At 37.9% G+C, this 60,000-nt stretch overlaps 1 protein-coding gene and 1 long non-coding RNA gene across 2 annotated transcripts; one reads left to right on the top strand and one right to left on the bottom strand.

Annotated features, from left to right (window-relative positions):
* The first annotated feature begins 20,411 nt into the window (after positions 1 to 20,411).
* Positions 20,412 to 21,244, top strand: LOC147603004 (uncharacterized). The gene is made up of 2 exons (XR_015265693.1): positions 20,412 to 20,953; positions 21,006 to 21,244. It is a non-coding gene; the product is annotated as an uncharacterized LOC147603004 (long non-coding RNA).
* On the bottom strand, positions 20,798 to 23,376 carry LOC147603003 (uncharacterized). The gene is made up of 2 exons (XM_086797230.1): positions 22,508 to 23,376; positions 20,798 to 22,008 (listed from the first exon to the last, which is right to left on the bottom strand). Exons 1-2 carry the CDS (start codon positions 23,150 to 23,152, stop codon positions 21,019 to 21,021), a joined length of 1,635 nt encoding a protein of 544 aa, XP_086653356.1. The 5' UTR covers positions 23,153 to 23,376; the 3' UTR covers positions 20,798 to 21,018.
* Positions 23,377 to 60,000: the final 36,624 nt, after the last annotated feature.

The raw sequence follows: 60,000 nt of genomic DNA, 5'->3' as shown, positions 1-60,000 counted from the left end.
GGTATGGCGCATGAAGAACAAATTCTTTTCCATCCTTTTTCAAAACTTGCCGCCTTGAGAAGAAGAGAAAATCAAAAACTTCCCGCTCAAAACAATTCGGATTTGGAGTGGGAGTGGTTGTGGTTGTGGTTGTAGAGTAGGGAAGACAATGAGGGAGACAATGCAAGATGATGGGTTGCAGGGACAAAGTTTGGTTCAAGTTTGGTAAGCAAAGTTGGCTTGGTTCCATTCAAAAGTGTAATGAAGAAAGAGAGTGGTGACTTTTTTCAATAAAATAAGGCACTATAGTGGGAATAAAAAACTATACTTAAGAGGCATTGTTTTGAATTAAAAAACACCCCACATGTCAGTTAATGGAATAAAGAACTCAAAAATGACACACCTACCCTCCAATATTATATGTGGGTTTATTGGCTTGCTTTGTCCACATCACCATCCCAAGGGATCTCTTACAAGGCCCCTTTTTGAGTCCAAATTTTCCCTAATGATATTGACCAAATCTAGTTCTGAAAGCAGGTTTATATACATTATCCTCTCTTACTCTTATCTAGTGATAACCACTTTTAAGATCTATTTTGCTAAAAATAGTGGCCCCAGTAAGAGCATCCAAGAGAAAACGAAAACTAATAACATTGTGTGAAGATCTCGTGTCAAACAAGACCTTCACTGGCACTTGTTGCACTATGCCTTTAAGAATAATCAATTTTGTATCTAGGAACTAGTAACCCCTTTGTGCCGCTGGTGACAAAACTACATCGGGCACAGGAGGCACCTTCTTAGTTACCGAAATTGCCAAGATATGATTGGGATGATCTGAATGTGAACTAGGATCCTCTAGATCATCATCTCTAGGTTCCGTCAAGGGATTAAGAAGCATACTTGTTGTGACTTTGGACCTTTTGGGACAATCCTTAAATTTATGTTGCCCTAAGCATCCATAACAAAGGCCATCTTTCATGGCTTTGTCTCGTTGTTGAGGAGTTAGCATTGATCTATTATATGCACGTTCAGCCATGGCAGAGACCTTTCTCTTCACTCCAGCCACAGTTTTAATTACATGCAATTCACGCTTTTATTTACCTTTGTTTTCACTTGGTTGTGTGGGTAGCAAAGGAGGTCGCTGTACGTGCATCCATGAGAATCTGTGGCTACTTGCACTTGCAAATCTCTTGCCATCCGCAAGCACCAATGCAATCTCAATGGCCTAGTTAAGAGTGATACATTTCTCTTTTCTAACCAATGGCCTCAATGTCTCCTTAAGTTCCAACACAAATTTATGCACTTACAAATAGTCAGAAGTATGCTCTGGCACCTTCAAGAGTACTTCCCTATATCGGTCTGCATATTCTTGTAAAAAATAGCTACGCTAAGACATAAAGAACTAAGAGTCCAGTGCTTGTGTACGCCCATTTGGAGGTACAAAATTATTATAAAATAGCATTTTGAACTCCTACCACGTAGTAGGCTCAGCTTTATCTTGCTGAATCTTGCGCCACCACCTATGTGCCACATCCAGCAAATTGTACGTAGCTTGCTGAATCTTGACAACATCCTTGGTGATATGACACAATTGAAAACATTGTTCCCATTTGGACAACCACTGCTCAACTGCGTCAACAGTCCTTACATTAGCTGTACCATTATTCTTTGGTGGCTTAAGATCTTTAAGCTGCCACCGGGCCTTGCTAGTAGATGCCCCAGCAGGTGCTACTTCCTACTCTTGAACATTTAATTCCATCCATTTATCTAGAATAGGTGGTTTGGTTAATAGATGTATCTGCTCTAATATTGAATTGCATTGTGTTTTCAATATTATCCATACACAAAGTAAAATTTTCTTGTGCATCAACTCCTTCCTCACCCTTTGCATGATCAGTCTCCATTTGATTTATTTTGTTTGGTTTTGCTTTTTTAAAAAAAGTTTTGTGCACACCTTATCCAAGGAGGAAACCACAAAATATTTACAAGCAAAATACGAAACCCAAGTGAATAACAGCGGTCTACCAAGTAAAGACATGCATGTGCAACACTTTATTCATGCATATGAACATGACCTCAACCAAACCAATATGTGATCTCACATCAACCTTTTTTCAAACAAAGCATAGACGCATGCATACTAAGCATCAAACCACTTATCTATACACGCATAAAATGCCCAATTAACGTCGTTCGAAGCCTTATGACAAGCCACAAATTTTTTGCACTCCAACCTCAAGTTGCCCCTTATGCACAAATCAAAAAAACCCCACCCCAACATGTAGATCATCTTCACAAGAAACGAGCATAAATGTCTTGCCCTGTGCATGATTTTAAAAAAGGACACCAATTATAGATAGCTTATAATTGCATATCTGCAGCACTCAGGAGTCTTGGAGTTAGTCCTCAAGTCGCTCTACACGCTCTTGCAAACGGATTGCAATTTGGAGCTTGGAGCAGTGAAAGAGGGTGAAACTTGAGAAACCTTGCCCCTTTTTTTTTCCCCCTCTCTGGGGAGAGGGTGTGAGAGTGCAAGAAGTAGGACAGATATCCCACATGCCAAAAAATGTGTTAGGAAAATAGGATATATATTTAAGAAGAGGGCACCCTTTCCAGCATCCTCGGAAGAGAGAGGGAGCTCTGAGCTCATGTGCATTAGGTGATTGGACATCATGTGTGGGCTGTTGTTGATGGTTGTACGCTTTTGTCGTGTGTGTGTGGACTGCCGTATGACTATCACATGCGTTCGCGATTACTGCAGAGAAGCTCCTTCCACAGTTTTTTGAGAGAGAACTCTTCGTCGAAGACAGAGAGTAGAGAGAGAAAATTACTTAAAAGCCATCGCTCTGATACCAAATGTAGGGATACACGTATCTCAGTTTCTACATTTGGCGATTGGACATCATGTGTGGGCTGTTGTTGATGGTTGCACGCTTTTGTCGTGTGTGTGTGTGGACTACCGTATGACTATCACATGCGTTCGCGATTACTGCAGAGAAGCTCGTTCCACAGTTTTTTGAGAGAGAACTCTTCATCGAAGAGAGAGAGAGAGTAGAGAGAGAAAATTAGTTAAAAGCCATCGCTCTGAGACCAAATGTAGGGATACATGTATCTCAGTTTCTAAAAATAAAAAATGTGTAAAGATGTGGTGTTACTCTCTCCAAGCCTTTTAACCCAAAGATGCCTTTCTTAATGTGATTTTGGTAAGCAGTCGTTCCCACCCGACTCGGCCCCACCAGCGCACAACTGCTACACCTTTACCATGGGATAAACCCCCAAGCTTGAACCCTGGCCCTACCCGTCGCACTTCAGCCTTGCACGAGTCCTTGTTCACACCACAAATATGGGTTCGGTCTAGGCAGCTTGCCTCGGACCCGTGAATATTAATGGATCATTTCTAACATCTTTACATTCACTAGTCATGTAGTTTCATGGATATCTCATTTACAAAAATACACAGTTATGTCTACCACACAGAAGTGGAGCACGTTGCAACATCAAAAGCTAGCAACCAAGGAAGCTATCTAGCTTATTCGTCTAATTGGAGACTTAGGCATACTATACAGAGGTACCAATTTTGCATTGTGAAGATGAAGCACAAAAAACACATTGGCAATGAATCCAGTGTTTCATGCAAAGACGAAGCATGTTGATGTGAAGTATCACTTCATTGGGGAAGTACTTGATGATAAGCGTATCCATCTTATTAAGGTAAATATAGATAACAATCCTACACATTTTCTTATGAAGAGCTTGTCCTTTGATGGGCATTACATGAAACTACATTTGTGCTTCACTAATATTTACATATTTAGCACTATGATTGACTGTTCTCTCTTAATAAAGACACATTGGCCTTTAAGTGGGAGGTTGTTGGGGTTAAAGGCCACTATGCCTCACACACATGTATGGACACTCACTGCTGCCACCCATCTAACTTACTAACACATACATACATGTGTATCATTCCTTACATAGAGAGAGTGAATAACACCTGGGTGCTTCACATTCGCACCCTCCATTGTTTGCGTGCTTTCCTCTTTCCCTCATCCTCTTTGTGTGTGCATGTGCTTCTCATTCCCTTCAATTTATATTACTATACTAAAATGTAGACATGTATAAAGCTAGGGCACAACTAGTACATCCATACAAGTTCATTTTCTGGCATGAAGATTAGTGATGTCTAAACCCTTTTATGTGCTTATTAAGAATTATTGACTAGTATGATTACTTCGGTGTTGTCATCCATGATATTCACTGGATGATGACATCAAAGAATGAAGGCTCCGTAGCACAAGTAAAGTTGTACTGGAGTATGTCAAGGTATTTCCATATGTATGTGTGCACACATATAAATTCTCTCTCAAAAGGGTGGAGTCAAGACCCACAAGTATCTCTTTGTTTACTTATGTACAACACTAAAAATAATTGTGCTTGAGAAGTTATTTATGATGTCCCCTATTGTCTCTTCAAAGTTTTTGAAACATTAAAGTTTATTTTATAGGTGTGTTCATGAATAAATAATGTTGTTGTGTTCACGAAAAAATGTTGAATAAGATCTCTCTCTCTCTCTCTCTCTCTCTCTCTCTCTCTCTCTCTCTCTCTCTCTCTCTCTCTCTCTCTCACCAACTCTAAAATACGTAAAAGCATGGTTACATGTAGGTTTAGCTATAGTTTATCTTTGCACAAGGCTTCATTTTGGGAGTCCTCATGCAAGATGAGCTCATCAAATCTATTGCAAACACCCTCCAAATACAAGGTGAAGGCTGTGTTTCCTCAAGTCTGCCATGTTTGGCAAAGTTGAAATTTGGAGGCCTCATTTGCTGACCTCAGTAGTAGGCATAGGAGTAAACAACCACATTATGGTCACATAAAGTTACAATTTACGTTACCTTCATGGCTCGGGGGTAATTGTTACCTCCTTGTGTCACTAGAACTTTTGCAAAAGTACTATACTATCCCCCAACTTAGAAAACTACACCTATGTGAGAAAGTGATGTGATTGCAGTCATGTCACTTTCTTACTAGATTACTGCCTACGTGCAAAGTGCCCCCTTACCAACTTACCTCATCTCTTATTTTAAATCCTACCAATAAGCCTTATATTCCAACTATGCCAAAATGGGCATAGACTCTAGACTCTAGTTATTTAAGAGTGGGGCTTAGTTTTCAGCTATCCATATCTGAGATTTCAAAAAGGTTTTCTGTAAAATATTTAGACTTTTTAGTGCCCTGGATCGCTTCCCTCAAATGACTATATATATTGAGCAAAGCAGAGAACGAAAATATCTCAAAGCCCAACCCCCACTTCTCTCTCATAGGAAGATAGGGAGTGTTTGCAGCGCATAATCTTATGATCATGGATTGGGCTCACAAGACCTTTATGTTGTATGAATCATAAATTTTTATGGGCTCATGTGAGTTCCAATTTGTATTAATAGGGCGCTTAGGGTTTTTAGCCGTATTAGGGTTGGGTGGCCAAATGTGAAAGGGCACCTCCAAATGGCTATAAAAAGACATTCTAGGTTAGAGATGGCACCTTTTACCTCATTTTGTGAAAGAGAGCTCTAGAGAAACTTGTTCATAGTTTTTGTAAGCTCTTTTTCCTCCTCTCTCGAATGCCTTACTCTACTCTTATTCTATAAACCATTCTCTAATACTAAGAGATATATTAATCTCCACTTTTCACTTGCTAATCGAGCATCATGAACTCTCAATCATGCTAAACTCTCTTGCATTTTTGTTAATCTAATGTGCTTGCATTTTTATGATTGTGGGCTGATTGTGTAATCACATTTTGATTAATGTGTGCTTGAGATTGAGTTGATGCATGCACTTGCATTAATCTGTTTTGAGTTAATTGCATGCGATTAAGATTGAGTTTTAGATGCAAGTCTGTTTGCTCTTAGTTTGTGTGTGATTAGAAATGGTCAAGAGAGAAAGAGTATTGAGTGGGTAGGATTGAGAGAGATTGAGTAGTCGTTGAAGTATTAAGTTGATCTCCCTTTCAGGATAGCCTCCATGCGCTAACCGGGTTAATCCTCGGATTGACAATCCGTTGGATGGCTATGTGTAGCTACTATGCTATGCTATGATGCTCCAACAGGGAGAGTGCACTAAATTTTCTCTCTCACACACAACATACGCACACTCTCTCACACACAAGCCCAACCCCCAATTCTCTCTCATAGGGAGATAGAGAGAGTACTAAATTTGCTCTCTCACACACAACACACACTTTCTCACACACAAGCACACCAAACACTGTCTTAGTCATTACAAAGTCACGTCTTTGAGATAGGGAGAGTTCTTTAAGTTTGTGACTCTCTCATCGTCCTCACACTCTCACACCCATAGAAGCACACAAGCACACCAAACACTCTCTTGAACATTATAAAGTCACTCTATCGCAGTCTTTGAGATAGGGAGAGGGCACTCATATAGGCACACCAAAAATTCTCTTAACCCTTATAGAGTCGCTCTATCACAGTCTTTGAGAATTTCACACAAAATGCAGCTTAATGGCTTAATCAAAATGGCTATGACCATGAGGAAACATCGATCAACTGCCGTAACGGCAGCCAGCCTTCAAAGCTCGCCATCAATTCCGCGTCAGGGAATGGCCGGCCATGAAAAGGAGTCACTCATGAAAGCAGTCATCGCTAGCTACTATACCACTCTTGTGGAACATTCCAAGCACCACCTAGGTGTGATTTCGATGTGTATCTGGTTTCTAACTTCTTTTGTGGAGGATTATAGTGTGTCTGGTTAGGTGTATGTCATTGTGTGTCATTGGTTATAAGTTAGGTGTATTTTTATGTGTATGTAGCTAGCTATTGTACATCTCGCCTGCAGAAGCTCATGATGGTGAACCCGTAGGGAAACGTAAGAGAAAGAAGGCCAATCCCCTCCCATGCCAAATAGCTCCGGGGACACACACACATACGCCATCGCCAACAACAACGACCCGAATTGAAGGTAGGCAAAAAAACGGTGGGGGGAGAGAAAGGGCGGCAGGGGTGCCCCTGGGGCCTGCAATCACGAGAGAGAGAGAGAGAGAGAGAGAGAGAGAGAGAGAGAGAGAGGGGCCATGAGAGAGAGAGAGAGAAAGATGATGACGCTACACACACATCGTCCGTAATGTGAGAAGGGTCTGTGTGAAGAAAATTGCATAGAGTGGACGGCTTATACCACCCGGAGACGCGGCAACGCGTTGTGGAGCAGAACGGTAATGGAGAGAGAGAGAGAGAGAGAGAGAGAGAGAGAGAGAGAGACGATGCCCGCTAATGTGAGATGAAGAATTGCAGCTGTGAGAGACTGCAGTGTGTGTTGAAAGCGCGTACGGTACGGTGGGCGGTTTATACCACGTTGTGGAGCAGAACTATAACGGTTACTTACACATTTGCAAAATATAGTTTTCAAACCTTATTATCGTTTTGTGTGCCTCTAACTACCTCCTTAATAAACTTACATTCCAAAAATGATTTTTCACTTTTTTTCCCGAGACATAATACTTTGCTATGAAGTGAATTAAACTAGCCTAAAATATTTTAGAGAAAATGACAATATCTATAGTGAAATCCTCCTCTAGAGAGAAAAGGAGGGGTTGCAAAAAAGATTGGAATTTGGGTCCTTTACCCTAGTTGCAAAAAGCTAGGCTTAGTAATTTGATATCAATGTGTAACTCGCCCTAGCCTGCATATGAGCATTGCCTTAAGCTCACTTGCTAACAAGACTAAGTAAGGGTAGGTATGATCTTACAAACAAGATCTCACCCAATAGTCTAATTTAATGCAGAGCATTTATATCGCGTAGTTTCAAGTTAAGACCTCTTCCTCAACCACTTCTCTCCCCCCCCCCAGTCTCCACCCACCCAGAAAAAAAAAGATCCAACATTTGGGGAGCATGGGGTCCAACAATTTGTGAATAGCTACCCCTTCAGGAAAATATTTTGTTCATACCTTCCCCATCAATCTATTTCAATGTGGACCATTGATGCTATGTTGATTGAAGTGGAGTATCAAACCCTTGAACCCCTTCAACCATAGGAGCAATATTTAGGAAGTATGGGGCTTTATAATTTATGAACATCTTTCTCTTCAAACAAATATTTTGTGTATACCTTTCCCACAAGACAACTATTGGCCCTATATCTCGAAGACTTGTAGATTATGGTGGAGATGATGTCACTGGTATGAAATAGCACATGCAGTCGTGGAATTGAAGTGATGGGATCTATGGTGCAAAATTGTCCTAAGTAGGTGACGTACTTTGTTGATCTTGGGTTTGTAAAGACGACCCATTTTGTAAACATGGATACAATGCTTTGACCATATTATAACATAGATAAGGCACAATAGATTCATAATTGCACACACATGCAAGTCTCAACATTTTGACTCAAAGGGCTACTTTTACACCAACATGTTCACATACCTTGAGAATATTATGGGAGGAAATGCTCCCATTATCTTCTCAAATTATGTGAACATGTGAGGTTCAAATAAATAATAGGGTGCCACAGCTTCTAAAGTCTAAGTTGTAACATAAAGTAATGTTTTTATGGATATTATTATTTTGATTATGACTGTAGAAGTCATATTATTTATCAATTTTATTATTTACACTATGATTATAGACTTATTATTGTTTATCGATCTTGCTCATGCTTGATTAGCTAACATGGCTTTGGGTAGAGCCCTTTAAAAACAATTCCAAATACTAAAAGTTGTGTTTAGGAACTGGTTTCTAAATTCTATTTGTGTTTATCATTGTAGGCTATCCTTGCAACATGGTCTTTGATTACAAATCAGCACTACATCTACAACAGTTTTGTATCAACAATAATGCAGGAGATCCATTTCAAGAAACTACCATTTATGGCCTTCATTCAATGAAATTTGAGGTTGAGGTGTTAGATTGGTTTGCACACCTTTGGGACATAGGTTAATATTGGTAAACCATCTACTTTCTCTTGTTTGTTTAGTTTTGCATTAATCTCTTCAATAATACTCACACACATGAACAAAGATTATAGTACCCATGGGATCCCCCTTATCCCACAAAGTAGGGGCAAGAGCATCATGCCAAAAGTAAGTTTCAAATGGCAGTCTAGTGTATGCAATCCTTTCAATATCATGATCTTCCTCCACTACCAAGCTAATTTAGATATGACATTTCCTTAGAATCTTCTTTCAATGTACTTTGTAAAATGCTATGGAACAATTAGAATTTTTTTCCCAAAAAAGATTAGAAAAGTGCATTAAAAATATAAATGAAGAGGGGGAGAGATACACGTGAGATAGGTATATTGCATGAAACATATGCTTTTATGGTGGGTTAGAAAGCTCGAAGAAGGCAACATAAACATATCATGTGACTACAAGGTAGCCATGATAGCCATGCCTTCCAAATAGATGAGACATGTATATTTCATGGAACACGTCCTTTCATGGTGGGTCACAAATCCCAGACGTAGCATAAACATACCCTGGCTACGTGCATCGCATCATCAAATCTCTGGTGATACATCTACTTATCCTTATTTTGATTAATGCATTTTTTTCGTCTCGCAATTGGGTTATTAATACTTTATCTACTAATCATGTATTCATGGGGAGCACTCACACCACCTACACACATTCTCCCCATTTTATCATTACCTTTGGATGCATAGCACCAATTAATTGACGATGACACTTTTGGTATACCGATAAGTGTGGGGATTGAACCCAGGGCACGACCCTCCAAATGGAACAACATAACCACTAGGTCAAACCTCGTTTGTTACTTTTCCTTTTGCATTGCTATTTCAACAATCTATAGAAGGCCACGTTATCAAAATGTATAAGCACTAGAGTGCATTGCAAGGCACATTGCACCCTTGCTACCTTGCACAATAGCCTCATACCCACCCTAGAAGTAGGTCAAAATTCCAAATACATAGCCCCATAAGCGAGCCAAAAGGAAGCATCATATGGGAAATGGTTATGTTGGTGGTGGCTACATTTGTCCATGTCCTCAGTATGTTGCTTAGATGCTCATGCTAGCCTTGCTAAATAGTGTAGTTGCCTTCCATATGTCAACCGCCTCTCACTTACTTCTTAGGCTAGACTTTTCTTGAAGGGTTGAAATGTAAGGAGTATGACAAGTCAATTGAGAATTATAAAGAGCTTTAAATGAGTCAAGGCTCCTTGAAGTTGGGTATGCAGCAAAGCTGCGGAGTCCACTAGTGGGTCAAGTGTAGGGTGAGATAACTTTGATACCCATGTAGTGGATTTATAGCCATGAAAGCTTGTCATCAGTAAATTTGGTGCATCAAGGATATCCAATTGTGGTTGATAGCTTAGGGTGTGTTTTCTAGGATGGTCATTTAGCACAAGCTAAGCAATTGTATTGTTTTTAAATTCAGTGATGTTGATGATGACACTTTTCCTAATCTCTTGGTAATTTCTTTAAAGCATGTATCACATGTAGGGTCAAAGGGGAATTATAGTTTGAAGGGATTATTATAAAATAGTGTATTTGTGTTGTGCATGTGATTATTTTTAGGGAGAACATCACCTAAAGGAGGAACTCTCATGAGCAAAAGCAAGGAGTTGAGCCACCTCGACATGTCAGGAGCCTTTCTACTATGCAAGCCACTTACTTTAGAGATTTTTCTCTCTCTTTAGGTAGGTCTCGATACGTCCAAAATTCCAAGAAAGATTTTGAGCTAGGCATTGTATGTCTAAAAGCTCAAGTAAGAGCATAGTCTAGGCATGCACAAGAGTCCCAACACTAGATCTTAAGGGAGTGGGATTTTCATCATCTGAGGGGGGTAGTGGGAGGTATCTAACAAGACAAGAATAGATAAGGATTTTTTAGGGAGTTATATTTGTAGTTGAGGGTAGTGGGAGGTATATAACAAGATGAGAAAAGTTAAGGGTTTCCACTTAATATTCATGATTAGAAATTATTACCTTAAGAACATCTCATGGTTGGTCCAATAAATTCCAAACGGGTGAAAGGCAATAGAGAGTGAAAAAACAAGCCTCTAGAGGGTAGTGGGAGGTATATAACAAGATGAGAAAAGTTAAGGGTTTCCACTTAATACTCATGATTAGAAATTATTACCTTAAGAACATCTCATGGTTGGTCCAATAAATTCCAAACGGGTGAAAGGCAATAGAGAGTGAAAAAACAAGCCTCTAAAATGTCATTAGGGCATTTACACACAAATCAAATGCCATATTTGGGTAGTAGGGGCATGAAATGATGTGGAGGCCAGATGGTGGCTATTCATGTGGTCCACAAAAAGGGGGGCTACCAAAATGTTGTGCAGTCCCAACCCCCCATCCAAAACACAAATCTTTCGCCCAAGAGTTGAACCAAGTATCCCATGCCTAGACAAAGTGGTGCTTTAACCATTAGGTTGCATGACATAAGCTAAAAGTAGTACCACTATTACATAAGCTAAACTCAATAGGTGGCTTGTGTGAAGCCCTCTTGCCCATTCCTCACGAGGGGACTGGTGCACACCCACTTGGTGTGTAAACACCTTTAGCTTGTGTGTAGTATACCCAACATGCTATCAAGGAATTTATCATTAAGTAAATGCAATTAATACTTTCATTATGTAATTTAAAGTTGAAAACTAGTGCAATAAAATATCCATAAAGAATATGAATAGAATACTTACTTTTAAGGTGTTTCTTCTAGAAAGATTAATACATTGGTGATCGCTACCCGTAGGGCATTACTACTTATGTTTTACTAAAAATCTAATATTTGATAAGTGCTTTTCACTCACACAAAATTCACAAGATCTTGATTATGACATATAGCGGGCAGCGATGACAGCGTTCAGCGAGGGGAGATAGGAGGTGCAGCTGGGTGCGAAGGGTGCAGGGTGCATAGTGGGGAGGGTGCTGACCAGGGTGCATAGTGGGGAGGGTGCTGACCAGAGTGCGGTGGGATCAGGGGGAAGGTTAGGGTCCAGAGGAAGCAACTGCTGAGAGTTTTGCGTATCAGGTGTAACAGTCTCACGTTTAAGGTCGTGTAGTGGACTCCGCAGTGTTGGGGGAGCATGGAGGGTGCTGGTGCGGAGGGTTTTCGCAGGCGTTTGAAACATGAGATTTTCACATTTGGAACGCGAGTTTATCGCGTTTGAAACGCGAGATTTTCACGTTTGGAACATGAGATTTTCGCGTTTGAAATGTGAGATTTTCACGTTTGGAGGGAAGCTCATTAGATATTCTTAGGATATTATGGATGATCAGCAATGTTTTTTTAAAGTTTATCTTAAGAACATTCAATTGACAAGAAAAATCATTACTGATGACTTGAAGTGAGATTTAGAAGATTAATGGAGCTTCAACCACATCAGTGCTTATATGGTCAAGAAGTATATTTTCTAACCTTATATTGAGAAGGTTCAATCTGTACCCAAGCAAAAACACTTATTAGCCATCTGAATAGGGATTTGGACCTACTAATTCTCAATTCAAAACACTAGCAAGTGTTTTTGATTGCTGACTAAACATTCTGAAGAGACAATAAGAAACATGAGCAAAAACACTTGTTGAATGTCCACATTTACATTTTGAATCTTTTTTCTTCTTCAAAATGAGAGAGGGAACCTCATTGGATGCACAAAACATCACTATGGATTGTCAATAAGCATTTTTGCTGCCTTATCTTAAGAATGTTTAATCAAGAAGCAAAAAATATGCTTCTTGATGGTCCGAAGTAAGAGATATTAGAAGCTCATTGGAGCTTCCAACCATCACTTTCACAAGATCCACAAACTTTTTTGCTTGCCATATCTTGAGAAGGTTCAATGGGCAAGCAAAAATGCTTGTTGACCATTCAAATAAAAGAGAGAATTGAAGCCATAATTAGAGAGAGACAAAGTTAGAGAGAGAGACTATTAGAGAGAGAGTGTGTGTGTGTTAAAGACGGATAGAGTTAGAGAGAGAGACATAGTTAATGAGCTAGAGAGAGAAATAGAGGGAGTTAGAGAGAGTATTATTGATTACGAGAGTTCAAGAGATATACTATTATAGATTATTAGAGAGAGAGAGAGAGAGAGAGAGAGAGAGAGAGAGAGAGAGAGAGAGAGAGAGTTATAGTGAGAGTGAGTGACAGTGAGAGCTAGATAGAGTTACAAAAAGTTAGAGAGAGAGAAAGAGTTAAAGAGGGAGAGGGAGAGTGAGAGTGAGAGTGAGAGAGTTAGAAAGAGTTACATAGACTGAAAGAAAGGTGGAGAGAGAGAGAGAGAGAGAGAGAGAGAGAGAGGGAGACATAGTTTTAGATAAAGTTCATGAGAGAGAGAGAGAGAGAGAGAGAGAGAGAGAGAGAGAGAGAGAGAGAGAGAGAGTTAGTTAGATAAATAAATAGAGGGGTGGAGAGAGAGAGAGAGAGAGAGAGAGAGAGAGAGAGTTAGATAAATAAATAGAGGGTTGGAGAGAGAGAGAGAGAGAGAGAGAGAGAGAGAGAGTTACAAAGTTCAAGAGAGAGATAGAGAGAGAGTGTGTGTTAGAGAGAGAGTTATTGAAGACATAATTAGAGAGAGACACTATTAGAGAGATAGAGTCAGAGAGAGAGGAGGAGAGAGAGAGAGAGAGAGAGAGAGAGAGAGAGAGAGTGGGAGAGAGTTAGGGATAAAGAGTTATAAAGAGAGTGAGTGAGAGTGAGAGGTAGAGAGAGTTATAGAAAGTTAGAGAGAGAAAAAGAGTTAGATAGAGAGTTAGAGAGGGAGAGTAAGAGAGTAAGAAAGAGCTGCATAGGGTGAAAGACAGTTGGAGAGAGAGAGAGAGAGGGGGGGGGAGGGAGGGAGGGAGGGAGGGAAAGCTAGAGAGAAACGTAGGTTGAGATAATGTTCGCGAGAGAGAGAGAGAGAGAGAGAGAGAGAGAGAGAGAGAGTGTGTTAGAGAGAGAGAGAGAGAGAGAGAGAGAGAGAGAGAGAGAGAGAGAGAGAGAATTAGAGAGAGTAAGAGAAAGAGTTCACGAGTTCGAGAGAAATACATGGAGTTAAGAAATATTGAAAGACACAAAAAGAGAGTTAAAGAGTAAGAGAGAGAGAGAGATTAATAGAGAGAGAGAGAGAGAGAGAGAGAGAGAGAGAGAGAGAGAGAGAGAGTTAGCAAGTTAGAGAGAGAAATAGAGCAGGTAGAGCGTAACAGACATTGAGAAAGTTAAGAGAGAGAGAGAGAGGAAGAGACGTAAAAGTGAGTTAGAGATAGAGAGAGAGTGTTTAGAGAGTTAGAGAGATAAAGAGGGAGAGAGGAGAGAGAGAGAGTTACAAAGCTCAAGAGAGAGTTAGAGAGAGACAGAGTTACAAAGTTCAAGAGAGAGTTAGAGAGAGATACAAAATTAGAGAGAGAGAGAGAGAGAGAGAGAGAGAGAGAGAGAGAGAGAGAGAGAGAATGGAGAGAAATAGAGGGGGGCAAAGAGTAAGAGCCAATGAGAAAGTTAACGAGAGAGAGAGAGAGAGAGAGAGAGAGAGAGAGAGAGAGAGAGAGGTAAAAATGAGTTAGAGATAGAGAAAGTGTGTTTAGAGAGTTAGATAGAGGAAGTGTGTTTAGAGGGTTAGAGAGAGAAAGTTTTATAGTTTAAGAGAAATTGAGTTAGAGAGATAAAGAGAGAGACAGAGAGAGAGAGAGAGAGAGAGAGAGAGAGAGAGAGAGAGAGAGGTATTAAGTTCAAGAGAGTTAGAGAGTTAGAGAGAGAGTTACAAAGTTCAAGAGAGAGTTAGAGAGAGAGAAAGTTACAGAGAGAATTGAAGACATAAATAGAGCGAGACAAAGCTAGAGAGAGAGACTGTTAGAGAGAGAGAGAGAGAGAGAGAGAGAGAGTGTGTTAAAGACGGATAGAGTTAGAGAGAGAGACATAGTTGGCGAGCTAGAGAGAGAAATAGAGGGAGTTAGAGAGAGTAAGATTGATTACGAGAGTTCGAGATATACTATTATAGAGCATTAGAGAGAGAGAGAGAGAGAGAGAGAGAGAGAGAGAGAGAGAGAGAGAGAGAGAGAGAGCTAGAGGGAGACGTAGTTTTAGATAAAGTTCGTGAGAGAGAGAGAGAGAGAGAGAGAGAGAGAGAGAGAGAGAGAGTTACAAAGTTCAAGAGAGAGAGAGTGTGTGTGTGTGTTAGAGAGAGAGTTATTGAATACATAATTAGAGAGAGACACTATTAGAGAGATAGCGACAGAGAGAGGGAGGAGGGGGGAGAGAGAGAGAGAGAGAGAGAGAGAGAGAGTAAGGGATAAAGAGTTATAAAGAGAGTGAGTGAGAGTGAGAGGTAGAGAGAGTTACAGAAAGTTAGAGAGAGAAAGAGAGAGAGAGAGAGAGGGAGGGAGGGAGGGAGAGAGAGGGGAGGGAGGGAGGGCGAGAGAGAGAGAGAGAGAGAGAGAGAGAGAAATGTATACCTTCCTAGATGGATTCAGTGGATACAACCAAGTAAAATTGGCACCCAAAGACCAAGATAAGAGTGCCTTCATTAATGGAATGGATGTATTCATGGCCACAGCTATGATGTTTGGTCTAAAGAATGCCCTAGCAACATTTCAAAGGGTGGTACAAGAAATATTCTATGATTACTGTTGATAGATTTTATGAAGGTTTTGGTGGATGACTTTAGCATAGTTGGCGAAAGGGTCAACATACATTCCATCTAAGGCTATGTTTACAAAGATGCACGGACATAAGGCTAAAGTTGAACCCTACTAAATGCACATTTGCTATAAAATCAAGGGTCCTATCAGGACATAGTTTCAAAGGAAGGTTTGACTATAGACCCAAAAAAGTTATAGGCCATCATAGAAATGCCACCACATACAGATTTGAATTCAGATATGGCTCGGAGGCACATCAAATCAGACTCGGCTGGCCCAAACATTTATGGAGAAAGTAAAAATTCAAGACTTTGAAAACGTTCTTACTCCATTATTTCACTCTTGGAAGTTGAAGCGCTTTGAAGGAGAGTCCTTTGGGGACTACACAATGAGAACGGTGACATTTTACTCCTCTTTCTCTCTCCGCCCCTGTTTTTTTTCAAGATCACCTATGAAAAGGAGATGCTTTTTGGTTGAAAGTTTTTATATACCAGCAGATCGATTTGACGCTTCTCAGAGTGCACCCTAAGTAGGTACTGATTAATATCTCTGCCTAGTGGATTTTCTCTGGAGTACTGGTGTAGCAGTTTTTGCATTGGGCTCCTAGCAAGAGATCCCAGTTCAAGTCCTATTCCCTGCCCTTTAGTGCAATCACATCTATCATGCTGTCTTGGCTATGACGCATATGCTGAGGTGTAATGAAGAGAACTGAAAGGTGGTGCGTTACGCGTATGCTGATGTGCAGCTCTCACAGTGGAGCTTAAGCTAGACACAAAAGGTGACCGCCAAAAACTGTCTGGAGGTTATGGATATACAAGGTTGCTTGGCCTTCATTGATTGAGCTTGTGTTGCACTCAGAGTACTGAATTGGACCTACTGGTACAGCTATGGGTATAACGTACACCATCCACAAAGTCTGTTTATAAAGAAGCCATCAGTGGGCTTGAATCCCAAAGGATTTGCTCCTTCTTGTAGATTGCATGCATATGATGCCTATCAGTGCCTTTTTTTCCCCCTTTCTCTAGGAGGTTGAGAATAGTGCACATAACTATCGAGCACACAAGCAGTTATTGCAGTTGTAACTCTGTAGCAGTGCAAGCTGCCTCATGAGTTTAACGCCCAGAGAGAGGTGGGCCTAGAACAGTAGGGAATCCAATAGATATGATTCCCCACATCTGGAAGTGTTTCTCCTCAAAGCAGGGTGTAACTCCCTAGTTCAAGCACCGTTTCAAAACTTCTCACCTTTCCAACCACTTCATCTAACAAGGAATTTGTGAATGGCAAGGAAAAGGAATCAGGTACTTGGCTACATTGAGCCTCTTGTAATCCACACAAACCTTGATCTTCATGTTCTTCTTAGAACAATCATAATAGGTGATATCCATGTTGCTTTTTCGATCGAGTATATGAATCCCACTCTGAGGAGTCTATAAATCCCACTCTGAGGAGTATATGAATCTGTTCTTTCACCTATTTTGCATAATTTGGGTTCATTTGGTGCCATTGCTATCAAATTGGTACTACCCCTTCTTTTAAATTAATTTGAAGTTGGTAAAATTTGGGGTCTATACCTTCCATGTCTTGATATGATCATGCAAATACATCTTGTTACTCCATTAGGAGCTATTTTAGATGTTCTTTGAATCTTCTTCTAATTTTGCACACATTTTCACCATTTTTTCTTCCCCCTCATCCTTGAGGTTCACCTATATAAGTTGATCTTGCTTCTCCCTGGGGGGGAGGCTTCCATTTTTCTCTCATCCTGTTCTTTCAACCATTTCACCCAATCCACTAGCGCCTTAATTTCAGGCATTTCCTATTCCCCATTTACCCCTTCCACTACAGCTTGTGTGAGCCGTGATTGGCTTCTAGAGTCTTGGCTTTTGTGCTTCTTCAAGGGCTTTTTTCTCATCTTCTATTGGGAGTCACTTTTTACCTTGTAAATCCCATTCGTAAATCCCGTATTCATTCCTTTTTTCATATGTCTTCACTATTTCATTAATATGTATCATGAAGAGAGGTACTAAATGCAGGTTTTCTTTTAGTAATATCTTCTTTTCATTTTTGGGTTTCTTAACCCTCCCCTTTATGGTTCCGGGTTTTACCATTTTTGGAGTTCCCTTTGGATTTTCTTCAATAGCCTCTCTTGGCCCATTCCAAAGTCCTTTTGGACTCACTACCTTGGGCATCTCTATCCCATTTTCCACATGTATCATTTCATTTAGGTCTATTGCACTAGGGTGATCAATCCCGATGCTCATCATTCACTCGAGGCTCCTTGGGCCTGGCATTCCTTGCATCTCTAGCTCATGTTTCTTTTGCTCGAGGATCCTTGGGCTTGGCATTCTCGGCATCTTTGGTCCTATATAATTTTTCTCAAGTCTCTTTGGACTTGGCTCTCGCGGAATCTCTGGCCTTGGAAAATTTTGCTTAAGTCTCTTTGGACTTGGCTCTGCTGGCGTCTCTAGCCGTGTATAATTTTTCATTCTATTTCTTAATTGATTTCTCAATTCTCGGATGGCTAATTCTTGTTCTACCAATTTAGTTGCCAACTTCTAAACTTGTGCTTGCTCCTCCCATGGGGTTGTGGCCCCTTGTTCTTTCTCTTCCAAGGAGGTCTCCTACATAATCTTCATTTTTTGTGCCCTTGTGATGAGCAACAATAGCTTCTCTGCCATTGGTTGATCCACTTCCTAGATTTCCACTATTTGGACATTTGCTAGTCTAATCATGAGCTTATCTATCTCTTGTTGGCTTCATGCTTGATCCTTAAAGGATAATCCCTACTTATGTGTCTGGGTACATGACAATAGTAGCATGCCCATGCATTGGTTATATCTCTAGTATTGATTTTTACCATGCCCTCTACCCTAGTACCTACCTCTTCCCCTTCCTCTATAACTAGGGGTTGCCACTTGGTGTCCTAACCCTCTAGTTGATGGACTTCGGCTACTCTATTCTTCATGTTGTACCAACAGTTGCCTGTAGAGTGATTGTACATTAGAAAAATTGCATAGGTAAGAGGGGTGGTGCATTGTTCTTTGACATGTTCTTCTATTTTAAATTGACTGCAAAATACACCTTTCCAAAAGTTTGCCTGCATATTGGCTTCCTTTTTCTTGTATTCTTCCATTTGGGCTTGAACATCTTCCACAATGCTTGGATTTTTTATTTTAGATTTTTCTTTTAAGCTCTTTTGTTTTTTTTCCCTTTTTCTTCCTCACTATCATTAGATTTTGATGAGATCTAAATTCTTCTGATTTGCTTGAGCCTTTCCGTGTTGAACACTTTATTTTCTTTCTTCCCTTCTCCATAGGCCTTCTTTCAACCAATTTTGCTTCTTCCACCATTGTGTCAAAATCTTGTTCTATTTCAATCTTCTGGGTGTTTAGTACAACATGTCCTATGGGGTTCAAACCTGCAATGCTTCCACTAGTTGTTGAAATGATGGCTTCACGGGTTCTTCCACCCTTCGTCTCATGCTCAGTAGTTTGAAGGCATATGCTTCCACATTCATAAGTTTCTCCCTCAAAAGTGTTGGAATGATGAAGGTTGTACCAAGAATACCATTTTGTTGCTCTTTTTTTGTTGAAAGTGTTTACAAAGGCATCTTTCTTAAGCTACTCCATCTCTTCCACTAGCATGGCGGAGTCCCGTGGTTATGCCAACCTCTAATAATGTTCAAACTGCTGCACGTGCAAATTAGGACATTCAGAGTCCTGTCTCGAGAACAAGGGAAGATTTTTAGACATTGCTTTTGTGCTCTTCTCCAGTTCTTTGGGCATCGCTTGAACTTCTTCTTGATTTTGGGGTACCTCCGGTTGGTTTGCTCTCGAAAGAAGGATTTCAGGTTCCTTTTGATGAAAAATGTGTTGTCCTTCTACTACCAATCCTAAGTGAGGATACCGCACTTCAATTACCAATTCGGAGGAGCCTTCCCTTGTTACTACTTCTACCTATTCATTGTTCTTTCCTCATTTCACAGGCTTCTCTCGTTGCCTATCGGCCCCCATTTTTGGAGCTATTGTTTTGGAGTATCAGGATGATCTTTGGGCGGCTAGTTGATGATAATTTTCCCAGCAAAATCACCAAAGTTTTGCCTACTTAGGAAGATAATCCCTTCTAGAAGAGGCAATGTACAAGAGGAGGTCCCAAGGTGGACTCTTCACCAATGTGTGTCTCCTTGAATCCTCACTCTCTCTCACTCACTCTCTCTCTCACACACACACACACACACACTCTCTCTCTCTCTCTCTCTCTCTCTCTCTCTCTCACCAAACACAGGTTAGTATGAGCATCCCTTAGAATTACCTCAGGGTTAGACAAATAGCAATCAAAGATACACAACTAGACATTCACAACACCTTGCTTCTATTAATACTTGATGTGACAAGGCTATGAAGACAAGGCCCTTGCCACCAAAAGTGGCAACCTCTACCATTGTCAACTGGCCCTTTTATATCTATCTCTGCTGTAGTTCCAAAACACACGACTACTCCACTTGCGGAGTGGCCTTTCGTAACAATAATTTGTTATACATTCATTACCTTAGTTTGATAGCAGGCCCCTGTGAGTCTATTAACAAGGGGTGGTTCTTGAGAGTCAACAACTTCTTTTGTAGAAGAAGCTCCATTGCATCATATTTTCCTTCATGTGGATTTAGGGTTTCGCAATGCTGATGGGCTTCGAAAATCACAACTTGGTGAAGATCTTATACGCCATTCTAAAATAAGAGAACCAAGTTTAGAGCATGGCTTATCATTTTAGCCACATCGGGTATCTTAATACTGGTTTGGTAGCTCAATAGGACATAGAACTGTCCTTTTGATGTTTTGGGCAAAAATTCATAACTAAGCATGTAGATAGTTTGTTGATACATCCCTTTTGGACATTGATATAGACCTATTAGGCCATCTTTAGAAAACATAAGTAGTATCAAAGGGCATTAATTCCAAGTAGAAGAGGTGGCTATAAAATTTTGGTACTTTAAAGTTCAACACAATGGGAGAACTCCATTTTGAATTCTGATGCACTATACTAAAAAGAAGAAATTGTTTCAATGAGAAAAGAATTTTAAGATTCACCTTCAAGGATTGGAACCATGTAGCAACATTAAAAATGTTGATATGTGATTTATTTATTATGTAAGTATAGTGGTTAAAATTTTAAGATTCACCTTCAAGGATTGGAACCATGTAGCAACATTAAAAAATGGTGATATGTGATTTATTTATTATGCAAATATAGTGGTTATTGAGTAAGTCTTATAGAGATTATCATTCTAATAGGCCATGTCAAATGTAGGCTTCTATTTGAAGAAGGGCAACTAATAAAGATATGAGTGGTTCTTCCCTATCTGTGTGACCGTCTCCATACACCAGGTTCTTATTGCTGTGTGTGTAATTCTGTGTGTGTGCAGGCTGCATACAGCAGCCGTTGCCTATTTCTACAAGGGGAGCCATTTGGCAGGGAGGAAGGTAGCGTAGACGATCTGGAGGACGTCAATGTACCAGCCCTGGCGGCCTCTAAAGCCCAATATGAATGATCCCGTAGGCAGCTTCCAGCTGAAGTACTGGCTGCCAGTGCGGCCGCCAAAGATGGACTCACCGCTGTCAAGTCCTACGTGGAGCCTAGTCACCACTTTACCAGGAGCCATGCTCGGCACGTCGCCATAGTAGCCGGAAATAGTGGTGATAGTGCGCCCAGGCCTCACCACCAGCTGTGGGCTGAGTTGGCTACCGGGATCATGGTCCAGAGTGCCATGCTGGATGGTGTTTGAGCCCTTGTCGTCCGCGTAGGTTACAATGAGGCAGCTCACTAAGCGGGGGCTCGTGCACAATTGAACAGAAGAAATCCTTCTGTGCTGCTGAACATACGTGGTGAGATCGGCGTCATCAAATGGTGTATTTCCATGCCCGTCGTTGTCGCCGAAGACTTTCACTACATACTGAAGTGATGGGATGCCGTTGGCAATGGAAGGCACAACCAACGGTGCTGCAAGAGGCTGCGTGGGATCATTCTTATATGCAGACACCGTAGCTTGCACTTTTCTCTCGTCTGCATCAGCTTGTGCCTTCACAATGTTGAGGTTGGTGTCACCATCATAGCCACCATAGAGCCCGTACACCGTCTTGATGGCATTGATATCTGCCTGCAGCTCCTTGAGCTTGATCAAGGCCACAGAAGTTTCACTATTCGATATTATATCGCGGTTGCGGGCAACCACATTGAACGTACTACCCAATCCTGGAACACGCTCATAGCCTGTAGTAGTCCATTGGATGATCTCGGGGGCTGTGAGTGGCATGGAGGGGAATTTCAAGGCAAAGTCGGTGATGCAATCAGAGGAGGGGAATTCAGGATTGGCTATGCCAGACATGCTTTGCTCAAAAGAGATGCGACATTTCTGAGACGAATTAAGGCGGTTGATCTTTGCCTGCAAGAAACAGAGAAGTTTTAGACAAATTCTCACTACAATTTCCACTTTGTGGATTACGACAACATCACAAGCTTCCATAGGGAAGGCACTGCATACCTAGCTAGCTGCAGTTGGGAGCAGGCGACTACCAACCCAGTGGTGACAATCCCCTACCCCAACTGCACCTAGCTAGGTATGCAATGCCTTCTCTACCAAAGCTCCTGATATTGAATACTATAAGCTAAGGGAAGGAGCCCTTTTTCTCGCATGAGAACATGTCTAAAGCTTCATGTGCACATGCTACCAAAACAGGGCTCTATACACACAAACACACACACACATATGAAAGCTTCACACAAGTGTTGGTATGTAGGTTTAATGCTTAAGCGTTTGTTTTGGGGGGTTGGAGTAGAGGGTCATTAATATATAAATATACCATGTGAGTTCAACAGACGGGATTTTAAAAATCTTTGCTTTTATACATTTTTCATATAACCCTAGAGGAGGCTATTTGTACCTGTAGGGAGGCATCCACATTCACACCACTGATGATGCCATGCCCTGCAATCTGTGCATTCAGATATTGTTGAGACTCCCGTGATTCACAGTAGTAGCAGTAGACAACATAGTATTCGCCACCCATGGTGCGACTGGAAAGAAAGCTGTCGCCATAGATCTGCACAAAATCTCGCAGTTTTTGTGAGTCACCTTTGGGGGGTGGCTGTACACCTCGCTTGAGGCCTCGCACATTGGTCACCGTCTCTCGGCCTGCTGTGTGTCGGGCAAACACGACAATGGAGGTGCAGTGGGTGGTGAGTTTAAGTTTGTTGATGAGCTGCAGCTTCTCGGAGATGCTGCCGAGCAGGACATAGCTCACAGATAGGGACTGATTTACTTGCAAAGAGTCCAAGAGCTCCATCGTGGATGTGCAGATGTAGCAATTCACGAAGCTTTTGCTCCCCACGCTCTGACTATCGCCCTCCACTGCAATGTTCAACCCCTGCCCTCCCACCGTGTCGCATCCTTGGAACAAGGCAATTGGTTCCCGGGCGCTGACCCTGAGATATTGTCTGCCTTGCTGCTGCTTCGTCTGCACCAAGGACACCGGTTGCTCCTGTGCATCGCTGGCAGCCGGTCCCACTAGCTGCGCGGCCTGCCCCATCTCCCACCTTCAATATATATGCACCTAGTGTGAGATCTATAGAATGATTGTGTGATAGATAAGGGGAGAATGAGAGCGAAATAGAGAGAGTAAGGGGGAGAGAGAGAGATACAGATAGAGTGAGGGCAACACAAATGTGTTGATGCGTGTGTGAGAGAGCATACACACAAGAGTACTGAAGGAGAAGCTTGAAAGCATGAATGCTAAGTGCTTGAATTGCACTTGTGTGAAATGAGCTTCTTGGATTTATATACAAGTTGTAGTGGATTCTCTACAAGGGCGGTTCAAATCAAAAGGTGGGCAGCAAAGTATATTTCCGTGTTAAAAGAGGGCCCGCAGTGTTCTGTGTACTATTCCCACTCTATATCCACTATGATTCCTGTATTGCCGATTACAACATCATGAGCTTCGTGTTCTGTGGGGGAGGTGAGGCATACCTAGCCACTGCACCTAGCTAGGTATGTGGAGCAGCAGGGAGCCCCCTGCCCCCATTGCACCTAGCTAGGTATGGGGAGCCTTGCGGGCAAAAAGCTCATCATGTTTGAACACTATAAGGAAACATGAGGGAAAGGGGCCCTCTTTCCCAAAGCTTCTTGTGCTGTATACTACTCCCACGCTATATCCCTCGCGCGCAAGCATTGCCATCTAGTGTTCTGTAAATTCCATTCTATTCCCACTCTGGTTATTCTATATAGATGCACGCATGCTCTTATTTCTGCTCCCATTCTCTATCCCTCCCGTGCAAGCATGGCGCCATCATCTCGTGTTCTGTATTATATTCCCACTCTATTTATTCTATATTCCCGCAAGACCCACTCCCTCACGCGCAAGCATGCCATCTCGTACTATTTTGTATTCTATTCCCACTGTTTTTCAAGGTGATCTCACACACACACACACACACACACACACACACACACACACACACACACACACACACACACACACACACACACACACACACACACACCATGCCAGCGATGCACAGCAATTACAAGAAGCAAATTAAGAGGGAGAATATGTATGTACCCAATCTTTCTGTACAATCTCTCTCTCTCTCTCTCTTTCTCGCTCTCATCTCTCTCTCTCTCTCTCTCTCTCTCACACACACACACACACACACACATTTAGGCCTGGCCTATGGTCAAATCTTACATGTGTAAGATGTGACCATATAATGAAAAAGTTTAGTTCAAAAAATTTATATCTTGATTTCGTTTGAAAAAAAGATGTGACCATCGACCAGACGTGATAAAAAAAGATTCAAGTTCTTCTATATATATATCATCCTCACTGTTAGATTTTCTCATCTCCTCATCTTCAAATCTACTCCCCCTTCACTACATCATCTTATGTCTATAGAGCTTGGATCAATCTAAGAAAGCTGGCTCTCCATGAACCATCCGTTAGCACATAAGCATCTTCTAGCAACTGGTTTTTAATGAATTGCCAAGGTAAACAAATAGCTTTGAAAGGGGGAAAGATGTTAACCTTCAGACTGATGATCATTTTGGACCCTTAATACAAGAGATTCAAGCTCAAGTAAAGAAAAAATACTTGGAAGAGTATTTTATCAAAGATGGGTTACCATTCTTCAGAAATCGACTATGCATACCCATCTGCCTGAGACCACAAATTCTAAAGAAAGCACATAAATCTCTTCTTGCAACTCACCCAGGGTATCACAAGATATTTGCTTCTCTCAAGCAAAATTTCTTCTAGCCTAGAATGAAGAAAGATGTCTTGGAGTATGTTAATAAGTGCCTGACTTGCCAAAAAGTCAAAGCAGAGAGAGTTAAGATTCCAGGAAAGCTGCAAACCAATGGACATTCTCGAAATGAAGTGGGAATGCATTAGCATGGATTTCATATCAGGATTACCCCCCGACAACAATTGGGAATTTTGATTTAATCCTTGTTGTGGTGGATAAGTTAACCAAAGTAGCTCATCTTATTCTAGTCAAAACCATCGCAACTATAGTGGATATTGCCCAAATCTTCATAAAAGATATTGTTCAATTACATGGGATCCCTGCTAGAATAATCAATGATCAAGATGCCAAGTTTACCTCTAAGTTTTGGCAAGCTATGTTTCAATCTCTAGGCACTCAACTCAACCTCACTTCAAATTATCATGCAGAGACAGACGGGAAAACAAAAAGGGTGAATCAAGTAATTGAAGATATGCTAAGATCTTACTGTAGTCAGCAGCCCCATCTTTGGATTAAGTATCTTCCTTTAGTTGAGTTTGCCTACAACTTATCACATCCTGAAGTTTGGGAATTTCACCATTCAAAGCACTTTATGGTCAATATTGTCTAAAGCCTCTTAGAATGGCAGATCCGAATCTCCCAGTACCTACAAGTAAGAAAACCCTTGAAGAAATGGATCGCCAAATTCAAGCAATAAGGGAAAATATCAAGAGGACAAGTTGCAGAATGAAAAGTTAAACTGATCTGCTTAGATCCCCTAGAATTTTCAAAAAATGAGATAAAGTCTTTCTTAGGGTCAATCCAAAGAGAAGTTCCCTAAAGCTAGGAAAATTCAAGAAGCTAGCATACAGATATTGTTGTCCCTTTGAAATTCTAAAACACGCTTATAAGCTAGCCTTATCCCCTCACCTACATGTGCACAATGTCTTTCATGTCAGTTTGCTAAAAAAGTATGCTGTAGATCTAGTATATATTTTAAATGATGATGATATAATTCTTGTTACCTAGGAGGAGTTCCGAATAGAACCTGAGCAATTTTGGATATGAAGGTATGAAATCTATGCCACAGGACTATTCCTCGACTTCCTGGGAGGACTGGGATAATCTTGTCACACAATTTTCCCACCTTGCATGAATATCTATCCTATCTTTTCTAAATCTATAAGATCTTTTGTAAACTCCTATTATCAATGCTGCTAGTTTTGTTCCCTCTTAATTCTAGTGTCTTTTGATGATGTAATCTTTTGAAGATGAATATAATCTGATTTTTTATTTTTATCATAAAAACTCTTCTAAGTCCTTTCCTAAAAAAATTTCATTTTGGGGCAAACAAATGAATCAATAAAGAATCATCATATATAAGTTTGCAACACTTTATTAAAGATTTTGTGACCACAAGATTAAGAAAGTACTTACAAAGTACAAAAAGTGGAAGCCAATCTTCAGAGGACATTCAAAAAGAAATACTCAAGATAAGAAATACAGTATCATCCTTAGATTAAATATTCACTCATCATTAACCATAAGAAAATAAAGATACAACAAAGAAAGATATTATTAGAGCTCAAAGAGTCCATCCATTACATGATCACAAAAGTAGGACTCATAAGCAGGGCTCATATTAGGTCTTTCATCCATTGGAATAATCTGATGTGATAGTGTAACACCTAATTCACTAGTATGAAGTGATCTATCAAATGGGCCTCTAAGAGGTAAAACCAAAGTTGGGATAAAGGTAAATCTTTTGGTGAGGTAGAAACTGTGCTAATAAGAAGACTCACTTCGAAAAGCCCTCATTACATGTCCTCATCACATAATAGTACCTGGTACCTAAACCCATAGCCTCAATGACCATGGCCAATCGGACATTATTTAGAAAGTGGTCCCAACCCCAAAGAGTCACCCTGATCATGTCACGACAGGTCTTCCGTTTGGTCTGAGAAATGGAAGTTCCTAATTGAGGAAAGAGCAAATGCTCATATCTCTCCATGAAAGCTACTCGCCTATTGTAGATGACGAATAACCACAGATAAAATCAACGTTTGTTGCCATGGCGCCATCTAGTAACAAAAATCAATCATAAAGCAATAGTAAGAAAAGAAGGACTCACTAAGAGAACCATTAATTATATTCCTGACCAAGAAAATAAGGCACGACAAATAGACCTTTAAGATGCTCTTGATCAAAGGAGGACAAGATGAAAAACTCACTTATAAAGCTCGCAGAGGATACCAATGAAAAAGATAATGAGGATAATTTGGTAATGCAAAGAAAAACCTTACATCATGACTTATAAAGGGAGGAATAGCATAATCTAGAAGTCAAGTTATAAAAACTATATCTTATTATTAGAGAAGCCTAACCAACTTTCTTTATTATCTCTAGAGTTAAGCTGAGGACAGCTCTTTCTTTTTGTTGTTGGGAAGTTTGTAAGGGCCTTCTCTCTTATAGTCCCTTACTCTTGACCCAAGACAATGGCACGAGAGCTAGCTATCACTAGTGCATCTAAGTCCTCTTCCTAAGATAAAATAACTTAATTTTAAAAGGCAAAGCTAATTCAAGAACCATCCTTACCTGATTGTGGTAAGTTTTTAATTCGCAATCCTTGAAGCCCAAGGAGGATATGAGGGTAAAACACTTACTTTTCACATTAATTCTGGCAGCTCGCATTCTTTTCTATATTTGTAAAAAGGTTGAAAGTCACTTCACACCCCACTGGCCCCGCGACAATAAGCTGTGAGTCTCTCTAGCAAATGGATCCACCATTCAAATGGATGAGAAAATAGTGGATCTATCCTTTCAGCTAGAAGGCCATTTGACTCAGTAAAGATTTAGAATTCTCAAGTTGAGCAAGTTTGAAGAAATCTTAGGGATAGATTGGCTCAATAAGAATAAAGCAAACATCCATTGTAGCCAAGGTATCATTTCTTTTCAATGCTCCAATGGTGAGCTAAATTCCAAGGTAGAGCAGGGGAAAGCTCCCTTAAGGGTAGTTAAGATCAATCGATTAGTCAAAGGGTTAAATAAAGGATTGCCAATTTATGTTTTGAAACTCAATAAGCCCGAGATAGAAGCCGATGGATTAGAACCTGAGTGGTTGAGTGAGTACACATTTTTTGAGAGGAATTGTCAAACCTTCCTCCACCTAGGGAGTTGGTGTACGAAATTGAGCTTATTCTAGGAGCCCAACCAATAGGAAGAACTCCTTACAAGATGTCGCCATCTAAATCTCTAGAGTTGAAGAACCAGCTAATGTAACTATTAGAGCAAGCCTTCATCAAACCCAGTGTTTCTCCTTAGGGTGCTCCTGTGCTATTCCAGAAAAAGAAGGATGAAACTTTCAGACTCTGCATAGATTTTCGATGCTTAAACCAATATACATTCAAGAATAAATATCCCTTGTCTCGCATAGATAAACTGCTTGATCGACTAGGTGGTGCCAAATACTTTTCCAAGATAGATCTTAGATCAGGGTACTACCAAGTCTGAATCAAAGAAGAAGATATTCCCAAGATAGCTTTCAACACCACATTCGGGCATTTTGAGTTTAAAGTCGTGCCTTTTGGCCTAACAAATTCCCCTACTACCTTCAACAGTCTGATGTAACAGATCTTTTTAGGAAAGAGCTGGATGATTTTGTTTTGGTCTTCTTTGACGACATTCTAGTCTACTCAAAAACTAGAGAAGATCACGAACAGCATTTATGCCATGTCTGTAAGATCCCTGTTCCCACCGAGCAACGGATTCAGGTACTGGCAGCGGAAGTAGCGCTTCTCGCGCGGGACAGGGGTCCCACACTCGGGGCCTCGTCCACGGATATCCGGATAAGAGACTAATCCGTCGGTTATTCCAAAACCGAACCCGGAAAAACTTTCTTAACCGGAAGCACGGGCGATTCCACCAGGATAACTTTTTACTCTAACGTAGTCAAGATCATTTCTGATCGAGATGATCCAATTACATCTATAAGATACTTAGTCAGTTCAAGGAAGAAACTTGCACTTGGATCATTGGGATCAACGCTTTTTTCCCCATTTAAGAGGCACAGCCGTTGATTCCTATCCATAGAACAGTTACTGTCCGGGATTTTTTTTTTCTATCGTAAAAACAAAAGTTTGAGTCTCGATTTACGGATCCATCAGTCCAGCCTAACCCCATCCAATCCCATGGGTTAGCCAACCGCCCAACCACTGTAGTGATGGGATCCAATTAAAAATTTGGTTAGGTTTTGTCCCGGGTACCAAGGAAAAGAGTTCCAAGGCCCCCTAGCCGGATGTTCATGCAAAATAAAACTAGTCACACCACTCACACACCCAAAATGAAATTGCCTTTTTCAACCAGATTCAACCAGTTTAAAACAATCCTTTAATAAAACCATAGTATCATTGATCACCATCTTCCAATTTATCCAATTGATTCTTAATTTTCCATCATTCCTTCATCAGAGTATCTATGGCATCATTGGCAACTAGAACGCTCAGGAGCCGTTTCGATAGTTCCTAGCCCATAATACTTGGCAATATAATCACTTAACAAGATGGACTCTCGTTGAAGATCAGCAAGATCAACCAACAGATCCATATAAGGAGCCATGGACTCATCCATTGAAGACCAGCAAGGTCAATCAACCAGATCCATGCTCGATTTCAGAAAACAACTCCAACTCTGTTCCAATATCTTCCTCGACGCACGCGTGGGTATCCTAGGCAACCCAGAGCCCGAGCACCGTATGGTCAGCACCCTCTAGGATCCTTCGCAGGTAACCTAGCGCTTCACGCATAGGCCGCTTCCTTGGCCCCTCATCCACCGTACCGGAAGCTCACCATTTTAATCGCACCGAGGCTGGTCAAGACCTCGGCCGACCTTGCTACGCGAGACGTCCTTCATTGACTCCCCGTCAGCAGTTGCAACTTTACCATCACGACTTTAATCACAAGACGGTCAAAATGCTCCCCCCAGCATTCTTGACATAAAACAATCATTTACAAACAGCATTTACAAACAGTATTTACAAACAGTTTACAACACAATTTCTATTTTAACTTTCATTTTTCCACATTATCCCTCATCAATCTACATTACTTATTCCATATTCCATTTATATGTATACTCATCCCATCACATCATTTCCATCTCATCACTTCAGATTCCCTCACATCACATATCGTACATTCACATCCATACATCCACATCTATATGCGTACATTCACATCTACATGCATACTTCTACATCTCTATGTATACATCCACATCCACATTCACATTCACCTCCATACATCTACATCTATATGCATACATCCACCTCCACATTCACATCCACATCTATACATCTACATCTACATGCATACATCCACCTTTACATCCACATCTACATCTATACACCTACATCTACATGCATACATCCACATCTCCATTCACATCTACATCTATACATCTACATCTACATGCATCCATCCACCTCCACATCCACATGTACATCTATACATCTACATCTACATGCATACATCCATATCTCCATTCCCATCTACATCTATACATCTACATCTACATGCATCCATCCACCTCCACATCCACATCTACATCTATACATCTACATCTACATGCATACATCCACATCTACATGCATACATCCACATCCACATCTATACATCTACATCTACATGCATACATCTACATCTCCATTCACATCTACATCTATACATCTACATCTACATGCATCCATCCACATCTCTATTTACATCCTCATCTATACATCTACTTCTATTTACATCCTCATCTATACATCTACTTCTACATGCATACATCCACATCTCCATGCATACATCCACCTCCACATTCACACTCACATCCATACATCTACATCTACATGCAAACATCCACATCTCCATGCATAATAAAATTCTTTTAATTAATCTAGGATGATAGTTCCTAGAATATGGTAGGAAGTCCTCTTTTTATGAAATTATTTTATGCGTAATTTCTATAAAAATTTTGCCATAGCTCCGCTACTATGACTGATAAATCTCAATTTTTTTCTAAGAGATAAGGCTCATTATTAAAGAAATAATTAGAATGGTCTCTAATTGGATCATCAATCCATAATGGTCTCTAATTGGATCATTAAGAAAACAATTAGAATGGTCTCTAATTGGATCATCAATCCATAATGGTCTCTAATTGGATCATTAAGAAAACAATTAGAATGGTCTCTAATTGGGTCATCAATCCATAATGGATTGAATCATCAATGTGCATAAACTAAAAGCATAGCAAAAAGCCATTAATTTGGCCTCAAGCATAGCTTAATCTTGGATTAAGGAAAAGCTTTATGAAAAGCTTCATTTGGATTAAGAATGGGTCATGAGTATGACCATTTCTTGAGTGAGAGAGAGAAATTATAAAAACCATTAGAATTTAACATAAATGGAAATTAACTTCTATAGCATTTATTAAATTATGTAACTCTTCACTACTATTCACCAATTAACTTCAATAGCATTTAAAAAACCATACCAATTAAACTTATCAAGCTTGAGAGGGGTTGAGAAGAGAGAAACATTGAGAATTTATAGAAAAGATCGTAATTCACTATACTTATCTTATAATTTGCTTGATTCTTTGTTCACGGTAGAGGCCCCCAACCAATCAATTGGTTTAGTATGTTGATGGAGCCACCAATGGAGATTGAAGAAGAAAGAAGTATAAAAAACTAGTGAATTATTAAAGAATTCACAGTTCTTGGCTTAGGTAGAGTAGAGTAACAAGGCATAAGACACTATATATTTTGGCTTAGGTGGAGTAGAGTAACAAGCATAAGACACTATATATTTTGGCTTAGGTGGAGTAGAGTAACAAAGCATAAGACACTATCTAATTTGGCTTAGGTGGAGTAGAGTAACAAGCATAAGAGACTATATATTTTGGCTTAGGTGGAGTAGAGTAACAAAGCATAAGAGACTATCTAATTTGGCTTAGGTGGAGTAGAGTAACAAAGCATAAGAGACTATATCTTTTTCAACAAGGGGAGGCTTCTATTTATAGGAAAATTTGAGCTCCTAACCAAACAAACCGATTCTAGAATTTTCCAAGTCAGTTTGGTCACTTTTTGACCATTTTTAGGTCAATTAAGCTAACTTTTTGGAACTAGACTTGAATGAGGAGAGAGGAGAGATGAAATATCTTAATTTTTATGAGTTTAAAACTCATTCAAGCATGTGAAATATGCACCTCCTTTAAAGAATTCCCCTTCCTTACATATGTGTCATAATGGAATCATTTTAATATTGCTCATAGTTTTTTACTAATAAGCCTTGTACATTTTCAACTCTTCATCTTATGTGAGCATTTAAGGGACTCCCCTTCCTTACATATGTGTCATAATAAAATCATTATTCCCAAAATATCTCATATTTTTAATATTGCTCATAGTTTTTTATTAATAACCCTTGTACATTTTCAACTCTTCATCTTATGTGAAATATGCACCTCCTTTAAAGAACTCCTCTTCCTTACATATGTGTCATAGTTTTTTTTTTAAACTAATAAACCTTGTACATTTTCAACTCTTCATCTTATGTGAAATATGCACCTCCTTTAAAGAACTCCCCTTCCTTACATATGTGTTTTTTTTACTAATAAACCTTGTACATTTTCAACTCTTCACCTTATGTGAACATTTACTCATTTTTGGATATTTTCTTTTTACAAATTGGATTTATCTCCTCCCTACACATGTATTGATGCTATTGGCCCATAGGAACCTTAATTGGACCATAGTCTAAAGATTTCTGAAAATTTAGACCCTTAGACTAAGGTTCTTTATACCTATTTCCAATTAATTTCAATTGCACATTGGAAAATTCTTTTTGAATTTCTGTTTCAGGGGAACTTATTTTAATAAGATGAGTTATTTTTCTATCCAAAAATATTCATAATCTGAATATTCTCTCTCTAGAATATTTTCTCTCTCTAGGTTAAAACAGTTAGAAACAAGGTCTTTATATTTCTGAAGAGGGATTGATTACAGGGGAAGATACTAGACATCAAGAAAGGGGGTCGGGGGAGGAATCTTACATTCTACCCCACTTAAAAAACGCGAGATGTCCTCATCTCGCAACTTGGGATAATTTCGCAAGATTCACGAATATGAGACTTAGAGAAAAATTTTAATCAAGATTAACCACCAAGAAAAGTCTTAAAGAGAGCAAGATTCAAAACAAGAACAAGATTTAAACTTTATTCATTCTCGGAACTTATACAGTAAAGATAGAAGAACTCTTGACACTTCCATAAGCCCGTCCATCATATGGTCACAAAAGCAGTCCTCACAAGCTGCACAAGTATAGGGTAACTCATCTATGGGAATGATTCTGCTGGTTATTGCCGCACCTATCTCAGTGGTATGAGGTGATCTAACAAAAGGACCTCTGAGAGGCAAGCCAAAAACGGGGTAAAGGCATATCTTCTCATGAGGAAGAAAACACGCCAGTAAGAAGACCCGCTCAGAAAATCCAAGATGCCTTGATCTCATGACGCAGTAGTATCGGGGACCCAAACCCAAAGCTTCAATAACCATGGCCAAGCGGACATTGTTACGAAAGTGCTGCTGTCCCCAGGGTGTTACCCTAGTTATGTTTTGATAGGTCCGCCATTTGGTTTGAGCTACAGAAGTTCCTAGGTGAGGAAAAAGTGAGCGCTCATACTGTTCTATAAAGTCTTTCTTCACAGACTCTCTTGCGTCTTGAAGGTGAGAAATCATCATGGATAAAACTAGTTCTTGTTGCCAAGCCATGAAGGAGATTAAAAAAGAAAGGAGATTGATGGGAGTAAGATTACTGTGAGCGACAAGTAAAAGTTACGACTTATATAAAGGAAGGAGCTAGCGTAACCTAGAAGCCAACGGTAACTTGCCACTGAAGTTTTACCGTCTTTCCATGATTTGAGTTTGACACATTTTTCTATAGAAGGCATTAAGAATTTTGAGAAGAGGAGATAAAAGAAACTTGTAGGCTAAGTCACCTACTTTCATTGAATTCAGATATAAGGTCACAATATCTGGAGGATAATTTCTTATACTCCCCAAGAGATAAAGAACTTCTTTTATTTTAGAGAGGGAATAATTATAAGATCAGAAAGGGAGATTCTTACTCCTGTATACCTCGAAGGCTGGGGAGGAATCTTACATTCTACCCCACTTAAAAAGTGCGAGATGTCCTCATCTCGCAAGGTAGAGGACAGCTCTTTTTCTTAAGATCCAATTTTATTCTGGGGTTCCTTATATTCTGGTCAACCCAACAGAACACTGGGATAAATATCCCTTATATAGAACTCATCATTAAATAACAATTCATTCAGATCATGTCATTCATATCTTTAACATGATAATGGTCCATTAGACCGAAAAGTTTCCTTCGGAACATTCCTCCACGGAAATTTCAGTCAAGCAAGTTCTCAATTTGACATCCCTTAACTTGATCTACCGGTCAAGTATTAACAGTAGCAATCTAACAGCACAACCCACTAACCTCATAGTGATTTGCTGAATTCATTATCATCATTCTAGTTATGAATATCATCACAGGGATTCGTCCCATTCCCCCTCATTGTGGTTTCATTATATTTCAACTGGTTTTTAAAAATCAACATTTTTCAATCAGCATTTTCAATCAGAATCCAAATCAATTCATCAATTCTCAAACAGAATTAAAAATCATATCAATCACATTCAAAATCATCATCTAGATAGCATTAACGCTTATAATTTGAAGTCTTAGATTTACTCGTATATACTGTCAGTAAAGAGCTGCAGTATACTCTCGGTATATACGGGTAGTCACGGCCCTTGGAATTATAAGATAATTACTATCATGTCTAGGCCTCAAGCAAGTCAGGGATTCTACATAATTGCGGTACTTCCATCTGAAGACCCAATTACCAAATTACAAATTTCAGTTTGAATATCAAATTGTATGAATTATCTCACACAATTATAACCCTTTTGTGTTTCTTGACAAATTTTTGATATATTTGTCTTCTCAGTTGATCTTTATTAACCAAATGCTCTGATACCAACTGTAAGATCCCTGTTCCCACCGAGCAACGGATTCAGGTACTGGCAGCGGAAGTAGCGCTTCTCGCGCGGGACAGGGGTCCCACACTCGGGGCCTCGCCCACGGATATCCGGATAAGAGACTAATCCGTCGGTTGTTCCAAAACCGAACCTGGAAAAACTTTCTTAACCGGAAGCACGGGCGATTCCACCAGGATAACTTTTTACTCTAACGTAGTCAAGATCATTTCTGATCGAGATGATCCAATTACATCTATAAGATACTTAGTCAGTTCAAGGAAGAAACTTGCACTTGGATCATTGGGATCAACGCTTTTTTTCCCATTTAAGAGGCACAGCCGTTGATTCCTATCCATAGAACAGTTACTGTCCGGGATTTTTTTTTTTCTATCGTAAAAACAAAAGTTTGAGTCTCGATTTACGGATCCATCAGTCCAGCCTAACCCCATCCAATCCCATGGGTTAGCCAACCGCCCAACCACTGTAGTGATGGGATCCAATTAAAAATTTGGTTAGGTTTTGTCCCGGGTACCAAGGAAAAGAGTTCCAAGGCCCCCTAGCCGGATGTTCATGCAAAATAAAACTAGTCACACCACTCACACACCCAAAATGAAATTGCCTTTTTCAACCAGATTCAACCAGTTTAAAACAATCCTTTAATAAAACCATAGTATCATTGATCACCATCTTCCAATTTATCCAATTGATTCTTAATTTTCCATCATTCCTTCATCAGAGTATCTATGGCATCATTGGCAACTAGAACGCTCAGGAGCCGTTTCGATAGTTCCTAGCCCATAATACTTGGCAATATAATCACTTAACAAGATGGACTCTCGTTGAAGATCAGCAAGATCAACCAACAGATCCATATAAGGAGCCATGGACTCATCCATTGAAGACCAGCAAGGTCAATCAACCAGATCCATGCTCGATTTCAGAAAACAACTCCAACTCTGTTCCAATATCTTCCTCGACGCACGCGTGGGTATCCTAGGCAACCCAGAGCCCGAGCACCGTATGGTCAGCACCCTCTAGGATCCTTCGCAGGTAACCTAGCGCTTCACGCATAGGCCGCTTCCTTGGCCCCTCATCCACCGTACCGGAAGCTCACCATTTTAATCGCACCGAGGCTGGTCAAGACCTCGGCCGACCTTGCTACGCGAGACGTCCTTCATTGACTCCCCGTCAGCAGTTGTAACTTTACCATCACGACTTTAATCACAAGACGGTCAAAATGCTCCCCCCAGCATTCTTGACATAAAACAATCATTTACAAACAGCATTTACAAACAGTATTTACAAACAGTTTACAACACAATTTCTATTTTAACTTTCATTTTTCCACATTATCCCTCATCAATCTACATTACTTATTCCATATTCCATTTATATGTATACTCATCCCATCACATCATTTCCATCTCATCACTTCAGATTCCCTCACATCACATATCGTACATTCACATCCATACATCCACATCTATATGCGTACATTCACATCTACATGCATACTTCTACATCTCTATGTATACATCCACATCCACATTCACATTCACCTCCATACATCTACATCTATATGCATACATCCACCTCCACATTCACATCCACATCTATACATCTACATCTACATGCATACATCCACCTTTACATCCACATCTACATCTATACACCTACATCTACATGCATACATCCACATCTCCATTCACATCTACATCTATACATCTACATCTACATGCATCCATCCACCTCCACATCCACATGTACATCTATACATCTACATCTACATGCATACATCCATATCTCCATTCCCATCTACATCTATACATCTACATCTACATGCATCCATCCACCTCCACATCCACATCTACATCTATACATCTACATCTACATGCATACATCCACATCTACATGCATACATCCACATCCACATCTATACATCTACATCTACATGCATACATCTACATCTCCATTCACATCTACATCTATACATCTACATCTACATGCATCCATCCACATCTCTATTTACATCCTCATCTATACATCTACTTCTATTTACATCCTCATCTATACATCTACTTCTACATGCATACATCCACATCTCCATGCATACATCCACCTCCACATTCACACTCATATCCATACATCTACATCTACATGCAAACATCCACATCTCCATGCATAATAAAATTCTTTTAATTAATCTAGGATGATAGTTCCTAGAATATGGTAGGAAGTCCTCTTTTTATGAAATTATTTTATGCGTAATTTCTATAAAAATTTTGCCATAGCTCCGCTACTATGACTGATAAATCTCAATTTTTTTCTAAGAGATAAGGCTCATTATTAAAGAAATAATTAGAATGGTCTCTAATTGGATCATCAATCCATAATGGTCTCTAATTGGATCATTAAGAAAACAATTAGAATGGTCTCTAATTGGATCATCAATCCATAATGGTCTCTAATTGGATCATTAAGAAAACAATTAGAATGGTCTCTAATTGGGTCATCAATCCATAATGGATTGAATCATCAATGTGCATAAACTAAAAGCATAGCAAAAAGCCATTAATTTGGCCTCAAGCATAGCTTAATCTTGGATTAAGGAAAAGCTTTATGAAAAGCTTCATTTGGATTAAGAATGGGTCATGAGTATGACCATTTCTTGAGTGAGAGAGAGAAATTATAAAAACCATTAGAATTTAACATAAATGAAAATTAACTTCTATAGCATTTATTAAATTATGTAACTCTTCACTACTATTCACCAATTAACTTCAATAGCATTTAAAAAACCATACCAATTAAACTTATCAAGCTTGAGAGGGGTTGAGAAGAGAGAAACATTGAGAATTTATAGAAAAGATCGTAATTCACTATACTTATCTTATAATTTGCTTGATTCTTTGTTCACGGTAGAGGCCCCCAACCAATCAATTGGTTTAGTATGTTGATGGAGCCACCAATGGAGATTGAAGAAGAAAGAAGTATCAAAAACTAGTGAATTATTAAAGAATTCACAGTTCTTGGCTTAGGTAGAGTAGAGTAACAAGGCATAAGACACTATATATTTTGGCTTAGGTGGAGTAGAGTAACAAAGCATAAGACACTATCTAATTTGGCTTAGGTGGAGTAGAGTAACAAGCATAAGAGACTATATATTTTGGCTTAGGTGGAGTAGAGTAACAAAGCATAAGAGACTATCTAATTTGGCTTAGGTGGAGTAGAGTAACAAAGCATAAGAGACTATATCTTTTTCAACAAGGGGAGGCTTCTATTTATAGGAAAATTTGAGCTCCTAACCAAACAAACCGATTCTAGAATTTTTCAAGTCAGTTTGGTCACTTTTTGACCATTTTTAGGTCAATTAAGCTAACTTTTTGGAACTAGACTTGAATGAGGAGAGAGGAGAGATGAAATATCTTAATTTTTATGAGTTTAAAACTCATTCAAGCATGTGAAATATGCACCTCCTTTAAAGAATTCCCCTTCCTTACATATGTGTCATAATGGAATCATTTTAATATTGCTCATAGTTTTTTACTAATAAGCCTTGTACATTTTCAACTCTTCATCTTATGTGAGCATTTAAGGGACTCCCCTTCCTTACATATGTGTCATAATAAAATCATTATTCCCAAAATATCTCATATTTTTAATATTGCTCATAGTTTTTTATTAATAACCCTTGTACATTTTCAACTCTTCATCTTATGTGAAATATGCACCTCCTTTAAAGAACTCCTCTTCCTTACATATGTGTCATAGTTTCCCAAAATATCTCATATTTTTAATATTGCTCATAGTTTTTTATTAATAACCCTTGTACATTTTCAACTCTTCATCTTATGTGAAATATGCACCTCCTTTAAAGAACTCCTCTTCCTTACATATGTGTCATAGTTTTTTTTTTAAACTAATAAACCTTGTACATTTTCAACTCTTCATCTTATGTGAAATATGCACCTCCTTTAAAGAACTCCCCTTCCTTACATATGTGTTTTTTTTACTAATAAACCTTGTACATTTTCAACTCTTCACCTTATGTGAACATTTACTCATTTTTGGATATTTTCTTTTTACAAATTGGATTTATCTCCTCCCTACACATGTATTGATGCTATTGGCCCATAGGAACCTTAATTGGACCATAGTCTAAAGATTTCTGAAAATTTAGACCCTTAGACTAAGGTTCTTTATACCTATTTCCAATTAATTCCAATTGCACATTGGAAAATTCTTTTTGAATTTCTGTTTCAGGGGAACTTATTTTAATAAGATGAGTTATTTTTCTATCCAAAAATATTCATAATCTGAATATTCTCTCTCTAGAATATTTTCTCTCTCTAGGTTAAAACAGTTAGAAACAAGGTCTTTATATTTCTGAAGAGGGATTGATTACAGGGGAAGATACTAGACATCAAGAAAGGGGGTCGGGGGAGGAATCTTACATTCATGTCCTAGAAATCCTTAAAGCTCAACTATTTGCCAAGCATAGCAAATGCTCATTTTTTGTAGAAAAATTTGCCTACTATCTAGGATTCATTGTCTCTAAAGATGGTCTCTCCCTAGATCTAGCTAAGATTGAAGCCGTGGTCAGTTGTTGTGGCGAATTCCAAGACCATGTCAGAAGTTTGGGGATTCCTTGGTCTCACAAGGTGGTGCAGAATATTCATCAAAAACTATGAATTCATTGCAAGACCTCTCACCAAACTCATTAACAAAGAGCCTTTAACATGGTCAAAAAGAAGAGATCTTGCCTTCAACAAGTTGAAGGAGATTCTAGCTAGTGAACCAGTCCTTAGGCTTCCATTTTGAGAAGACCTTTGAGGTAATAGTAGATGCTAGCAAGAAAGTCAACCCATATCATATGAATCTTGTCAGCTTAGGATCCATGAGAAAAATTATCATGTCAGCTTAGGGTCCTTAGGCTTCCAGATTTTGAGAAGACCTTTGAAGTAATAGTAGATGCTTGCAAGCAAGAAAGTCAACCCATAGCATATGAATCTTGTCAGCTTAGGATCCATGAGAAAAATTATCCAACCCATGATCTAGAGCTGTTAATAGTGGTTCATGCACTCAAAAAGTGGCAACACTATCTGCTAGGACATATATTTGAGCTCGTCACCAACCATCAAATTCTCAAGTGGATATTGACCCAATCAGACTCAATATGCAACAAAGAGGTTGGGTTGAATTTCTATAAGAGTTCACTTTTGAAATCAAGTTTCAACCGGGCAAAGAAAACCAGGCCATAGACGCTCTAAGTCAAAGAGTGAAGGCCCTCATCAATTTCATTATTAAAACTCCACTGATTCCAGCCTAACCCCATCCGGCCCATGGGTTAGCCACCACCCAACCACTGGAATCGGTAGAACTAGTCAATTACTCACCCACCCATAATTGAATGCCTTTCTTAACTTTTTCTTTTGAATACAGATACCCACACACTCCTCTTTAAACTTTAACTTATAAAACAATCCATTGACAAGGTTACAAATGTCATAACTCAAAATTTCCATCCAGTCCCTTATTCCTCAAAAAAAATAGTCACTCTGGACTCTCCGTTGAGACCAGCTGGTCAGCCAAACGAGATCCAGTAACAGATTACAATAATCATTCATCCATCATACATATCTTCAACGACATACGCATGGGTGTCCTAAGCACCGCGAGCCCATGCATCGCCTGGTCAGAACCCTCCATGATCCTCCTTAGGTGTCCTGGCACTTCACTCTCAGGGACCACTTTGTCAGCCCTTGTCCATCATACCGGAAGCGCACCATTTTAATCGTACCAAGGCTAGTCAAGGCTTTACCACGTGAGCTGTCCTTTGAACACTCCTTGCCACCTATTACAACAACCAACCAAACTTCCCTTAGAAAAACACATACCAAATGTTCCCTCCAGCATTCTGCATAAGACAGCCTTTTAAGAAAACAAGATTTCTATGCAAGTTTTAAGTTTGATTTTCATTTGAATACAAGGAGTATTTCTTGAATCAGTATCCCCAAATCTTCTTGATCGTAATTCAGAATTCCATAACAGAATTCCTTAAATTCTATAACCTTGATCCACAGATCAATTCGAAGGGTCTCAAGCTTAGATTCAGATTTGGCGAGAGATTTGAGTGTATTTTTCTAAATTGGTCACAGCTTCTTTCCTCGAAACAAACGAAAGAGTTTGGTCTTAGTCTAAGTCTGATTCAGGGTTCGAGTCTGATAGGGTTTTTCCTGAATTATCTTTCTCAAAAAGGATTGATAATTCAGTTACTAATTTATTGAATTTCTTTCTTTGAATATTCACTTAACTAATTTCTAAATTAGTTACAAATTTCGATGAGGAATAAGTTAATCACTTATCTGAATATTTCGATCTCGATAGATTTCTTGAATTTTCTCTTTACAATCCGTGTGAATATAAAACGATAGAAATTTCTCTCTTAGAGTACTTACTTATTCATTTATCAAATACTCATAGAAATTAAACATAGAATTAAAGAGAATTCTAATTTTGATAATAATAAAAATTCTTTATGCATCTATTTATGCATAAAAATCAACTTCAATGGGAATAACACTTTTATATAAAAGAAAATCCTTTTATGCATCTATTTATGTATAAAATCAAATTTAATAGGAATAACACTTTTAAATTAAAAAAATTTCTTTATGCATCTTTCTATGCATAAAAATCAATTTTAATGAAAATAATACTTTTATAATAATAAAAAAATTCCCATTATGCATCTTTTTATGCATAGAAATTAAATTCAATGAAAATAACACTTTTATAATTAAAAAATTTCCATTATGCATCTTTCTATGCATAGAAATTAAATTCAATGAAAATAACACTTTTATAATTAAAAAAATTCCATTATGCATCTTTCTATGCATAGAAATTAAATTCAATGAAAATAACACTTTTATAATACAAAAATTTCCATTATGTATCTTTCTATGCATAGAAATTAAATTCAATGAAAATAACACTTTTACAATAAAAAAAATCTATTATGCATCTTTCTATGCATAGAAATTAAATTCAATGAAAATAACACTTTTATAATAAAAATTTTTCATTATGCACCTTTCTATGCATAGAAATTAAATTCAATAATTAATATCAGTGATGTCCATACATATTCATAGGTGAATATATACATGGAGTAAATTCAAATATTTCTTTTAGAATGCACAAACAGTGGGAATTACTCTTTTGGAGTAACATAAAAATAAACTTTCTTTTCCACAAAATTCTAGAAAATTTTGCCATAACCTCCTTTATATGGCTGACCATTTCTCATTTTTATCATTCTATTTTCAACTTAAATTAACCCCAATCATATGTATAGGACTCTAATCTACACAATTTTCAATTTCCAAGAGAGTAAACAATAAGAAAAGTTTAATTAATCTTTTTGTTAATCATTCTAGGATAAAGAAAGGCTGAACTGTAAAGAAGAGAAGGGGGGTGGCCTTTTCATCAAGGCATAGCATTAGAATTTACTTTAATCAACTATAAAATAAGAAAATCAAGAAAACCATAGATTTAAAATTAAAAAGTAAGAAAATTTAGCTTACATGGAGTTGTAAGCTTTCCTTTGGCTTGAGGGATTGAGGGTTCTACTCTTGTTTGAAGCAAGAGTGGCCACCAATTACTTTGGAGAGGATTAAGCCAAAAACAATTGAATTATCAAAAAAATTCAATGTAAATGGCTCTAGGTATAGGAGTAGAGTAACAGTGCATAAACACCATTAAGCTTTTACAAAGGAGGAGGCTTCTATTTATAGGAAAAAGTGAGCCTTAAACCAAGCAAACTGATTCTAGAATTTTCCAGATCAGTTTGGTCAATTTTTGACCATTTTTGGGTTAGTTCAGCTTACTTTTTGGAACTAGACTTGAAATAGGAGAGAGGAGAGATGAAATATCTCATTTAATTGATTTAAAATTGGGGGGTAATGAGATGAGAAAAAAGGTGCCTCCTTCATGAGGGGAGATCCCCCACTCTGAGGTATCGAAATTCAGTTTTTTTTATGTTTTCTTTGGTCCTTAGTCCACTCTTCATCTTATGTGAGTATTTACTCATTTTTGGGGGGTTTTTCTTTTATTCTTCAATTTATCTCCTCCTCCCTACATTTGGATTAATCTTATTGGTCAATTAGAATCTTAATCCAAAAATTTTAAAAAATCTGGACCCTTAGGCTAAGGTCTTTTGAGTAGATTATAATTTATTTCTAATGCACCTTAGGAATTTCTTTTTAAACTTCTATTTTGGGGGAATTTATTTTAATAAGAAAGGATATTTTTCCATCCAAAGATATCTAAAAACTGAATTACCTCTCTCTAGAGTATTTTCTCTCTCTAGGTCAAATAGGTAGAAACAAGATCTTTTATTATTCTGAAAAGGGGATTGATTATAAGGGAAGAAACTGGACATCTTGAGGGGCTGGGGAGGAATCTTACAGCCTCTCCCACTTGAAAAACGTGAGATGTACTCATCTCGCAAACTAGGGGTAATCTCGCATGAGTTCGGCTTCTTTTTCCCAAGTGGCGTCTTCAAAAGAATAGAACTTCCATTTGACTAATAATTCTCTTAGAATTCTATTCCTGAGAACCTTTTCTCGAACATTAAGGATTTCTTCAGGTTAGAGTTCCATCAGCCCTTGGGTTGAAGAAGTTAAGAGTTCATCATTAAGCACATGATTCGGGCTTGGTACATACTTCTTAAGTAGGCTGACATGAAATACATTATGTACTTTGAGATGAGGAGGCAGAAGAAGTTCATAGACTAAGTCACCTACTTCCTTTGAAATCAGATATGGCCCACAGTATCTAGGGGATAACTTCTTGTACTTCCCAAGAGATAGAGAACTTCTTTTGGGGTGTACTCGAATGAAGACCATATCTGCTTCTTTGAATTTTATGTCTAACCTCTTCTTATCTGCATACAGCTTATGTCTATCCTGGGCAACTTTTATATCTTTGCGGATTGACTACATTTGCTGCTCCATGTCGTCAAGCATCTGTTTGGACATCTTGACCACCCTAATCAATGGGTCGGACCAAGTTAATGGTGTTAGGTAGTCTTGTCCATACAGAGCTTTGAAAGGGCTCATCCCGATACTTCGGTGATAAGAAGCATTGTAGGCAAACTCGACTAGGTGCAAATAGCTTAGCCACTTCTTGGGTTCCCTGCCACCACAGCATGACCAAAGTATATCTTCGATTACTTGATTCGCCCTTTCTGTTTGACCATCGATCTTCCTTAGAATCTCAAGAACTTTTCGGACGTGAGCATGGTCGGCTACATTCTTTGAGTAAATCAGAATATTATCAACAAAGAAAACAAGAACAAAATCATCCAAGTATTCCCTGAGAATGTCTTGCATTAGGCGATTGAATGTAGCTGGGGCATTTGTCAATCCAAATGGCATGACTGTAAATTCATAGTGCCCATAGCGAGTATTGATGGCTGTCTCGGGATATCTTGCTCACATTAATCCTGATCTGATAATACCCTGATTTGAGATCTATCTTTGTGAAGATCTGGGCTCCACTTAGCCTGTCTAGAAGCTCATCAATTCTAGGGATAGGATATTTATTCTTAACTGTCACAGCTGATTGAGACCTCTGTAATCCACACAGAGTCTTAGCGTTTCATCCTTTTTTTTCTGAAAGAGAACTAGCGCTCCATAAGGTGAAACACTGGGTCTTATAAACCCTTGTTCTAACAACTGCCTAAGCTGTTCCTTGAGTTCAATGGCTTCATGGACTGGCATTTTGTACGAGCGCTGGGCCACTGGCTGAGCTCCGGCGGGGGTTAATTCTATCACATGATCTACTTCTCGAATCGGTGCCTAAGCTGTTCCTTGAGTTCAATGGCTTCATGGACTGGCATTTTGTACGAGCGCTGGGCCACTGGGGGTTAATTCTATCACATGATCTACTTCTCGAATCGGAGGCATCTCAGTTAGCTCTGCAGGGAATAAATCATTATACTCACTTAACCGTTCTGGTTCTTTAGCTTTTAACTTTGTGTCTATTGGATTTATTTTGACAACATAAATGAGTTGCTTCTTTCTAAGTCCTTTCAATAATTTAGAAGCTTTTACTAATTGCAGATCTAGGGATCTGAAAATTCCAGTTCCTTGAACTTTGTTCCCATGAAGGTCACAGAAGGAAATGGTTCCATTGTGATAGTGAATGTCAGCTTGATTTGAGTGGAGCCAATCCATTCCAAGGATTCCGTCGAAAACTCCCAAAGGTAAGACTCTAAACTGGCAGTCAATTACATTCCCATCTAGATTAAACTGAATACGATCTGTCTCATGGGGTGAGTGAAAAGAATCTTCCCACTGGCCAATTCAACTTGCATAGGTTTCCCTGATTTCTGTTCTAAGACTAGCTTACGCAAGCATCCTGGGGAAATAAATGAATGAGTACTGCCTGAATCAATCAAAAGCTTAAATGACTTACCCTTATACTCAGCTGGAGTATGGATGACGAAGAAGTGACATTTGGCCCTTGGTTTTCAATTGCGACATAAATCTGACCTCTTTCCTCTTCCACTACTTCTGCTATATCGTAACTGCTCTGGCTGACTACTGCAGATATTAGGATGGAACTCTTTCTCTTTGGAGGGAGTTCTGAGATTACTCTGAACAGAGACAGATGGCTGAGCTGGATTCCTCCTGGGATTGCCCTGATTTTGACGAGACGGACGCTGATTTGACTGATACGAAGGGACTCGTCTCTACACTCTGGGTCCTTGACTTCCCTGTCCTCTTGACATGGCACGAGTCGGGCAATCTTTAAGCTGGTGATCGAAACCTTGACACCCAAAACACCTGTTCTCACTTCTAAGCTCATCCCTCTGAGTCCTTGAAAAAGGTGGGGTTCCCAGAGAAAGTGTTCTGATGAGGAAAGGGTCTTCCCTCACTTCTGAATCTCCCAGCATCTTGATTCTGGTTAGGGCCTTACTGCCTTTTTGGGGGTGGAAAGTTTGAAGCACTTCCCAAGGTTTGGAACCTTTTAAAGTTTGAGGGTGCAGGCTTTGGTGGACCTTAACAACAAATGCTTTGGCAAAGTCCTTTGCCATTCTGAGAGCTTCTGCCATTGAGACTGGTTTGGCATTTTTCACTAAAGTGTCTAATGGCTTGTTCATCCCTCAAATGAATCTGGCCATCAGCTGCTCTTCATCCAAAAGTGGAGAATATTTGAGGAGAAGGGCAAATGCTTGATGGTATTCTTCAATTGTCCGACTATCTTACTTCAGTTCTAGAACTCATTCATTTTGGTTTCCAGGAAGCCCGGAGGATAGAACCTCTTCCTAAGGTACGCTTTAAGATTTGACCAGGTCTGGGTATTTTGGTCGAGATGGTTTGTATTGCGATGGTTCCTCCATGTGACCCTGGCCGTTTCCATAATTTTCAATCTGGCGAGAGCCATCCTGCTCCTCTCATTATAATCGGTTACATCAAAATATTCTTCCATTACCTCGATCCAATTTTCCATTGTTTCTTCTAACTGTTCCCCTTCACCCTTGAATGGACCAGGTTGTGATCGGTGTGGGGCTTTATGAACGTCCGGATCTAACTCTTTATCATCGGCGGTAAGAGGATATGGCTACCTACCACGGGTCGCGCACCTCATGATTCTGATAAAATGAGATTTTTGTCAACTTAACTTTGACATCAGATATGACTATTTAATTTTTGAGATTTATTTCTTAAACAAATAAATATTCCATCATAATTCTTAAAAACAAGATTCACTTTGATAATTTTATTAACCAATATTCACAATCAGACGAAAACAATTTGACATCTTTTGCAAAACATCATTTACTATCAAAAGTTTTTAATATATACATAGAGCGTCTCGGCTCCAAAGTCACTGCCTTAATCACGTATGCATAAAAAGGCAATACTGCGATGGAGACATGCTATGATATACATGATTCATCACTGATAATGGTGCTATAATTCTGCTCCTAGGAATAAAGCGGCTCAGAAGTCTAAAAATTTAGCAAGAAACTCTAAAATTCTGGGGTGAATGATTAAGAGTTGGACATAATGAATAACTCCTAGCCTTATCAAGATCATGGCTAGCGAGATATTCTGTCTGAGTCTTTGATGCTAATTGGTATTAACGTTAATACTTCACCCTCCAGAGAACCACATATGCTGATGTCGCTCTACTGGATCAGGAAAGTATAGATCCTCAAAGTGACGAGCGAGTCTCACTCTGCTTTCTCGGGTTATAGCGGAGTTGATGAGATTTTCGAAGGCAAAGGCGATCATATCCTGACTCTGGGAGAGTCTAGGAATGCTAGATAGATTTGGGGTATCCATCTAAAAATCCAGTTCGATTTATGAGTTTTCAATTTATGAATTCATTTCAAACATAATCTTAGTAAGTGAAAACATTATTTCCCAGATTTACTTTAAAATTTTAGGCAATTTCTGCTGATGTTTCATAAGTTTACATCAGCTCTCTGATACTAGCTATGAGACCCCTCTGCCCCTCCGCACACCGGATTCCCAGTTGTTAGCACAGCGGAAGTAGCTTCCTCTTGCGCATGGTAGGGTTTCCCACTCGGGGCCTCGCCCACGAATGTTCAAACACAAGACTAATCTGGTGGTCATTCTGAAACCGAAACCAAGAAAAATTCTCTTGCCCAAAAAACAGGGACAATTCCACCTTTTTATTTTCTTAACGAATTTAACGAATTTTCTAACGGGGTCAAGAGAACTAAACTATCTCTCACCTGATTAAACTAGATAGAAGGAAAACTATTGTAGACTTAACTTAAAGAAATCAACACTTTTTTCCTAACTGAAATCAGGCACAGCCGTTGATCTAATTATTTGAGAAAGTCTTCAGGTTTTTATTTAACTACTCAAATTCTAAGCGCATCCTATTATTTCAATTTCATTATTAAAACTCCACTAATTCCAGCCTAACCCCATCCAGCCCATGGGTTAGCCACCACCCAACCACCACTGGAATCGGTAGAACCAGACAATTACTCACCCACCCATAAATGAATGCCTTTCTTAAATTTTGCTTTTGAATACAGATACACACACACTCCTCTTTAAAACTTTAACTTATAAAACAATCCATTAACAAATAGTTATTGGTTACAAATGTCATAACTCAAAATTTCCATCCAGTCCCTTATTTCTCAAAAAAAATAGAGTCACTCTGGACTCTCCGCCGTTGAGACCAGATGGTCAGCACAACGAGATCCAGTAAAAACAGATTACAATAACCATTCGTCCATCATACATATCTTCCACGACATATGCATGGGTGTCCTAGGCACCGCGAGCCCGTGCATCGCCTGGTTAGAACCCTCCATGATCCTCCTTAGGTGTCCTGGCACTTCACTCAGGGACCGCTTCGTCGGCCCCGGTCCATCGTACTGGAAGCACACCATTTTAAACGTACACTGAGGCTCGTCAAGGCCTGGGCAGGCTTTGCCGCGTGAGCTGTCCTTTGAACACTCCCCGCCAGTTGTATTGCAACCGAACTTCCCTTAGAAAAACTCATACCAAATGCTCCCTCTAGCATTCTGGTGGCGTAAGACAGCCTTTTAAGAAAACAGGGTTTCTATGCAAGTTTTCAGTTTGATTTTCATTTGAATACAAGGAGTATTTCTTGAATCAGTATCCCCAAAACTTCTTGATCATAATTTTGAATTCCATAACAGAATTCCTCGAATTCTGTAAACTTGATCCATAGATCAATTTGAAGGGTCTCAAACTTAGATTCAGATTTGGCGGGAGATTTGAGTGTATTTTTCTAAACTGGTCAAATCTTCTTTCCTCGAAACTAACGAAAGAGTTTGGTCTTGGTCATAGTCTCATTCAGGGTTCGAGTCTCATAGGATTTTTCCTGAACTATCTTTCTCAAAAAGGATTGATAATTCAGTTACTAATTTATTGAATTTCTTTCTTTGAATATTCACTTAACTGATTTCTAAATTAGTTACAAATTTCAATGAGGATAAATTAATCACTTATCTGAATATTTCGATCTCAATAGATTTTCTGAATTTTCTCTTTACAATCTGTGTGAATATAAAACGTTAGAAATTTCTCTCTTAGAGTATTTACTTATTCATTTATCAAATACTCATAGAAATTAACAATAGAATTAAATAGAATTCTAATTTTGATAAAAAAAATCTTTATGCATCTATTTATGCATAAAAATCAACTTCAATGGGAATAACACTTTTATATAAAAGAAAATCCTTTTATTCATCTATTTATGCATAAGATCAAATTTAATAAGAATAACACTTTTAAATTAAAAAAATTCCTTTATGCATCTTTCTATGCATAAAAATCAATTTTAATAAAAATGACACTTTTATAAATGAAAAAAATTTCCCATTATGCATCTTTTTATGCACTGAAATTAAATTCAATGAAAATAACACTTTTATAATTAAAAAAATTCCATTATGCATCTTTCTATGCATAGAAATTAAATTCAATGAAAATAACACTTTTATAATTAAAAAAATTCCATTATGCATCTTTCTATGCATAGAAATTAAATTCAATAAAAATAACACTTTTATAATTAAAAATTTTCCATTATGCATCTTTCTATGCATAGAAATTAAATTCAATAAAATACCACTTTTATAATAAAAAAAATTTCATTATGCATCTTTCTATGCATAGAAATTAAATTCAATAAAAATAACACTTTTATAATAAAAATTTTCCATTATGCACCTTTCTATGCATAGAAATCAAATTCAATAATTTGTAAGATTCCTCCCCCAGGCCCTCAAGATGTCCAGTTTCTCCCCCTATAATCAATCCCCTTTTCAGAATAATGACTTGTTTCTATCAGTTTTGGCCTAGAGAGAGAAAATTTTCTAGAGAGAGATAATTCAGTTTCTAGATATCTTTGGATGAAAAAATATCCCTTCTTATTAAAATGATTTTTTCTGAAACAGAAATTCAAAAAGAACTTTCCAGTGTGCAATTGAAATAAATTGAAAATAGGTAAAAAGAACCTTAGCCGCCTGAGGGTCCAGATTTTTTAAAAATTTTGGATTAAGGTTCCTATGGACCAATAAGATTAATCCAATTGTAGGGAGGAGATAAATTGAAGAATAAAAGAAAAATCCCCCAAAAATGAGTAAATACTCACATAAGATGAAGAGTTGACTAAGGACAAGGTTTATTAGTTAAGAATGAAGAGATATTTAGAGGAAATGATGCATTTTTGACACCTCAATGTGGGGAATTCCCCTCATGAAGGAGGCACCTATTTCACATGTGTGGATGAGTTTTAAACTCACAAATAATGAGATATTTTCATCTCTCCTCTCTCCTGTTTCAACTAGATCCAAAAAGTGAGCTAAGCTGACCCAAAAATGGTCAAAAATTGACCAAACTAATCTGAAAAATTCTAGAATCAGCTTGCTTGTTTAGGCTCATTTTTTCCTATAAATAGAAGCCTCCCCCTTTGTAAAAGGTTAATAGTATTTATGCACTGTTACTCTACTCCTCCCCAGAGTCAAATACATTGATAATTCAATTGTTTTTGACTAAATCCTCTCCAGAAGAACTGGTGGCCACTCTTGTTGCAAACAAGAGTAGAACTCTCAATCCCTCAAGCCAAAGGAAAGCTTACAAGTTCCATATGTAAGCTTAATTCTTACTTATTGTGAATTTTAAATCTATGGTTTTCTTAAATTTTATGCTTTGTAAATGTTTGAATTAAAATCTGATGCTATGCCTTGTGGAAAGGCCACCCCCTTCTCTTCTTTACAATTCAGCCCTTCTTAATTCTAGAAAGTTTAATTAAAATATTGATTAAACTCTTTTCACTCTTGATTTTTAGAAAATGGAGTAGATTAGAGATATTGAAATTCAAATTGGATTAATTCAAGTCATAAATTGAATGTTAAAATTGAGAAATGGTCAGCTATACAAAGGAGGTTATGGCAAAATTTTCTTAAATTTTGTGAAACTAGAGTTTATCATTAGGTTATTCTAAAAGAGTAATTCCTTCCATTTGTGCATTCTAAAAGATTTGTTTTTATTTCAAAAGTGTCATTCTCATTAAAATTGAATTTATGTATAGAAAGATGCATAAAAGAATTATTTTTATTTCAAAAGTGTTATTCCCATTAAAATTGAATTTATGCATAGAAAGATGCATAAAGGAATTTATTCTTATTTTAAAAGACTTATTCTCATTAATTTTGATTTTATGCATAGAAAGATGCATAAAGGAATTTATTTTTATTTTAAAAGAGTTATTCTCATTAATTTTGATTTTATGCATAGAAAGATGCATAAGGAAATTTACTTTTATTTCAAAAGAGTTATTCTCATTAATTTTGATTTTATGCATAGAAAGATGCATAAGGAAATTTATTTTCATTTCAAAAGAGTTATTCTCATTAATTGATATTTTATGCATATAAATATGCATAAGAAAATTTATTTTTATTTCAAAAGAGTTATTCTCATTAATTTTAATTTTATGCATAGAATGATGCATAAAGAAATTTATTTTTATTTCAAAAGAGTTATTCTCATTAATTTTGATTTTATGCATAGAATGATGCATAAGGAAATTTATTTTTATTTCAAAAGAGTTATTCTCATTAATTTTGATTTTATGCATAGAAAGATGCATAAAGGAATTTATTTTTATTTCAAAAGAGTTATTCTCATTAATTTTGATTTTATGCATAGAAAGATGCATAAGGGAATTCATTTTTATTTCAAAAGAGTTATTCTCATTAATTTTAACTTTATGCACAGAAAGATGCATAAGGAAAATTTATTTTTATTTCAAAAGAGTTATTCTCATTAATTTTGATTTTATGCATAGAAATATGCATAAGGAAATTTATTTTTATATCAAAAGAGTTATTCTCATTAATTTTGATTTTATGCATAGAAAGATGCATAAGGGAATTTATTTTTAATTCAAAAGAGTTATTCTCATTAATTTTGATTTTATGCATAGAAAGATGCATAAGGGAATTTATTTTTATTTCAAAAGAGTTATTCTCATTAATTTTGATTTTATGCATAGAAAGATGCATAAGGGAATTTATTTTTAATTCAAAAGTTATTCTCATTAATTTTTATTTAATGCATAGAAAGATGCATAAGGGAATTTATTTCTATATCAAAAGAGTTATTCTCATTGATTTTGATTTATGCATAGAAAAATGCATAAAGGAATTTATTTCTATTTCAAAAGAGTTATTCTCATTAATTTTGATTTTATGCATAGAAAGATACATAAGGGAATTTATTTTCATTTCAAAAGAGTTATTCTCATTAATTTTGATTTTATGCATAGAAAGATGCATAAGGGAATTTATTTTTATTTCAAAAGAGTTATTCTCATTAATTTTGATTTTATGCATAGAAAGATGCATAAGGGATTTTATTTTTAATTCAAAAGAGTTATTCTCATTAATTTTGATTTTATGCATAGAAAGATGCATAAGGGATTTTTTTTTATTTCAAAAGAGTTATTCTCATTAATTTTGATTTTATGCATAGAAAGATGCATAAAGGAATTTATTTTTATTTTAAAAGAGTTATTCTCATTAATTTTGATTTTATGCATAGAAGTGATGTCATGTGAATCGAGATGTGAATGGAAGTAATGTCATGTGAATCGGGATGTGAATGAATGATATGGGATGTGAATGGATGTGATGTCATGTGAATCGAGATGTGAATGAATGATATGGGATGAGAATGGATGTGATGTCATGTGAATCGAGATGTGATGTGATGTCATGCGAATCGGATAAATTATGAATGGATGAGATGTGAATGAATATGATGTGATGAGATGTCACGTGAATCGAGATGTGATGTGATGCGAATCGGATAAATTATGAATGGATGAGATATGAATGAATATGATGTGATGAGATGTGGATATGGGTAAATGCTAGTGGATGAGATCTGATGAGGATATTTGAGGAAAGAAGTGATGAGATGAAAAATGATGCGATTGAATGAGAATGGGAATTTATATGAAATGAATGTGGATTAAGTAATGTTGATTATTGTGGAAAGACGAGAGTTCATTATAAAAACTGTATTTATGGCCTGTTTTTAAATGACTATTTTATGTCAAGAATGTTGGGAAAGCGTTTTGACCGTCTTATGATTAAGGTCGAGAAGACCTAGCTGGTAAAGTTGCAACAACTAACGGAGAGTCAATGGAGGACATCTCGCATAGCAAGGTCAGCCCGCAGAGGTCTTGATGACCAGCCTCGGCTCGATTAAAATGGTGAGCTTTCGGTAGTACCGTGGATGAGGGACCAAGGAAGCGGCCTATGAGTGAAGCGCTAGGTCACCTACGAAGGATCCTAGAGGGTGCTGACCATACGGTGCTCGGGCTCTGGGTCGCCTCGACAATAACCACACGTGCGTCGTGGAAGATATTGGGTCGCCTCGACGATAACCACACGTGCGAAGGATCCTAGAGAGTGCTGACCATACAGTGCTCGGGCTCTGGGTCGCCTCGACGATAACCACACGTGCGTCGTGGAAGATATTGGAACAAGGAGTAAGAGTTGTTTTCTGAATTCGGGCATGGATCTGGTTGATTGACCTTGCTGGTCCTCAAACGGATGAGTCCATGGTCCTTTTATATGGATCTGTTGGTGGATCTCACAGCTAGTATCAGAGCAAATTGGCTAAAGTGGATCAATCGAGAAGCCAAAAATGTCATAAATTCATGAAGTAGCAGTAAAAGATTGGAATTGTGTGATGAAACTCATACAAATTGATATTCAGAATGAAATTCTTAATTTGATAATTGGGTCTTCAGATGGAAGTACTGCAATTGTATGGAATTCCTGACTTGCTTGAGGCCTAGACATGATGGTATTTACCTTATAGTTCCAAGGACCGTGACTACCCGTATATACCGAGGGTATAACTACAGCTCTTTACTGGGCAGTATATATGAGTAAATCTAAGATCTTGAAATCATAAGCTAAAATGCTATCCAGATGATGAATTCGCATGTGGTTGATATGATTTTAAAATTTTGATTGAGAACTGATGAGTTGAATTGGATTTTGATTGAAAAATGATGATTCTTGAATTTTTGGTTGAAAAGCGATAAACTGAGCAAAACCACAATGAGGATGAATGGGATGAGTCCCTGTGTTGATGTTCATAACTAGAATGATGATAATGACTTCAGCAAATCACTATGAGATTAGTGGATTATGCTGACAGATTGCTACTGTTAACTCTTAACCCAGTGGATCAAGTTAAGGGAAGACAAATTAAAAATCTATAAAATTGAAATCCCCCATAGAGTACTGTTCAGATGGAAATTTCGATCTAATAGACCATTATTGTGTTAAAGATATGAATGATATGTTCTGAATGAATTGTTATCCAATAATGCGAGTATCTTTATCCCACGATTTTGTGGGGAACCGACCTATCTAAAGAATCCCAGAATGAGATGAATCAAAAATCGGATTTGAATCATAAATAAAGGGACTTAACAAGATTTTTTGTATTGATAGGAACATGGATCGAGGTCGTCGTGGTAGAATGATAACCCCCAACTCGATGAGGAAGAGCTCGACTTGGATGTTTGTAAAACTCTTCATAGTTCGTAGCCTGGACCTTTCAAGGGTGAAGGGGAAAACTTGGGTGAGGCTGTGGAGAAGTGGATCGAAGCAATGGAAGAGTACTTTGATGTCACCAGGTACAATGAGAAGAGCAAAATGGCTCTTACAAGGCTGAAGATAGTAGAAACGGCTAGTGTGGCATTGGAGAAACCACTGCGAGACAAACGGTCTGGATCGGAATACCCAGACATGGAATGATCTCAAAATTTACCTAAGGACAAGGTTCTGTCCTCGCGGCTTTTTGGAAACAAAGATGAACGAATTCTTAGAGTTAACCCAGGGGAGTAGAACTATTGAAGTATATCACCAAGCATTCGCTCTCCTCCTCAAATACTCGCCACCGCTAAATGAAGAACAGCTGATGGCCAGGTTCATTCGGGGACTGAACAAACCTTTGAATATTTTGGTGAAGAACGCCAAGCCAGTTTCCATGGCCAAAGCAGTGCAGATGGCAAAGGATTTCTCCAAGGCCTTTGATGTCAAGGTCCCACCAAAGCCAGCACCATCACCTTTCAAAAGGTTTTTAGTTCCAAAAGGTGATTCCAACCTTCCATGCCTAAGAGATGTCAAGGTCAAGCCCAGGATATGGGAAGTTTCAGAATGGAAAAAAATGTCCTTTTCCCGAAACTCAATCCCCTGGAATTCAACTTTAGAAGTTCCACCCTTGAACAAGGGAGTGAAATGCTATAACTATCAAGGATTTGGACATCGCAGTATGGATTGTCCAACTCCTTTTGGATCAAGGTTTTCAAGGCAGGGAAATCACGGATCAAGATTCGAGACTCCAGCTCCTTCCTTCCAGAGTAATCAGGTTTCTATCTACCAAAATCGGGGAAATCCCAGAGGTAGACCCTCTAACTAACCCATAGTTTCAAACCAGAGTAATGCAAGACCTCTGCCTCAGAATAGGGGAAGTCAAAGAGAGTTGTTCCCAAATCGGTCGCCACTTCCAAGGCAGTAACGCTGGAAGTGATTGAAGAAGAAGAAGATGATGATGAAAGAGATCATACTCCACCTCCGAGATGAGGACATCTCGCATTTTTTAAGTGGGGTAGGATGTTAGATTCCTCCCCTAGCCCCTCAAGATGTCCAGTTTTCCCCCCTGTAATCAATCCCCTTTTCAGAATAATAACAGATCTTGTTTCTATCTATTTTGGCCTAGAGAGAGAAAATATTCTAGAGAGAGATAATTCAGTTTCTAGATATCTTTGGATGGAAAAATATCCCTTCTTATTAAAATGATTTCGCTTGAAACAGAAATTCAAAAAGAACTTTCCAGTGTGCAATTGAAATAAATTGAAAATAGGTAAAAAGGACCTTAGCCTGAGGGTCCAGATTTTCTGAAAATTTTGGATTAAGGTTCCTATGGACCAATAAGATTAATCCAATTGTAAGGAGGAGATAAATTAAAGAATAAAAGAAAAATCTCCCAAAAATGAGTAAATACTCACATAAGATGAAGAGTTGACTAAGGACAAGGTTATTAGTTAAGAAAGAAGAGATATTTAGAGAAAATGATGCATTTTTCACCTCAGTGTGGGGAATTTCCCTCATAAAGGAGGCGCCTATTTCACATGTGTGGATGAGTTTTAAACTCACAAATAATGAGATATTTTCATCTCTCCTCTCCTGTTTTAACTAGATCCAAAACGTGAGCTAAACTGATCCAAAAATGGTCAAAAATTGACCAAACTGATCTGGAAAATTCTAGAATTAGTTTGCTTGGTTAGAGGCTCATTTTTTCTATAAATAGAAGCCTTCCCCTTTGTAAAAGGTTAATAGTGTTTATGCACTATTAGTCTACTCCTCCCCAGAGTCAAATATATTGAATTCAATTATTTTTGACTAAATCCTCTCCAAAAGAACTGGTGGCCACTCTTGTTGCAAACAAGAGTAGAACCCTCAATCCCTTAAGCCAAAGGAAAGCTTACAAGTTCCATGTAAGCTTAATTCTTACTTATTGTGAATTTTAAATCTATGGTTTTCTTAAATTTTATGCTTTGTAAATGTTTGAATTAAAATCTGATGCTATGCCTTGATGGAAAGGCCACCCCCTTCTCTTCTTTACAATTCAGCCCTTCTTAATCCTAGAAAGTTTAATTAAAAGATTGATTAAACTCTTTTCATTGTTTACTCTCTTGATTTTTAGAAAATGGAGTAGATTAAATATATTAGAATTCAAATTGGATTAATTCAAGTCATAAATTGAATGTTAAAATTGAGAAATGATCAGCCATACAAAGGAGGTTATGGCAAAATTTTCTTAAATTTTGTGGAACTAGAGTTTATCATTAGTTATTCTAAAAGAGTAATTCCTTCCGTTTGTGCATTCTAAAAGATTTTTTTTTATTTCAAAAGTGTCATTCCCATTAAAATTGAATTTATGCATAGAAAGATGCATAAAATAATTATTTTTATTTCAAAAGTGTTATTCTCATTAAAATTAAATTTATGCATAAAAAGATGCATAAAGGAATTTATTTTTATTTCAAAAGACTTATTCTCATTAATTTTGATTTTATGGATAGAATGATGCATAAAGGAATTTATTTTTATTTTAAAAGAGTTATTCTCATTAATTTTGATTTTATGCATAGAAAGATGCATAAGGGAATTCATTTTTATTTCAAAAGAGTTATTCTCATTAATTTTGATTTTATGCATAGAAAGATGCATAAGGAAATTTTTTCTTATTTCATAAGAGTTATTCTCATTAATTTTGATTTTATGCATAAAAAGATGCATAAAGAAATTTATTTTTATTTCAAAAGAGTTTTTCTCATTAATTTTGATTTTATGCATAGAAAGATCCATAAGGAAATTTATTTTTATTTCAAAAGAGTTATTCTCATTAATTTTGATTTTATGCATAGAAAGATGCATAAAGGAATTTATTTTTATTTCAAAAGATTTATCCTCATTAATTTTGATTTATGCATAGAAAGATGCATAAGGAAATTTATTTTTATTTTAAAAGAGTTATTCTCATTAATTTTGATTTTATGCATAGAAAGAAAGATAAAGGAATTTATTTTTAATTCAAAAGAGTTATTCTCATTAATTTTGGTTTCATGCATAGAAAGATGCATAAGAGAATTTATTTTTATTTCAAAAGAGTTATTCTCATTAATTTTGATTTTATGCATAGAAAGATGCATAAGGGAATTTATTTTTATTCCAAAAGTGTTAATTTCATTAAAATTGATTTTATGCATAGAAAGATGCATAAAGGATTTATTTTTATTTTAAAAGTGTTATTTTTCTTAAAATTGAATTTATGCATAAATAGATGCATAAAAGGATTTTATTAAAAGTGGTATTCCCACTGAAGTTGATTTTATGCATAAATAGATGCGTAAAGAATCTTTATATCAAAAATTAGAAATTCCCTTAAATTCTATGTTTAAACGAATGTGATAAGAATCAGATAGATATGAATGAATGGATGTATGGATGTGATATGAATAGAAGTGATGAGAATGTGATGTGGATAGATGTGATGTCATGTGAATCAGAATGCAAATGACTGATATGGGATATGAGTGAATGTATGTGATGATAATGGATGTGAATGTGTATGAGAAGAATGGATGTGGATGTATGTGAAAGAACGGATATAGATGTGTATGTGAAAGAATATATGTGGATGTGAATGTGATGGATATGAATTGAATGTGATGTGATAGATGTGAATGAATGGAGGTGATGTGATATAAAATGGATAGATGTGAATGGATGTGATGTCATGTGAATCTGGATCTGAATGAATGATATGGGATGTGAATGGAAGGGGTGTCATGTGAATCGAGATGTGACTGAATGATATGGGATGTGAATGGATGTGATGTCATGTGAATCGGGATGTGAATGAATGATATGGGATGAGAATGGATATGATGTCATGTGAATCGAGATGTGATGAATGTGATGTGATGTGATGTGATGCGAATCGGGTAAATTATGAATGGATGAGATGTGAATTATGAATGGATGAGATGTGAATGAAATGATGTGATGAGATGTGGATATGGGTAAATGCGAGTGGATGAGATCTGATGAGGATATTTGAGGAAAGAAGTGATGAGATGGAAAATAATGCGATTGAATGAGAATGGGAATTTATATGAAATGAATGTGGATTAAGTAATGTTGATTATTGTGGAAAGACGAGAGTTCATTATAGAAATTGTATTTATGGCCTGTTTTTAAATGACTGTTTTATGTCAAGAATGCTGGGAAAACATTTGGACCGTCTTGTGATTAAGGTCAAGGAGACCTAGCTGATAAAGTTGCAACAGCGGACGGAGAGTCAACGGAGGACGTCTCGCGTAGCAAGGTCAGCCGAGGTCTTGACCAACCTCGGTTCGATTAAAATGGTGAGCTTCCGGTACGGTGGATAAGGGACCAAGGAAGCGGGCTATGAGTGAAGCACTAGGTCACCTGCAAAGGATCCTAGAGGGCGCTGACCATACGGTGCTCGGGCTCTGGGTCGCCGATGATACCCACACGTGCGTCTTGAAAGATATTGAAACAAGGAGTAAGCGTTGTTTTCTGAATTCGGGCATGAATCTGGTTGATTGACCTTGCTGGATGTACATGGAGTAAATTAGAATATTTCTTTTAGAATGCACAAATGGTGGGAATTACTCTTTTGGAGTAACATAAAAATAAACTTTCTTTTCCACAAAATTCTAGAAAAATTTACCATAACCTCCTTTGTATGGCTGACCATTTCTCATTTTTACCATTCTATTTTCAACTTAAATTAACCCCAATTAGATGTATAGGACTCTAATCTACACAATTTTCAATTTCTAAGAGAGTAAACAATAAAAAAAGTTTAATTAATCTTTTTGTTAATCATTCTAGGATAAAGAAAGGCTAAATTGTAAAGAAGAGAAGGGGGGGTGGCCTTTTCATCAAGGCATAGCATTAGAATTGTAAGGTCTCTCCCAAGCCACGTATGTGTGTGTCTCTTTTAATATAGATTTTAAGAAGGAAAGAGAGTGCACTTAGAGAAGAGTGAGACAATAAGGCTAGAAACATCAAGAAAGTGTTAGAATAAAAATATTAGCTTCAAAAATCCTAAAAGAAATAAGAAGATAAGAATAGTTCTATTAAGAGATAAGTATCTCCAAAAATAGAAATTCGAATTTAGGTGATAGGAGGTCATATTTAGAGTACTTTTACATATTTAGAATGCATACGAAAAATGTGAAAAAGCAACACATTTCTAAAGATGGCACGTTTGTGGCTATATACAGACGTTTTTGCCTATTCTGCCTGCTCTAGCTTGTAGACTAGATGTCTTCCGGTTCTTTTGACTGGTTATATGACTATATTTTGAGTTTTTATCAAAGAGTTATGGCTGAAACAATTTGCTC

Source organism: Cibotium barometz, chromosome 65, assembly GCF_041138505.1.
Source record: "Cibotium barometz isolate CiBa-2024 chromosome 65, ASM4113850v1, whole genome shotgun sequence".
Taxonomy (NCBI): Eukaryota; Viridiplantae; Streptophyta; class Polypodiopsida; order Cyatheales; family Cibotiaceae; genus Cibotium; species Cibotium barometz.
The sequence above is the reverse complement of the archived record's forward strand: the minus strand, read 5'-3'. Positions and strand labels throughout refer to the sequence as shown.

Bases quoted from the DNA above. Each gene is read 5' to 3' on its own strand.
- LOC147603003 (XM_086797230.1), bottom strand. From the start codon at position 23,152: ATGGGGCAGGCCGCGCAGCTAGTGGGACCGGCTGCCAGCGATGCACAG. The intron at 22,009-22,507 runs GTACAAATAGCC...TGTTTCTTGCAG, and splicing joins ATGTGGATGCCTCCCTACAG to GCAAAGATCAACCGCCTTAA.